The 72,089-nt window shown below is 38.4% G+C and overlaps 1 protein-coding gene across 3 annotated transcripts; it reads left to right on the top strand.

Moving 5' to 3' along the window:
• Nucleotides 1-24,086: 24,086 nt before the first annotated feature.
• LOC141575921 (inositol 1,4,5-trisphosphate-gated calcium channel ITPR1-like) lies at nucleotides 24,087-49,741 on the top strand. Of its 3 annotated transcripts, none has more exons than XM_074357543.1 (5): nucleotides 24,087-24,851; nucleotides 30,600-30,743; nucleotides 33,975-34,016; nucleotides 35,790-35,918; nucleotides 48,949-49,741. In XM_074357543.1, exons 2-5 carry the CDS (start codon nucleotides 30,669-30,671, stop codon nucleotides 49,057-49,059), a joined length of 357 nt encoding a protein of 118 aa, XP_074213644.1. In that variant the 5' UTR covers nucleotides 24,087-24,851; nucleotides 30,600-30,668; the 3' UTR covers nucleotides 49,060-49,741. The 3 variants fall into 3 exon arrangements, 2 of the variants coding, with proteins under 2 accessions (XP_074213644.1, XP_074213645.1); XM_074357544.1 differs by lacking the exon at nucleotides 48,949-49,741 and adding an exon at nucleotides 38,768-39,568 and having other exon boundaries at nucleotides 24,102-24,851; XR_012504020.1 differs by lacking the exon at nucleotides 48,949-49,741 and having other exon boundaries at nucleotides 32,199-34,016; nucleotides 35,790-39,568.
• Nucleotides 49,742-72,089: the final 22,348 nt, after the last annotated feature.

Raw genomic sequence — 72,089 nt, 5'->3', positions numbered from 1 at the left:
TTGCTTTAGATTCCAGGAGAAGGACCTTGTAATAGTAGCTAGAATCAGATGGTCATGGGGCCACTGAAGGAATTTGCTCCACATGTCATGGGACAAAAGAGTGAGAGAATTACTGCACCCCAAAGAACAAGTAATTATGTACATGGTGCTTTGTGTTTGTGCAACCATAAGTCAACAGTGTTTCCATGCGACCACATTGCACGGAAGGAGAGCTTCTACCAGTAGGGCAGGTCTCTCCAAATATTGAATCATGATTCTGTGGGTTTTTATTTTGTTTCCATGGTTTGTCTGGATTTTCTGGCCTTATGGCCAGTTCTGTAAATTGGACTTAGAGAGTAACACAGGAAGAAAAGTAATGAGAAGAGAGAGGTTATAAAGAGGAAACCAAAAAATGCAGATCTGTCTCTAATATCGAGGACTGCTGTAAGAGTCAGATGGAGTTTGACTAAATACTGATGAACTTCTACAGTCCAGATGTTTACATCACAAATCAAGCTAACACACTGTTCTATAAGACATCTTCTAACCTTCTGTCTTGACAAATATACCTTCAAATGACAAAATAATGACATATGTGTAAAACCAGGACTTTCCTATGACCAAAAGTTACCAAAGTTATGCATATGTGAATATACATTTGATGGGCTGACAGTGCTAGGGTGTGGAACAAAATAAAAGTGTACACAATTCACAAATTATTTGTTATCTGTTCCCAGAAATGATTTTTCTTGCCTGCATTTAAAAAAAATCACAAATTATTTTATTAATACCAAGACAATAGCATAACTTGTATTTTAGTTTAGTTTAGAATTGATTAAAAAGTAAAGTGAAATCATATTTAAAAGGGCTAACATTTGGGGGAAGGTATAGCTCAAGTGGTAGAGCGCATGCTCAGGATGAATAAGGTCTTGGGTTCAATCCCCAGCACCTCCTCTAAAAATAAATAAATAAATTGAGTTTCTCACCCCGCCAAAAGGGGCTGAAGTTTGCATTTATATTTTAAATGTGGATTACATTAAACACAATATTTGAAATTAATAAAAGTATTTTAATGTTTCTTACCAAAACATTTAAATTACCAATTAAAATCAAAACTGAAACTACAAATTAAATTATTGAATATCAAAGTTTTAAATAAAAATATTTAAATTTTTTTGAGAAAATCTAATACGTCATATTAAGAACATTTATACAAATAAAATTATTCTCAATTCTAGTGTTTAGGCTTCCTCTAATTCCCAATGTGAGAAAAAATAAATCATGCCGGTAACATGTTTCATAGTATTATATTGAGACCTACATATGTACAGATTTAAGAGGAATGTGGATTTGTTTACTATGGCAAAAATCATCCTGAGCCGTGAAAAGCAACTGTTGCAAACATCGCATTAACTTGGAATCACAGACTGGAACACAAAGAGAGACAAGACATCTGACTGTCAGCACTGCAAGGAAAAGGCACTTTTTTATGCAAGAGTTTATCACATTCATAGAATCTGAGAAGCAGAATTTGATGTTAATGATTTTGTCTTTTCTCTTACCTAAGTGCTTCCACCACTCAAATCCTCCTTATGGTCCAAAGCAGTGTCTTTCTCTGACACTATAATTGCACAACCCCAAACCTTCATGGCATTCAGATGCAGTCACATTGTGTTTTGAGGATAAATGGCATGAGAGACAGCATTTCCTGGGATGTGAATGGTATTAATCATGAGAGTGGATGCTCGAGATTGTGCACTGTGTTGCCACCAATGAATGCTGGGTCCCCCGTGAAAGAAACACTCTTGCGTATCTTTGCGTGTGCACGCGTGTGTGTGTATGATATGTGGAACCTTCCGGAAGGCAGATCTAAGGGTGATCACCTGACCTTAGCTAGATCAATCAGGTTTGCCCATCCAGGAATCTAGAATTTTTGACCTGAAAGTTACAGCTCTGAAAATTTCTGGAAGCTCAGTATCTCTAGACAGCATCCTGGACAGTCCATGAATTCTGTTACTGGGTTCCCAGAGCCTCCTAGGTTCTTGTTGCCCTTTCTTGGATTCTGACAATGACTTCAGTATTCCCATAGTTCTTTATTATTATTATTTTGCTCAAGTTAAGTAGATTTTATTTACTTTTATTTCAGAAAAAAAAATTAACTAATGTAATTTACCAGTAGATAATTTCCTGCAGTGGTTATTCTTCTATTTTGTTAGCGTGTTTAGAAGACTAAATCAAAGAATAAATATCGCAAAGAAGACTTTAAAAAATGGAAAGATAGCCCATGCTCTTGGATTGGAAGAATCAATATTGTGAAAATGGTCACACTGCCCAAGGCACTCTACAGATTTAATGCAACTCCTATCAAATTACCCAGGACATATTTCACAGAACTAGAACAAATCATAATAAAATTTATATGGAACCATCAAAGACCTAGAATTGCCAAAGCATTACTGAAGAGAAAGAAAGAGGCTGGAGGAATAACTCTCCCAGACTTCAGACAATACTATAGAGCTGCAGTCATCAAGACAGCATGGTATTGGTACAAAAACAGACATGAAGACCAATGGAACAGAATAGAGAGCCCAGAAATGAACCCACAAACTTTTGGTCAACTAATCTTTGACAAAGGAGGCAAGAATATACATTGGAATAAAGACAGTCTCTTCAGCAAATGGTGTTGGGAAAACTGGACAGCAGCATGTAAAACAATGAAGCTAGAACACTCCCTTACACCATATACAAAAATAAACTCAAAATGGGTCAAAGACTTAAACATAAGACAAGATACAATAAACCTCCTAGAGGAAAACATAGGCAAAACATTATGTGACATACATTTCAAAAATTTTCTCCTAGTAGAAATAAAAGCAAGAATAAACAAATGGGACCTAATGAAACTTACAAGCTTCTGCACAGCAAAGGAAACCAGAAGTAAAACAAGAAGAAAACCTATGGAATGGGAGAAAATTTTTGCAAATGAAACTGACAAAGGCTTGATCTCCAGAATATATAAGCAGCTCATACGACTCAATAAGAAAAAAATAAACAACCCAATCCAAAAATGGGCAGAAGACCTAAACAAGCAGTTCTCCAAGGAAGACATACAAATGATCAAAAGGCACATGAAAAAATGCTCAATATCACTAATTATCAGAGAAATGCAAATCAAAACTACAATGAGGTATCACCTCACATCAGTCAGAATGGCCGTCATTCAAAAATCCACAAATGACAAATGCTGGAGAGGCTGTGGAGAAAGGGGAACCCTCCTACACTGCTCGTGGGAATGCAGTTTGGTGCAGCCACTATGGAAAACAGTGTGGAGATTCCTCAAGAGACTAGGAATAGACTTACCATATGACCCAGGAATCCCACTCTTGGGCTTGTATCCAGAAGGAACCCTACTTCAGGATGACACCTGCACCCCAATGTTCATAGCAGCACTATTTACAATAGCCAAAACATGGAAACAGCCTAAATGTCCATCAACAGGTGACTGGATAAAGAAGAGGTGGTATATTTATACAATGGAATACTACTCAGCCATAAAAACCGACAACATAACGCCATTTGCAGCAACATGGATGCTCCTGGAGAATGTCATTCTCAGCGAAGTAAGCCAGAAAGAGAAAGAAAAATACCATATGAGATCGCTCATATGTGGAATCTAAAAAACAAACAAACAAACAAACAAACAAAAAGCGTAAATACAGGACAGAAATAGACTCATAGACAGAGAATACAGACTTGTGGTTGCCAGGGGGGTGGAGGGTTGGAAGGGATAGACTGGGATTTCAAAATTGTAGAATAGATAAACAAGATTATACTGTATAGCACAGGGAAATTTACACAAAACGTTATGGTAACTAACAGAGAAAAAAATGTGACAATGAGTGTGTATATGCCCATGTATGACTGAAAAATTGTGCTGAACACTGGAATTTGACACAACGTTGTAAAATGATTATAAATCAATAAAAAAATGTTAAAAAAAGAATAAATATTGCAAAAGATGATTTGAGAGGATAGCAAATTTTGGTGATACTTCCGATGACCGTTTTTGCTTTGTTGCACAAAGAAGCTTTAAAACCTTTTTACTGAGCTCCTGGATAAAGGAGAAATTCTTCTCAATTGATACACTTAGATCCTTAAAAAACAAGGATACCACTCAACAAAATCTGGAAACTTAAAGAAAAATGGTAATAACTAGAACTTTTCCTTTTCCTCTTTTTGATGCCTCAGTGAGATTTCTGGTTGTAACAGAACAGTGGCATTGTCAAAAATTCTGTTTTTCAACAAGACGGCACATGTTCCGGAAAGACTCTCTATTAAACCTTACATAAACAGGCTCCAAACTGGTTAGAATTGGGTCGTGTTAAAACACAGCACCAAATCTTTGCTCTTTGGCAATTCTGTGTCCTCATTCTTGGAATATCTGGGGAGTCTTGTGGGAAGGAAAGACGGCACAAATTAAACATTTAGCAAGGGAGAGCAAAGTCAATACTCCTGGGAGGTTCTTGGAAGACGAGGACCTAAAATCAAATTAAGTTAAAAATTCAAAACAAAGCACTGCATTATCTCAATCACTTCATTGTTAATGTGGAATTCATCATTTATGAAAATGTGGACGAAAAATGTTTTAGCAATTTATATGGCCTTCTGGATTCAATATGACAAGAAAAGTAAATAATTCAAGTTTCTCTCTTTCTCTCTTGCTTACTTCCTTTTGTTTTCCTCCTTGCTGTCATTCTGTCTCTTTAACCACCTGTCAAACAGGAATGAAAAGGCTGACCGGATAAGCTTGTAATGAGCATTAGACAAGAAAAATGCAGGTAACAGTGAACAGCATCGTACATAAACCATAGTAGCGTCTTGATGAAAATTTCCCTTTCTTTTCTTTCTGGCCAGTTAAAAAATTGTGTGAAATGAAATGCAGATACATTCATTTGAAGAATTACTTTAGAATCAGAAATTACAAGCTTATAGGAAAAAAGCAAAGCACATGCTTATTATCAAACAGAAAATGAGCCTACGGACATAACAGACATACGTAACAGCGGATTCTGTTAATAGCTGTTTCTTCACTCTGAGATGTTCTTTCACTGTTGATCAGTGGCCTTACGAGGGACTATGCTAGCGCAGGATGGATTTTTTCTCCCTACAAGTAACCTTAAGAACTAAATATCCAGTGTAGATAACAACTTGTCATTTCCCCAGGTTCACTGGGAAATGTATGTCTTGACAGTCCCAAGTACACTGTTAAGTAAACCAAATCGCGGAAGCTTAACCATCAGCTTCACTGAGCAAATCAGCTGGTCTTGGTGTCCGTTTGGCAACAGGTTAACTTTAGCTGTGATGTGTGTCAGAAGCGACACAGTGTCTAAGACTGCTCTGAAGGGAGAAGGGCTGATTACAAGTCATTTTTTTGAAAAAGCAAAATAGTTTTCATTTTTAACAACTATTTTTACTATGTTCCTGGCTATAAGGACGTCACACATTTAATTCATTTAATCCTCATCACGGCCCTACCTACGCAGAAGGTACCAAGATTATCCTCATTTTGCAGGTTAGGAAACTGAGGCGTAAGTAGTGACTCGTCCAAGTAACTGTCGAATAAATCTTTTTGGTGATGCTCCTTAAGCTCCCCATTGTCAGTCTGTACGATCTGATTCCTGTCCTGGCTCATGACTTAGTGTTGTTGCTGGAGTTTTTGTCTGTGTTCTAATCTCCTTGGCTACGGGCTTCTCCTTTCTGACACAGCTTGCCCTCAGACCTCGGTCTTCCGGCTTCTCCGGTGAAACGGCCCTTACATCACCTACAGTCTTTTAGGTCACGTGGAGGAGACAGGCTCATGTTATATGAAAAGGCGCAGCTTATGAGGATTACCAAGAAGGGAGAAGGCACCAAAACCCATCTCGGCTGCTGTGGGTTTGGGCTGAGTCACAGGGATTCCGGCGCCAGTGGCTCGTTTAGCGATGGCAACAAGACACAACAGCACCCCACGTGCTTCAGTCGCCCTACTGTTCCCTCAGAACAGGTGTCCACTAATCCTTGCTGCTTTTTCTGGATGCATTCCCTTCCAGTAGATTGGACTAAGGGCATTTTAGCACCTTCCCGTACAAAAAGGATCTTAAGAGTGGAATTTGGAACCAAAGCACCTCTCTGATAGTTGACCTCTGTCACTAGAAGCCACAGCCACTTTTGGCTTGGGCATCAATTCCTGGTTCCTTCAGTCACAGTAAAGTGATGCTGTCATGTTATCCAGGGCTTTGCAACTTCCCAAATTTCCTCTGTGACGGTTCTCTGGGAAGGGAACTCAGAGGCTCACAGGCGCCTGTACAATGCTGACTTCCACAGCCTCATGTGGATCTCATTGCCAGCTGTCTCCTCCAAGACAAGGGACTGAGTCTGGCGCGTGGCCACATAGTGTCTACCATCCCAGTGGAGTTTTGGAATCTCTTTTGTGATTGTAACAGTCCTTCGATGATACTTGCATTTTCATCTCTTACCTGAACTCCAGGTTTCCCTTGTCCACACTAACCCCACCATCATGTCCCCCCAGACCGCTTCTTCCTCCTTGGTGACCTGTCTAGGTACATAACGTCACCACCTTGCTACCAGAGAAGGGACAGAGCATTTAGGTTAATTATTTTTAATGTTTATTCAGCTTTCCATCTACTAAATGCCTGTCAGTCCAGTCCCTTCCACTCGACGCCCCCCAAATTCTCCTCAGTTCATGTCACCATACCTCAGTCTTGGCTCCTCCAAGAGTTATTCTTCCTGAAATGAAAATGTTATTAATCTGCGGTTGAAAATTGTTCCTGCATGGCTAGAATTTTGGTTATTTTAGGCTTGTACGTAACCGTTCTTCAAGGTCTGGCCCACGCTGCTCCTCTGATCCCTTCTCCTGCTGGTCTCTCTCCTGCATCCTTTGTTTCAGTCCCAGGGAGCCGTCTCATCTACTGGGAAGATAGCATTGCATGTCACACTCCCAGGGCCTTCACAGATGCATCCTTCCCTTCCTGGAATGTATCCTCTGACTTCTGGTCCCTTTTACCTTGCTGTCTTCCCATCAGAGGGTAAGGCACTGATCCCAGGTGCCAAAAAAATGCAATGATCAAGATAAAGAGCACATTAATGCAATATTTTAAAAAATCCACAATAAACAAAATATTAAAGCTTTACATAAAGACAGAAATTGATCCTGCATCTCCATAACACTGCCTTTCTTAACCTCACCCAAATCGTGGGCCCTATTCCAAAAAAAACTTTATACAAACAGGCAGTCAACCAATTGGTTGTAATTTGCCCATTCAACTTTTTAAAATATTGCCCTAACATATTATTCATATGGATTATTAAGTATGTTGACCCCCTCCACCCCGTTTAAATTTTGTGCCTGAGGCAAGCACCTCACTGTTTCACCTAAAACAGGACCAGGCCTCTGCTTGGCTTCAACATTCAGCTCAAGCTTCCCTTGACTGAGGAAGCCTGTCCCCTCCCAATGTGATGTGCGAGCCCACCCTCCGTGTTCCAGAAACGAAAACTTCACCTCTAATCTTCACAGCCTGTCAGGTAAGATTCTTACCCTCATTCTATCCTTTTGGAAATGGAAACACTCAGTGATTAACTAATACGCAGCTAATACCCAATGGAGCCAAATTCCAAAGCGAAGTTTTTTTTTTGTTTCCAGACAGATCTTGTGTATTTCCCATTAAACAATCTTGCTCCGTGTATCTATTCGGGGGGCAACAGCTTAAAAGTTCTACAGATGATGAAGGCTTGAAGACCTCAACGTCTGTGTCCTTTAAAGCTTTACCCCAGAAAATTCTGGTGCCAGGCTGGAGCCAACTGTCCATGAGTAAGATGTGTCACTGCAGGATGGGGGCCGTGCTTTTCATCCGGAGCTGGCAAGCCGCAGAAGGAGGTTATCAGATGACGGGTGGGGGTGGGGGTTGATGGGGGCACTTTGAAGGCCCACGGGGGCAGGAGCTACAGTGTGTAACCTGGGACCACAGGAGTGCCCCAGGGAGTGGCATTCTCAGTAGCTTTCACTTCGGTTCCTTTTCCCATTGCTTTTGGAAAACTTTTTTTTTTTTTGAATTATAAAAGTCAAATATTCTCTTTTGAAAAATTTAGAAAATACCATACATTGTGACAAAGGAAAATGCAGAGTTGACCCCACCCGCCCTGAGAGACATTGCGTGAAAACGTGCTGCGCGCCCAGCTCAGCGCGGGGAGCTGCCGGGACGGAGCTGCCGGGACGGAGCTGCCGGGACGGGGCTCCCGCTTCGTACCTGCCAGGGACGTCCTCGTGCGCGACAGCAGCCGCTTCCGTCCTGGGCAAGGCTCTGTGTCTGCCGACTTCCGTTAAATACGATGCAACAAGGATTTTGAGGCACAACCACGTTGTATTCTTGTGTGGGGTGCTGTGGTATAAAATAGGAAGTATTGAAAGGACCTAACGTGTTAAAGTTTCATGTGGTTCAGGCAGTCTCACCGGGCGGAAGAGCAGTCGGCGACCCCACGGGGGGTGCCAGGGCTGCTCAGACGTCATGATTTAAGCCATCCCTCCTGCCTGCCCCTCTCTTTTGCTTCAAAGCTCCGACCTGCTCTCGGCCTGTTCTTAGCTTGCTGAGCTCAGATCGCCCTCGCGCTGTCTTGCTTTCTCCATGTCTTTATTCCACCCGCTGTCCACGGGTGCTGCCCTTCCTCTGCCCCTCAGTTTCCTGTCTCCTACCTCTTTTTTTGGTCCTGTTTGATACTTCTCTAGTTCCCTCCTGCGGCGCCACCTCTGCATCACTGCCCGGCTAATTATTTCTGGTTCCTCTCGCTTTTGTTCTATATAGTCCACCAGCTCTTGTCTGTTCCCCATCCTCGAATTCCCTCCTGGCCTAATTGAATCTAGGTCACTTATGGCTTTAGAATGCTATCTTCATAATCCACATGTTCATTGGTGGAGGGGAGGGTGTAATTAGATTTATTTATATTTCATTGGAGATACTGTGGTTTGAACCCAGGCATGCGCTGTACCACTAAGCTATACCCTCCCCCTACACATCTTCATTTTCAAAGCTACACAAATAGATTTTTTTTCCCCCAAAATAACTAAGACTGACCTTCACACACATTTAAAAATCAACCTAGACAACTCTAACTTCCTTGCATAATCATCTTTTTTATGGAGATGGCATTTTTTATGCTATCTGTATTCTTACTTGTTGTGGGTCAGGTTGGTTTGGTTTCTTACAGCCCCGGCTTCCATGCATTCTGAACTGCGGACGTAAAGCAGAGGAAACATCTAACTTTCCAAAGTAGTGTAGATTTGGGGTGAATAATAATGGCTAACCCTTAAACAATGCCTGCGGTGTATCATATCCTTGTCAGCGCATTTTACATATTTGCGCATTTAATTCGCACAGCCACCCTAGGAGGTAAGCACTACCATTATCCCCACTTTAGAGTTAACACAAGTAAAAAATTAATTGCAGTTAATTATATTTAGGAAAAAATTCAAAATTGATGGCAGAGAATAGTAGTAGTATCTTAACCTGAAATTGTGTGTGTGTGTGTGCGTCTATGTGTGTGTGTGTGTGTGTGTGTACATGTGAACAAAACTGCATTTCTACAGCCATGGTTTTGACATAACTTGCTCCCTTGGAAAATAATGCAATAACTTTTCTTATTTCACAAACAGGAGATGAGGGAGGTGAGTAATCTAGCAGAGTGATTAATTAAAAAAATTTATCTAAAAATCAGCCTCTTAAATACTTTCCTCCACTGATGTTTGAACATGACTACATTTTATATTTGGAATTTCACTGTAACAAAATAATGAAAATGCTTAATAAACAGTCTGGCCTTCTCTTGCTGTGAGATCTTTGGCATGAGATCAGGCAAGATCTGGGGTCCAGATTTCATTATCTTGAGGATGGCTGAGTTAGCTTTATTTCCCTTTCTAGCTGTGTTCTGTTTTTTTCTGTGATTATTTTCTCCTCTCTAGAGGGTTGGAGTTTTTTCCGATTGATAAAAAGGAAGATGAGTAAACACTTCAGTTCTAAGAATTCTCTTTATTCAACATAAATCAGAAGTTATTCATATCAATAAGCTTAGGAGATTCTTTAGCAAGTTCCTTGACAACAAGCCTTTCAAATCTATTTTAAAATAATATCACAAACACAGGACTCAATACTTGCTTACTGAATGAATGAATTGAAATTAAAGTCAGCCGGGTTAATGTCAAAAGCCTGATTTGGCATCCACATCTATGAGGAACTTACAATAGCAAGGTTTTATCTTTTAAAATCACTTTCTGAAGGTTTATTTTGAGGTTATCAAGATAGTTCTATTATGGGCAGCCTTCTCTCTGGGAAAATTGACACACTGAAGCAAATGACTTGTTAAAACCAAGAAATAAATGAACATTGTTAGGTTTGCATAAAAGGAGAGAATGGCCTTAGATCACACTTCATTCTTAAAAAAAAAATGAGGAGGAGAAAAATAACTCTGTATCTTATAAAACATGACAATTTTGTTCTTTATTAAACTGCTTTTAATTGAAATAAGAAGCCTGTTGTATTAAAGTTTATGGCTTGATATTTATGTGCAAGGTCATGATGTGAAATAAAACATGGATTTTTCAGTTAACATTTTTCTGAAGAGGCCAAGATGCAGTTGGGGAGTTTCCCCGACACTGACTCAGCACCTGGATGCGTGTGTTTCCTACCCCTTGTCCTATTTTGAGACCAGAGCACTCAGCTTTAATATACTTCACGCCACTGTTTTTAGCATCTGTCTCATCTACAGGAAATTGCTCAGAAGCTGAAAACACAAAAACAAAAGAGACGTGGTGAGTTCCCAGGGGTTGCCTCAGACTAGGCTCAGGTGAGAGGTGGAGCTTCTGGGCTTCCCTCTTTCCACGCCTACGTTTTCTTAGTAGTAATGAGTCCATTCAAAAATGCCAGAATGGATGAACGGTAATGGAGAAACGTTTAAGGACCTGTCTAATCACTGAATCATTCTTTTTTTTTTTTTAGGTTGAAGTATAGTCAGAGTACGGCATTGTGTCAATTTCTGGTGTACAACTTAATGCTTCAGTCATACATATACATACATATATTCGTTTTCATATTCTTTTTCTTTCTAGGTTACTACAAGATTTGAATACAGTTCCCTGTGCTGTCCAGTAGAAACTTGTTGTTTATCTATTTTATATACAGTAGTTAGTATCTGCAAATCTCAAACTCCCAATTTATCCCTTCCTACCCTCTTTCCCTCCTGGAAACCGTAAGTTTGTTCTCTATGTCTGTGAGTCTGTTCCTGTTTTGTTTAAGTTCATTTGCGTGTTGTTTTTTTTTTTTTTAGAGTCCACATATAAATGATATCATGGTATTTTTCTTTCTCTTTCTGGCTTACTTAGAATGATGATCTCCAGTTCAATCCATGTTGCTGCAAATGGCATTAGTTTATTCTTTTTTATGGCTGAGGAGTATTCCATTGTATAAATATACCACAGCTTCTTTATCCAGTCATCTGTCGATGGACATATAGGTTGTTTCCATGTCTTGGCCAACATTGGTCTCATTTTCTCTTTATAGGATATTTATATATGATTAAAAGTGAATGAGGTCTCTTCTGCCTTCAAAGAACCTGCAGTCTAGATGAAAAGGCTTACCCTTGTGTTACAACTCTAATACAGCATCATATATTAAATTCTAGGGGACATTCTGCTCATACAGAGGAGGGTGAATTTCTCAGTGAAATGTATGAGGTTCAGAGGAATGTTTGGTATGAGAAGGAGTCTTGGCAGTGAATAGAAGGTGTTTCCCTGATGGAATGAGGCGTTGGCATCACATGTAGGAAGGACTGCCCCATACAGTTGTGTTTCTCAGAAACTAGGTAAAAGACTGTGGAGTGTGTGTGAGAAACCACAAACCGTTCCCTGTTGCTGCAACTCCAAAGTGGGAGGGAGCTACAGAAGGTTATGAAGCGGAGACCTGCTCACATAGAGGCTCTTGGATGTTGTGCTAAGGGACCTAGATCTTATTTTAGAGGGGGACGTGGAAGCTTTGAAGGGTTTGAGGCAGGAAATAGCACGAGCAGGTTTCAGTTTTGGTAAACCCCAGTGGTAGCTGTGTATGGGCTAAATTTAAGAGGGGTAAATAACCTGAAAGCAAGGACCCAGTTGGAGATGGGCAATCATCTGGAGACAATAAGGAAAAAAAATCACCGAGATTCAGTTTGGGGACTCCCGTAAGAAAACACTGCAGCAAGGCCTGGGTTTGAATTCTGGCCCCACTGTGTCACCCCAGGCAAGTTATTCATCTCCAAGTCTCAGTTTCTTCATGTGTAAAATGCGGATGAAAATAAAGATCTCTCCCCCATTACTAGGGAAATTAAACAAGATCGTCAATGCAAAGGACATGGCATGGTGTCTGGTGCTACATGGCACTTTATAAATGTTAGCTATAATCATCCTTTAATAATGAGAAAAATGAAAAATAGGTAACATGGTGAGGAATAGCAGTGACAGATTCAATCAACCTATCGCTTCTGGTAACCTAACTTTGTATATATAGTTTTTTATTCTAGCAAGGATGAGGATGCGGGTAAAAAAAAACAAAAAAAAACAAACTCCATCCGAATGAAAAAAAGTAAAGGCAATTTAGTTGTTTTCTGCATGGCCTTGTGTAAGTTAGAAGTGAAAAAAAAAATTCAGAGAACAGCGCCAGTATTTCTGTCATGCGCTCACTGACGCTGAGAAGTATTTGATGTCACCCATAATGGTGGCATTTGAAAGGCTTCACTGCCCAGAGATGTTTAATAAAATCTGAGTTCTTTCTATCTGGCTTCGTCAGCTCCTGCAGGCTCCCTCCTTGTCGAACTGATGATAATGGAAGAAAAATGCAGATGTGAGGGGTTCATTTTATTCCACCTATATGTCACATATTGAATGGCCTCATTTTTTTTTCAATCTTTTTTAATGGGTTTCAAATTGTAATTTTATTTATTTTTCTGAATTGAAAACTGAAAACTGAATTATTTCCAAATGTGCCCAAATGTAAAGAGTATTATTGAGAGTTTAACATCAAAAGAAAATAATCACCAATATTTCCATGAAGCCCTAACTGAATACTCTTTAAAGACTGCTTTGGGCGCTGGCCTATGAAATGCTTGAACTCAGAAGCCTTCTCTTGGTATGTCCCCCTCCACCTTCCCTACTCTCAGGTCCTCTGGCCCCAGTCGGGTCTGTGCTAGCCTTGAAAATGGGACTTGGACAGCTATAGAACCCTTAGTTGAGTCAATCTGTTGGTTGTGCTAAAGATGACTAAAATTATAGGTCAAGTTTTACCAGGAAGCACTTCATTATTATTATTCCATGCTTCCTCTGCAGTCTATTTTTAATGCAAGCAATTCACAGAAAAAGAATTGTTGCAAAGAAAAATACTGATTTTTTTTATAGACTTACAGACTGAGACCATCTAAATCCAGAAAGAAAGTAGAAAATAGCCAGCCAGAAAAGACAGGTCGGAATACTTTTTTTTTTTTGCCAGAAATTTTCAGATGTTAGGATAAACATAGCAGGAAATAGTGCTTTAAAAACTGAAGTGTTAAGCACAAAGTTATAAAACTCCTAGATGATAACATAGAAGAAAGTTTAATGACCTTGGGTTTGGCGGGGACTTTTTAGATACAAAACTGGAAGCACACTCTATTAAAAAAAAAAAAAATCAGTAAATTGGAGATCATTAAAATGAAAAACTACTGTCCTGCAAAAGGCACTGTTCAGAGAATGAGAAGACAAACCACAGACAGGAAAACACGTTTGCCAAACACATGTCTGATAATGAACTATTATGCAAAATAGACAAAGAACTCTTAAAGCTCAACAGTAAGAAAACAGACACCCTGGTTACAAATGGGCCAACAACCGGAATCCCACCGAAGAGGAGCAACAGATGATAAAGAGAATATGAACAGATAACATCATGTGTCATTAAGGAAATGCAAAGTAAAACAGTGAGACATTACTACAGAACAGTTAGGATGGCCCAAATCCAAAACGCTGACAAAACCAAACACTGCTGAGGGTGTGGAACAAAAGGAGTTCTCCCTCATTGCTGGTAGGCTTGCAAAATGGTACAGCTAATTTGGAAAACAGTTTGGCAGTTTTTTACAAAACGGACCCACTCTTATACAATTCAGTTCTCATGCTCCTTGGTATTTACCCAAATGACTTGAAAAACTACATCCACATAAAAACCTGCACAAGGCTGTTTATAGCCGCTTCGTTCATAATTGCCAAAACTTGAACAATCAAGGTGAATTCAATAGGTGAATCTATAAATACCCCCATTGTACAGCCATGCAAAGGAATATTATACAGTGCTAAAAAGAAATGAGCTATCAAGCCACAAAAAGACATAAAGGAAACTTAATTGCGTATTGCTAAGTGAAAGAAGCCAGTCTGAAAAGCTTCCACACTGTATAATTCCAACTACAGGACATTCTGGAAAAGGCAAAACCAGGCAGCCAGTGGAAAGCACAGTGCTGTCCAGAGATTAAGAGGAGGGAACAGACTTAAGGCAGTGAATATTGTCCTCTAGGGTTCTGTAATGGCAGATACATGCCATTATCCACTTGTCAAAACCCACAGAATGTACAACATTAGGAATGAAACCTAATGTAAACTATGGACTTTAGTTAATAATAATATACATTTTGTGGGTTTAGTTCCAGACCACCGCAATAAAGCCAATATTGCAATCAAGTAAGCCACACAGATTATTTTTGGTTTTCCAGTGCGTGTAAAGTTACGTTTATACTACACTGTAATCTTTTGAATGTGTGATAGCATTGCGTGTAAAAAATAATGTACATATCTTAATTAAAAATACTTTGTTGTTCAAAAATCCTAACCATCATCTGAGCCTTCAGTGAGTCATAAACTTTTGCTGGTGGAGGGTCTGCCTCAGTGCTGATGGCTGCTGACTGATCAGGCTGGTGGTTGCTGAAGGTTGGGGCAGCTATGGCAATTTCTTAAAATAAGACAAATGAAGTTTGCCTCATTGATTGACTCTCCATAAATGTTTTCTCTGTAGCACGCAATGCTTTGATAGCATTTTACCCACAGTAGAGCTTCCTCCAAAATTGGAATCAGTCCTCCGAAACCCTGCCCTTGCTTTATTAACTCAGTTTACTTGATGTTTTGAATCCTATGTGGTCATTTCAACAATCTTCACAGCGTCTTCACCAGGAGGGGATTCCATCACAAGAAACTATTTTCTTTGATCTTCCACAAGAACCAATCTCTCATTCCTTCAGGTCTTACCAGGAGATTGCAGCAATTCAGTCACATCCTCAGGCTCCACTTCTAATTCGAGTTCTCTTGCTGTTTCCACCACATCTGCAGTTATTTCCTCCACTGAAGTCTTGAACCCCCTCAAAGTCATCCAAGAAGGTTGCAACAAATTTCCTTCAGACTCCTGTGAATGTTGACATTTTGACCTCTTCTCATGAGTCACAAAACGTTCTTCATGACATCTAGAATGGTGAATTCTTTTGAGAAGGACTCACCACAGGAGTCACTGTCTATGACAGCTGTAGCCTTATGAAATGTATTTTTTTTAATTGATATACAGTCAGTTGCAATGTGCCAGTTTCTAGTGTACAGCACAATGTCCCAGTCATGCATATATATACATATATGAAATGCATTTCTTAAAGAATAAGACTTAAAAGTCAAAATGACGCCTTGATCCACGGGCTACAGAATGGATGTTGTGTTAGCAGGCATGATAAAAACTTAAATCTGGTTGTACATCTCCATCAGAGCTCTTGGGTGACCAAATGCATTGTCAGTGAGAAGTTCTATTTTGAAAGGAATCTTTTTATCTCAGCAGTAGGTCCCAACAGTGAGCTTAAAATACTCAGGAAACCATGTTGTAAATAGATGTGCTGTCATCCAGGCTTTGTTGTTCCCTTCATAGAGCACAGAGTAGTTTCGGCATAATTCTTAAGAGCCGTAGGATTTTTCAGAAAAATAAATGAGCACAGGCAATTGAAGCCAGTTACCAGCAGCATTAGCCCCTAACACAAGAGTCACCTGTCCTTTGAAGCTTTGAAGCCAGGCATTGACTTCTCCTCTGCAGCCATGAAAGTCCTAGACGGCATCTTCTTCCAATAGGAGGCTGTTTTCTCTACATTGAAAATCTGTTGTTTTGTGTGGCCACCTTCATGAATTATCTGAGCCAGAGCTTCTGGATAATGTGCCGCAGCTTCTACATCACCACTTGCTGCTTTCTTTGCACTTGTATGTTATGGAAATGGCTTCTTTCCTTGAGCCTCATGAATCAACCTCTGTTAACTTCCAAATTTTCTCCTGTATCTTCCTCACCTCTCTCAGCCTTCACAGAATTGAAGAGAGTTAGGACCTTGCTCTGGATTAGCCTTTGGCTTAAGGGAAAGTTATGGATGGTTTGATCTATCCAGTCCACTACAATTTTCTCCATATCAGCATTAAGGCGGTTCCACTTTCTTATTTGTGTCCTCACTGGAGTAACATTTTAAATTTCCTTCAAGAGCTTTTCCTTTGCATTCACAACTCAGCCACCTTTAGCACAAGAGACCAAGCTTTCAGCCTCTCCTGGCTTTTGACACGCTTTTCTCACTGGGCCTAATCAATTCTAGCTTTCAATTTAAAGTGAGAGACGTGTGACTCTTCCTTTCACTTGAACACTCAGAGGCCATTGTAGATTTAATCGGCTTAATTTCAATATTTCTGTGTCTCAGGGAATGGAGAAGCCCATGGAGAGGGTAGGAGATGGGGAATGGCTGTGAGTGGAGCAGTCAGAACACACGCAACATTTATCCGTTACAAGTTCATCATCTTATATGGGTGCAGGTCATGGAGCCATAGAAGAGTTACAGTATAGCAACAAAGAACTACTGTTCACAGATCATTATAACAAAGTAATAATTTAAAAGTTTGAAAGATTGTGGCCACTACCAAACTGTGACACAGAGGCACAAGGTGAGCAAATGGTGTTGGAAAAATGATGTTGATGGACTTGCTCAAGGCAGGGTTGCCACAAACTTTCAATTTGTTAAAAAAAACAAAACAAAACAAAACAAAAACCAAAACACTGTCTGTGGGAAGCACAATAGAGTGCAGCATTATGAAATGAGATGTGCCTTTATCAACACTGGCTCATCAATTGTAATAAATATACAATAATATGAAATTTTAAAAATAGAGAAAGTTAGAAGGGGAGTAGTAAAAAGAACTCCTTGTATTTTTGCTCAAGTTTTCCTTTAAACCTAAAACTACTCAAAAAATAAAGCCCATCAGTTTAAAGAGATCAGGTGTTTTTGCTACTTTAAATATAGATCTAGGAGTTGCTCAGATTTCCAGAATAGCTTAAATAATATTGGACCCTTGACGGCTAGGTATTTTGCAATGGCATCCTTAAAGAATCTTGAGAAGCTTGTGGGAGACAAAGTTGAATAAGATTCTTAGATGTCATCTGGATCCACACGTCCAGGGACAGGACTAGTTAATCACATATTTAGCGATTTCCAGGTTAATGTGTCAGAGGGATAAGTCCATGCTTAGTTCACTGGACCCCTGGTGTTTATGGTGGCAAGTCAGAACCATCAAGTCTGCTTGTTCTGTCGTCTCTGTCTCTCACTAAAAGATAAATTGGTATATACTCTGCTTCCTTCCTACCAGAAAAGGTAAGTTAGGGGGAGCCCGGCAGAAGAGAAAAGAATTTTAGGCATCAGATTGAACTCATGCTGGCCAAGGAAAGGGACACATGAAGCCTAAGACTAGAGAAAACCACATTTTTTTTTGTCATTGTTTTTTATCTTGTCTTTTAAATTCAAAACAAAAATTCATGTACAAGAAGTTGTAGTATGTTGTAAAACAGACCATAATGGAGATATTTACAAATCCTGTAATGGTTCAGAGCATGAACTTTGAAATTAGATCCTGATTCTAATCTCCACTATGCCATTTGCTACTGACCTCAGGCAAATTGCTTAACATCCTTTAAGTTTCAGTTTCTGCACCTGGAGAAAGTCCAGAGCAATATTTACCAAAGAGGCCCATTGGGAGAAGCAAATGTGGTATTTCTTTTTTCTCCAGCTTTATTGAGATATAATTGACAAATAAATGTGTAACATATTTAAAGTGCACAACGTGGTGATTTAATACACATATATGTATACATTATAAAAGAATTCCCACCGTTAACCCTTCCAGCACCTCACATATTTAACTTTTGTTGTTGTTGAGGATATTGAAGTTCTACTCTCTTAGTAAATTTCAATTATAAACTATTGTCACTATGTTATACATCAAATCCTCAGACTTTATTCACCTTATAACTAAAAGTTTGTACCCTTTGACCAGTCTTTCTGTTTCCTCCACCCTCGCCCAGCTCCTGGCAACAACCATTCTCCTCTCTGTTTCTGTAAGTTTGACATTCTTTTATTCCACATAACTGTGATACCACAGAAGTACTTGTCTTGCTGTGTCTGGCTTATTTTACATAGCAAAATGCTTTCCAGATTCACCCATGTTGTCCCAAACAGTAGGATTTCCTTCTTTTTAAAGGCTGAATAATATTCCATTTATGCATATGTGACATTGTAAAAATCTTTTCATCTGTCAACTGACACATAGATTGTTCCTTGTATCTTGGATATTGTGACTAATGCTGCAATGAACATGTGAATACAGATATGTCTTTAAGACAGTGATTTTATTGATTTTATTTCCTTCAGATACAAACCTAGAAGTGGGATTGTTGGATCCTATGATAGACCTATTTTTAACTTCTTGAGGAAACTCCATACTGCTTTCCACAGTGAATGTACCAATTTATATTCCCATTGATAGTACACAAGGATTCTCTTTTCTCTACAACCTTGCCAACACTTGCCATCTTTTGACATTTCGATAAAAGCCATTCTAAAAGGTGTGCGGTGACATGTGATTTCGATTTGCATTTCTCTCATGATTAGCGATGTTGAGTATCTTTTCATGTGTATCTTGGCCATCTGTATGTCTTCTTTGGAAAATGCCTGTTCAGGTCCTCTGTCCACTTTTTAACTGGGTTTCCTAGCCTTTATTATTATTTTTTTTTAATGCTGAGTTGTAAGGGTTCTTTATGTATTTTGGCTATTAGCTCCTGGTCAGACATATTGTTTGCAAATATCTTCTCCCATTTAGTAAGCTGTCTTTTCATTTTGCTGATGACTCTATTTCCTGCGCAGTTAATTTGATGTCGTCCTGCTTGTTAATTTTTGGTTTTGTTGTCTTTGCTTTTGGAGTCTGATCCAGAAAATCATCACCAAGACTGAAGTCACAGAGCTTACTGCCTGTTTTCTTCTAGGAGTTTTATGGTTTCAGGTCTTACATTCAAGTCCTTTATCATTTTATATTAAAGACCCACTGGCTTTCAGATCCAGGTGTTTTGGGTACCCATCCCTCGGGTAGGAGATTTAAAAGCTGGGCACTGAGATGTATACTGCAAACCCTTCCCTCCTCAGGTAGAAGCTTGGAGTTGGGCAACCCCGTCCCACTGCATGGTGCTCTGTGGTGGTGGAGTTTATGGTGAGAGTGTGTCTCAGCCTTTTCTATTTGTTCTGTTGTGGGTATTTTCTGTCACCTGATGTGTGTGAGTAACTTACCTGGTTTCTGGATTCCTCTAAGAGGGAATCACTCCATGTGCAGCTGTATCTTTGGTGCATCTATGGGAGAAGGGAAATTCAGAAGCTTGCTGTGTCACCATCTTGGTCTGGGGCCCCGGGAGTAAATGTGATATTTCTAAAACGTTTACTCTGGTGCCTGTCATACCATAAGTGCACAATAAATAATGGTAAATAATGTGCACTCTCTCTTCTCAGTCTAACATCTTGGATGTACCTGAAATCACTTTTGAGTGCCATATTTCTCCACTTGAAGGCCATAAAAAAGTGGAAGGAAAGATGCAGGAATTCTTAGGTAAAATATGTAAATGTAACTTCAGCTAGTTCTGTATGCATTGGTTTTCCACCTGTGCAGAAAGTATGGAAACACGATCTTTTTTTTTTTTTAAAAAAAATCCAAAGACAAAGAAAACTTTCTATAACACTGACCAATGGTTCAAAACTTTAAAACCTCAAGATAAAGGGGGCTGGCTAATACCTTGGGATGTTCCAAATTATTTGTACTGTTGAAGGCTGGGTACATTTTTTTTTAATGTGTCCGAGCAAGGAAAAAAGTTCTAGTTTGAGGAAAAGAAGATCACAAGATTTGTCCAAAGGTTACTAAAACCTTATCTCTAATCTTATAAGTGTAGACTCAATTCTCCCAGAAGCAACTTGAATTCTGTCACACAGTATGATGTCTTTTGGATTTTCCAGCTTTAAACTGTGAAGTGTGTCAAGAAAGTTAAGGGGTGTCCACTGATGGAAGGTATTTCACAGAGAATGATAGGCCTTTGACCAAAGAAAGATTAAGAAAAAGAGAAAGATCAATTATTTGCCAAATCTTACCTCAGACACAACCATAATTCTTGTGCAGGGTTATTCATGCAGTTGTTCAACTTGGTTGTGACTTAACTTCACTGGAAACACAAATAAATCTGAAAAATATGTAAGCAAAGATTTTCCTTCTTTTGCACAGTAAAAAGCTGTGATAAAATATACATAACACAAACTTTACCATTTTAACAATTTGTAATGTACAAATTATTGTTATTAAGTACTTTCACGTGGTTGTGCAATCATCGCCACTCAGTCTCCTGAACTTTTCCATCCTCTCAAGCTGAGACTCTGTATCCATTAAATAACAATTCCCTATTTCTCCTTACCCCCAACCCCTGGTAATCACTACTGCATTTTCTGCCTCTGTGAATTTGTTTACTCTAGGTACATCACATAAGTGGAATCATACATTATTTGTCCTTTTTTTTCTCAGCCTGGCATATTTCAGAGAACATAATGTTTTCAAGGTTCATCTGTGTTGTAACATATATCAGATTATTTTTTGTATTTTTAAAAAATATTTTAAAGATAATTTTTATTCTATTTTTAAGATAATTTTAAGTTCACAGAAAAAGTTAATGGAAAGTGTGTGTTCTCATATTCTACCTGCCTGTGCTCCCCCTGACAGCCTCCCCTCCTCTAACATCCTTTGCAAGAGTGGTACATTTGTTAGAACTGATGAAACTACATTGACACATCATTATCACCAGCGAAGAATAAAAATTCTTGTTTCTCCACATCCTCACCAGTATTTGGGGTTATCAGTGTTTTGGATTTTGGCCATTCTAATAGGTGTGTAATTGTATCTCATTTTAATTCCCTAATGACATATGAAGTTGACACCTTTCATATGCTTATTTGCAACCTGTGTTTTTCTTTGTTGAAGTGTCCAGACTTTTTTGGTCTGGTTTTAAATTGGGTGGCTTGGTTTTTTATTGTTGAGTTTTAAGTGTTCTCTGTATATTCTGGATACCAGTTCTTTATCAGATGTGGTTTTTGCAAAAGTGTTTTCCCTGTCTGTGGTTTATCTTCTTATTCTCTTGTTGTATCAGAATTTCATTTCTTTTTAAGGCTGAAAAATATTCCAGAGCGTGTATATAACACATTTTGTTTACCTAGCTATCTGCTGATGGACTTTTGGATTATTTTCACCTTTTGTGATTGTGAATAATACTGCTATGAACGTTTATGTACAAATATCTATTCAAGTCCCTGCTTTTGATTTTCTGGAGTACGTACCCAGAAGTGGAATTGTTGGATATCTCTTTGCTTTTAAAAATTCTTCAATAGTGCAGCTAAGCAATTATTCTCAATTATTACTTCGGTCAACAAAGGAGTCATGTAGCATTCATGATAAGGCACTATTAAAACAATCTTTGTGAAGACATACAGATGACCAATAGACACATGGAAAGATGCTCAATATTGCTAATTATTAGAGAGATGCAAATCAGAACTAAAGTGAGGTGTCACCTCACACTTGTCAGAATGCCCATCATTAAAAAGTCTACAAATAATAAATGTGGAGAAAAGGGAACCCCGCATGTGATGTATCCTGGAGGAAGTACCGTGTGCCTCCGGAAAGAATTTATAGTCTGCTGTTTTTGAGTGGAATGTCTTATAGATATTTATTAAGTGCATCTGGTCTAATACGCCACTGAAGGTCACTGTTTCCTTTTGGACTTTTCCTCTGGATGATCTGTCCATTGATGCAAATTCCCTACTCTCATTTTACTATTGTCAATTTCTCTTTTTATGTCTGATAATATTTGCTTTCTATATTTAGGTGATCCTATATTAGGAGCACTTATGTTTACAAATGTAATATCCTCTTTCCATATTAATCCCTTTGTCAATAGATAATGCCCTTCTTTATTCTTTGTTATAGCTTTTGTTTCAAAATCTACTTTGTCTGATTTGAATATTGCTACCCTTACTTTTTTTTTTTTTTTTTGTCATTTCCATTTGCATGGAAGAACTTTTTCTGTTCTTTCCCTTTCAGTCTGTGAGTGACTTTAGCTCTGAATTGAGTTTCTTGTATATAGATGTGCCTTGTTTTCCATTTCTATTTCCATTCAGTCACCCTATGTCTTTGACTGGAGCATTTGGTGCATTAACACTTACAGTAATTAATGACATATGTGTATGTATTGCCATTTTGTTACTTGTTTTCTGCTTGTTGTTGGAGTTTTCCTCTGTTCTTTTCTTCTTCTTTTAGTCTCCTTCCTTGTGGTTTAATGATTTTCTTTAGTGTTATGCTTGTTTCCCTTTCTCTCTACTTTTTTGTGTCTGTCATGGATTTGTGTCTGTGGTTATCATGAAGTTCATGTATGTTGACCTATAACTACATTTACTTGTTTTAAACTGATAGTCATTTAAGTTCAAACACATTCTAAAAGACCTACATTTTTTACTCCCCTTCTCCATGTTTTATTTTTGATGTAATACTTTAAGTCTCTGGTCTGTCCCTTAACTGTTCAGTGTAGTCACAGTCAAATTCACAATTTTTGTCTTTTAACTTTTGTGCTGACTTATTTAAGTGGTTGATCCTCAGCCGTTACTGTATATTTTCCTCTACTAGTGGGATTTTTCCTTCTCTAAATTCTTACTTTTTGCTGTAGTCTTTTTTTTTTTCCTTAAAGAACACCCTTCAACACTTCTTATAAAGTCAGTTTAGTGATGATGAACTCTTTTATTTCATTTTTTTTGCTTGCCTGAGAAGTTCTCTCTCCTTCAGTTCTGAATGATAACCTTTCTGAAGAGTATGTTAGACTGAATATTTCTATTATATTAAATATTAAATATACTATGCCTGTCTTTTGTCCTGCAACGTTTCTGCAGAAAAACAAGTTGATAGTCTTATGGGGTTACCCACTTCCTTTGTGTGTGACACCTTGTTTTTCTCTTGTTGACTTTAAAATTCTCTTTTTGTCTTCAAATTTCACTATTTGATTATGATATATCTCAGTGTGGTTCTCTTTGGTTTCCTCTTGTTTGGGACTCTCTGTGCTTCCTGTACTTGGAAACCCATTTCCTTCTTCAGCTCTGGGACCCTTATAATGCAAGTGTTAATATGCTTGATGTTGTCCTATAGGTTCATTTAACCATTCTCATTTTCAAAATATATATTTTATTGTTCTGATTGGGTGATTTCCATTATTCTACCTTCCAGATCCCTCATGCATTCTTCTGTATCACCTAGTCTGCTATTAATTAACAGCAGTATATTTTTCATTTCAATTACTATATTCTTCAGTTCTGACTGGTTCTTTTTAATATTTTCTAGTTCTTTGTTAAAATTCTCACTGTGTTCATCTATACTTTTCCTAATTTCAGTTAGCATTCTCATTACTAATACTTTGAACTCTTACTCTGGTAAATTATTTACCTTTGTTCCACTAGGGTTTTGGGGGATTTTTTCTTTACTTTCTTCTTTTTTTTTTAATATATTTTTCTGCTTTCTCATTTTTTTTTTAACCTTCTTTGCATAAGATTAGGTGAAAGTTACCTATCTTGGTCCTCATGTAGGAGTGTCCCTATGCTGTGTGTGTGTTCCTAGTGGCTTTTGTTAGAGAGCTGGATCTGAGTGATTGTGGTTTATACCTTCCCCTGGAGTGTGCTGGAAGCCATTACCTTGGTGAGTTGTAGGACTGGTGATGGAGGAGCTACAGGCAAAGTCAAGTGTTAGCTGGGCCTCTCTTGTGCTCAGTGGCAGTCATTGCCTTATTGGGGGCAGGAGCAGGACCCAAGCTGTTGGACCAGAAGCCTTGAAGGAATTGGTTTACTCCTGTGTTTGTGATGGGTCCCTCTGCCTTGGCTGGAGTAGTGGCAGGGGCCTGAGGGCTTGGGGCTGTACTTCCACGCTGATTTTACTTTTTCTGTGTTGTGCATGCTTGGGTAGAGGTTGGGTCAGGGCTGGAGGGGTTGGTGACTCACTGCTGAGCTATTTTATCTCCTGCTGGCAATGCCAGTCTCCACCCTTGGAGCTAATTTCCACTCCTAAATGTGGGAAGGAGCATGTGCACTGGCAATGGCTGCCTTCACCCTTGTCAGAGGCAGGGTCAGGCCTGAGCTTGTTCCATTCCCTCGGAGTGTGAGCATTCTTCTTGGCAAAGGCAGCCTGTACCTTAGTGGAAAGCAGCATAGATCCTTAGGGGCTGGAGCTGGTGCCTGGTGCAGGCTGGGGTGTGCACTCAGGGGCTCCTGGCAACCTGGCCAGGGCCCCAGGCAGTTTTCAATCTGTTGCCACTGCACTGTAACCAAGTGTGTGTTAAGAGTGGAGTCTCAATTTCTTATAGCCTTCGGGCAAGTCCCACTGACTTTCAAACCAGGTAAGTGGACTCATCTTCCCAGCGTCAGACCCCAGGGCTGGGATGCCTGATACATGGCTCAAACCCCTTGCTCCCCAGGAAGGATTCCTGAGCCCGTGAAATCCCCCTCCTCTTCTGCATCCCTTGCTAGCAGTGCAGGTCCTGACCAGATCCCCTCTCCTCCTTTCCTACCAGGCTCTGCATAGATCTTTCATTATGGCCTTGGCGTAGAAAAGCCTTTCTGCCAGTCTCCAAGTTGTTTCCGGTTGTTTCCACATGTAAATGTATTTTTGATCTATTCCTGGGGGGACGTGAGCTCAGCGTCCTCCTACTCTGCCGTCTTGATTTCTGCTCTTGTATGACTTTTTTTTTTTTCAATCAATAGATTTCTTTTGTCTAGAGATTCCAATAGTCATTTAAAATAATCAACATCTTTACATGTCTAATGGTTTAAAAAATCAGCCTTATTATATGTATAACTTACATATGATAAAATCCTGCAATTTTTAATGTAAAGTTTAATGAGTTTTAACAAATATATACAGCTGTGTAATGACATATACAAGTAATCATGATGTATAGAACGTTTCTATTGCCCCCTCAACGTTTTCTCATGCCCCTTTGTAGTAAATCCCCTCCCCTCGTTCCAGGCGCCTGGCAGTCAGTAATGTGGTTTCTGTTACTCTAGATTTGTCTTTTCAACATTGTATATGAGTGGAATTATATAGTATATAGTCTTTCATGTCTGGCTTCTTTTACTTAGCATAATGCTTTTGAGATTTATCCATGTTGATGTATGTATAATAGTACATTTCTTTTAATTGTGGAGTGTTGTTTCACTTCATGAATATACCACACTTTGTTTATCCATTTGATTGACATTTTGTTTACTTTCAGTTTTTGTCCTTTACATTGCCATATAAATTTTGTGAGTATGCGCATTTTTTTCCTTGTTTAAATTTCTGTGTTTTATTGGAATTGTATGTATACACTTTAGAAAGCTTCCAAACTCTTTTTAAAATTGTCTTTGTCATTTGGCATTTCCATCAACAATGAAAAAGTGAGTTTAGTTGCTCCATATTTTTGTCAACACTGGGTGTTGTCAATCTATTTAATTTTTGACATGTTAGTGGGTATAGTGATATCTTATTGTAGTTTTAATTGGAATTTTCCTAAAGATGATGCCACTTATTTTCTCATGCACTTATTTACTATTTCTATGTCTTTGATAAAGTGTCTGTTCAAATCTTTTGCCTATCAAAAAACTTACCTTATTTGACTTTTTATTGTTGAGTGATAGGAGTTCTTTATATTTTCTGTATACTAGTCAATTTTCAGATAAATATATTGCAATATTTCTCCCAAGCTGGAGCTATCTATCTCTTCATTTCTATAATATTACTTTAAAAGGGTAGAAGTTTTAATTTAAATAAAGTACAATTTATCAATTTTTTCTTTTATGGCTTAGTATGTGTGTGTATGTGGTTTAAGAAATCCATGCCAAGATTAGTAATCTGGCCAATTTCAAGTTCACAAAGACTTTTTTCCCTGTATTTTCTTCTAGAAGTTTTATAGTACTAGTTCTTACATATAATTATGTGATCTAATTCATATACATTTTTGTATTTGGTGTAAGGTTAAGGTTGAGATTCACTTGATTATATGTGTATATCAGGTATTCTTAATGATTTACTGAAAAGCTTATCCTTTTCCTCATTGAATTCCTTGGTATTTTTGTTGAAAATATATTTATTATATATTTGTGATTTTATTTCTGGATTTTGCATTTTACTGCATGGTTTATATCTGTATGTCAGGATTTCAGTGTTATTCATTGTAGCTTTATAGTAAATATTGAAGTTAGTTAATGTAAGTCTTCCAATTTTGTTGGATAATTTCTACAAAAAAAGCCCTGGAAAATTTTGTTTGGAATTCTGTTACATCTATAGACTAATTTAGGAAGAACTGATTTCTTTATACTATTGAATCTTTTAATCCATAAACATGGTATATCTCTACGTTTTAAAGGACTTCTTTAATTTCTGTCAGCAATGTTTCGTAGTCTTCAGTGTACAAATCGTACACATATGCTTGACACTTGAATAATGAGGGGTTAAGGGTACTGACCCCCTCACAGTAAAAACTCTATGTATAACTTTAAAGAAAGCCTCTACACCCTCAGTTCTGCCTCCACAGATTCAACCATGGATCTTGCAATAATGTAGTATTTGTTTATTGAAAAAAGTCCATGTGAAAGTGGATCCATGCAGTTCAAACCCATGTTGTTCAAGGGTAAATTGTATTTTCTTTAATTTATCTCTATTATTTTATATTGTTTGGTGCTGTTGCAAATGATATTGTCTTTCAAATAGTAATTTCCAAATGTTACTTTTTTTTGATATCTTGAAATATAATTGACTTCTGTGTATTAACTTTGTATTCATTGACTTTGGTAATTCTAGGATCTTTTTCACAGATTTCTTAGCATTTTGCACATGGGTGATCATGTCATCTATGAATAAAGAGGTGAAAGGCCAGAAAAAGAAGAAATAAACAGAAAACATTACAGAGCAACCAAAATTTTAATAAATTTAGTAAATATCAATAAAATACTTTGAAGGAATCTCACAAAATTAATTGGAAAAGAACATGGATATAAGCATTTTTATAAAAAAAAAAAAAGATGGCAAATATGGAAGATAATCAGGAGATCCAAACTCCATATTAGCAGGATTCAGGAAGATGCCAACCAAACAAATTGAACAGAAAAAGATTGACATAGTTTACTGTGACCCACTTACGTTCTTATATTGTGTAAATGATCTTTTGCAGAAAAAACTCCAGCTGCTGTTTAAGAATAGCTTTGGAGTTAGGTTTGCTTGGTTCAAATTATTGCTCTATTTCTTACTAGCTCTGTGACTTTAGGAACAAAAATTATTTCATTTGGCTCACTCAGTTATCTCATTTACAAAGTGGAGATAATAATAGTACCTATTATTTAGGCTTGCTCTGATATTTAAATAAGATACTTTACATAGGTGCTTAATATTGTGCCTGGCACAAAACAAGCACCAATAAATGTTGTCTGTTACTATTAAATATCTTTTCTTAATCTCTTGTGTCTCAATTAGAAATGTTTCCACAACAGGAAATAAGTAACTCTTGTTCAAATGTCTTAAATTATAAAAGAAAACTGATTGGCTCTCAAGGAGACCAGGAAATGAGTTTATTCAGGGTCAGAACTGCATGTTCAGGACTTACTATCTTTCTTTCCTTTGCTCCCTTTGTCTCTCAACTTTGCAACTCAACTTTGTTGGTATTGGCGCCATTCCTAGGCAAGAGCTCCTCTTGTGGTAATTAAATGGCTACCAGCAACGTTCAGAACTTAATTTTTTCATTCACATGGAAATAAAAGAGTAAAAAAAATTTTTTTTTTTAACTCAAATGTTGCACATAAATTATGGCTTCATTATGAGGTGACTAATTTAGGTCACAGTTCCATCCCTGAATCTGTCACTATGGCTCAATATTACCCCTAGAGATGAGAGTGGAGTCATTTTCTTTCAAAGCATTTTGGTTGTGTGATGGGGAGGTGACTACTGCTATTAAAAGAAGGGGAAGTAGGTGCCAGGAAGCAAAACCAGCAAATATCTATGACAAATACTATCTCATTCAAGTTGTCTCTTCTAAACAGAGATCACAAAGTTTCCCTATCATGTGGAGAATCACTCTGTATCTACTTTCTTGGCCAAATCCTCTATTTCTTTTGGGTGGAGTAGGCTTTTTATCTGCCTTTTGCTTATATGTAGCCCATTAACCTCTTACTTATCTTCAAATGGAAGCCAGCCACTTGCTATAATTAACTAGTTTAATTAATTATAGTAATAAATAATGAAGTTAGGAGGATTGAGGATACCAGCAAAGTCTTTTTTCTTTTTTTCTTTTTCAGTTTTATTAGGTAGCATTGTTACAATTTGACTGCACATATACAATATATTGCATGTAAATACTTATACATAATATACTGCACATATTTTTAAAAATTTACATATATGTACTGTTCCTTGTTTCTAAGAACGTTTAGAGCTTTAGCTTTTTAAATTTACATAGTTATCAAAGGAATAAAGCCAACCACAAAATAAGAATTAATTCAAACAGATACATGTACCCCGCTATTAACAGCAACATTATTTATAGTTGCCAAGATATGGAAGCATCCTAAGTGCACAGCAAGAGATGAATGGATAAAGAAGATGCTGCATAGATATGTTATGATACCAGCAAAGTCTTTTAATCCACAAGCTTTGTTGCAGTCTGGCTATAACAGCTTCCTCTCCTTCTTTCAACCCTCTTCATCTCCAGAGGTGTCCCTTAGCTCTAATGGTATATTGTGAATCTTTTCCTCTCCCCTCTCCTCCTCTTTCCTCTCACACAAACAGACACGTACACCCACATTCACCCTTCCCTCACCCGCAGAGCACACACGTGGTGAGTCAGCATGATTTGTCATGCGGCATCTTCCCTGCATTCTGAGGTGTCATTCTGTGTCTCTGTAAGGACATACTTCCTTTCTTATGGACTCCTGTTAAAAAAAAAAAATTAAGTAAGTGAATATCTAATTGGCTTTACTCAGCGATCCATGACTCAGGCAAGGAGAAAGGCCCTCTGAGAAGCTGTACAAATGGAAGGCTTTTCCAGGCAGAAACAGGTTGTGACAAGGAGGTTATTAGCAAAGGAAAAGATTGTTTTAGGCAAGGTTATCCTTCCTCAGGGAAGGGAAGGCAGGGGTCTTATCAACTAAATTACTTCACTAGTGTTGAACAGGAAATTCCTGCCAGATTGATTTAAAATTCTACTTCCAGGAAAGGTTGAAACTGCTTTGGTTGTCTTGGTTTTGATGTCCTGGGGCTTAGCACAAGTGACTCCATTTGGGGTCCATTGTTTCCTTTCCTTTCTCTCTCTCTTCCTTCCTTCCTTCCTCCCTTTCTTTCTTTCTTTCTCTCTTTCTTTTTCCTTCCTTCCTTCCTTCCTTCCTTCCTTCCTTCCTTCCTTCCTTCCTTCCTTCCTCCTTTCTTCCTTCCTTATACCCACAGAGGTCAACATGTTAATCAAAGGAATGTTTAGGGTGCTGGTAACATGAAATTAGCTATCCTGGTCTGGATACTAGGAGGCAAGCCTTGGCTGTCCTGGCTCTCTTCTCTCATCTTAGTCTAGAGCTCAAGTATTTGGTAGATATGGCTCCTGTTTGTGGCTTGTGGCTGTATCCTTTTCCATGTTTCACTGAAGATAGATTATTTTCCCTCTAGTTTTTTTGGTTTGTTTTTGGTGGAGTTGGAGGGAATGGAGAAGAGGAAAAATTCAGTGACTCCCTCTTCTTGAACCAAAAATCTTCAGAATGATTTCAGTCCATTTGATGTTTTCACTTGGATGTCCCTCACACATCAAAATTAACATGTTAAGAAGTGAAAACACATTCCTTGTGCCACAATTCTTTTCCTTCCTCAGTTTTTCTTACCTCAGGAAGAGACACCATTATATCTGGAACTCTGGGTATTTTCTAGACATCTCTCCCTCTTTCACCCAAAATACCCAGTGGCTGCCAAATCTTACATATTTTATCTTTTTTTATGCCTCTCAAATCTGTCTCCCTGTCTCGTGCGCATTGCCACCGTCCGAGTTCCAGAACCCATCAAGTCTTCTCTCTTCTAGCTCAGCAGGCTTTGGTCTGGTCTCCTTGCCTTCATGCTTATTTTCTTCTTGTCCATATAGGAATATTGATGCCAGAGGGAATGGGGCGGCTTAACCCACGGCATTTAAGGTGACCTTCAGTCAGTTCCAATGTCTCCCTCCAAGCATGTACATAAAGTCAAGAGATGTGACGTCTGCTACTCTTTTCCAAGATGCCTTTGCTCGGTAATTTTTTCTCTTCTTCAGGGCTGACCGTGGTGGTGCTTTTACCATTTTCCTGCTGTGCTATGGTGCTAGAGAACACAGATGGGGGATGAGGGAGCGGTAGAGTATCAATTGTCTCTTCCAAATCTGTTCTTAAACAACTTTCAGATGAATCGTCAACCTGTCTCTGGTCCTGGGTTAGTCTTTGTAATGTGATAAAGGCGACACTTTTGCTCCTGGGGAGAATGATCTATTTAACAATGTTTTTCAAAATAAAGAAAAAACAGTTCTCATTTTCCCAATGAATCTGTCTATGTTTTAGCAATGATGGCAGGAGGGTGGAGTCCTGATTCAACTTAAGATGAGTTTGGCCAGCATAGCTAAAGGGACGTGGGAATAGGAAAAAAAAGAGTTTCAATCTGTCCTTTAGCAGCTCAGTGAAAATTACCAGTAGAGGACACCTAGCGGTGCTTTGTGGAAATTCACTTATGCTGACAAGTCGTACACACGACTGTTAATAGCACTCGGTGTACCAGGGTCTTGTGGCCAAATACAACACGGCACAATAAGACAACAAAGTACGAACCAAACCTGGCCTTAAGTCTAACTGTATTGGTCAGCACAGCTAACTTCTGTAACAAATAACCTCCAAATTCTTAGTGGCTTAACACAGTGGAAGTTGATTTTGCACCATCAAAACAGTGAAGATGCTCAGTTGGTGACCTTCCATGCAATGACACAAAAAAGTGACTTGATCACGTGGGAAAATAAACTTTATGCTTGGATAGGAAATTTCAAAAGCATAAGGGTGTCATGTCTCAAAACAAAATAAAACAAATAAACAAATCAAAAGACAACATTGTATGTTGAAATGGGATTCCTGTGTAGCATACTTAAGACTCATCAAGCTATTCATTTAAGATCGATGCATGTTGATATATAACTTACACCTCAAGTATAAAAGAATAATAGGAGCAAAGGAGGAAGTTGGAAAAGGAGCAATAGAAAAGGGAGGGGAGACATATTAAAACTCACAAAATCTCAATAATTAAAAGAGAGCGGTATATAATATAAAACCACATATTTTGAAAATAGGGTGGTGTAGATAGATGAATAGATTAATGAAATAGAATAGAAAACCCAGATAGAAATTTAATAAAATCTAAAGCAGCCAGCAGATAAACCCTTCAGTTTACGGTTTCCAATATCAATGAGTTTCAGTTAATCCAATAAACTTTTCAGTGAATATTTTGGGGATTAACTGTAAATGTCCACATTCTTTATTGGAGAAAGAGAGGAAGGACAGAAGGAAGGGTAAAGTTAATTCCTGCCTGTTTAAGAAAAACCCCCTTGGGCATTGCATCAGTCAGGGTTTTCAGAGAAACAGAATCAGTAGGATGTACGTGTGTGTCTGTGTGTCTGTGTTTATTTACTTGCTTACTTATGGGTGTATGTATTCATCTGTTTATCATCAAGGATTCTGGAAGCTGCGATGTCCAGAGCTCTGCATCAGGGTGAGCTGGTGAGCTGGAGACCTAACAGAGCTTATGGGCAGCTCCAGTCCTGGTCTAAAGGCCAGGGGCCCAGAAGAGCTGACCGTGTCATTCTAGTTCCAAAGGCCAACGGGCTCGAGACCCAGGAAGAGCTGATGTCAAGTTCAAGTCTGAAGGCAGGGAAGAGTCGATGTTGTAATCCAAAGCCAGTCAGGCATGAGAAATTCTCCTTACTCAGAGCAGCGCCAGCCTTTTTGTTCCACCCAGGCCTTCAGCTGACGGCATGAAGCCTGCCCCCAATAGAGAGAGCACTCTGCTTTACTCAGTCTGCCCATTTAAATGTTAATCTCATTCCAAACACTCTCAGAGACACAACTGGAATGATGTTGGCCAAATATCTGGGCTTCCCATGACCCAGTTAGGTTAACATCTAAAATTAACCATCACGGCTATCACTGAACGGTTTCCATTCTCTGACTGCTTATGTGGCTTTCCTGAAATCTTGGTGTCACAAAGGATCATGATGTTTTGTTTAAAGTTGATCACAGAAGAGATACTTATTGAAGAATCCTTCGGCTGTATTTCTAACATATGCGCAGAATTTCCCCTTCTTGGCAGTCCTCCACTTTTTACTGAATATGAGTGAGCCCCAAATCTACGACAAAATATTTGTTTCATGAATTGATAGAGAGACTCTTGCTCTTTTAATATGGAGGAAAAGCATCAGATCATATCGCCTCTGGTTGCCCAGTAAATTACAATGGTCACTTAGCACTGAGTTTTACATATAAGGGCAGTGATCACTGTGTCTCCAGCCATTAGAATGCCCCGACAAACAGAGGCACACACTCTTCATTCTCCTCTTTTTTTCTTTAATGGTTTTGAATTTGATCCACGCTTTGGGTAATCACTGGTGGTTACACTACTCTGCTATTTAGTTTGCATATAATTCAGGGAGCACCTCTTAAATCACTCAAAGGCATCTGAAAGAGAGGAACAGTTAAAAATATTGTGGAGTATAACATAGCACTCATGTTTGGGTCCTGCGTGGTCCAGAATTATCTGAGCTCTCTCACAATTTGAAAGGATCCTAACAAGGCAGAACTTGGAGAGCAGCCTGAGTGTCCCAACCAGTGTCATTTTTAATCATAGGGGCATCTTTCTGTCGAGCTTTTCAGTCTTGGGGAAAGTAACTGCTAACAGAGATCATCTTTGCATAGTTCAGCTAATTATCATCAGTGGCTTGCATGGTTTTCTTATTTTGTGTCTGTTTTTTTTCCCCTTTTGGAGCAATTCAAAACCGTATTCTTTGATGTGTCAGTTGAATCAAACTGAGAGAAAGTCTTTCCGGCTTTGGGGGAAAAAATAAACAACATTAAATGTTCAGTTAAGGTATATTCCATTCTCTACGTCATAAGGGGAATATTTTATCAAATAAATGTATCAGGAATGAATGTGACCTTGTAATGCTAAGTCTCAATGACTATGACTGGGACACGTGCCAGAAACATCCTCTGGGGTCTGTTCGTCCCTCAGTACGAATCACATGTGTCTGTGTGTGTAACGGGAAGAATCCACCACTGCCTCTCTTCACATGCAACTGTTTTTTCTCTGCCTCCCTCTCTCTTTCTCCCATAAAAGATTGGAGAAAAAAATAACCTGAATCCTTCTAAGTGTAGTGAAACTGAAGTCCCTCTTGGGCTTACCAAGGAAGCGGCTGTTGAAAGATAATGCGGTTTTTCTGTTTTTCTTCTGACAGGCCCTCAGGTGGGAGAGAACAGAACTGACTCTACTCTGCTTGGTAACGGACCTTGATGTTTCCAGGGAAGATCATTTAAGTAGTAATTTTCAGGCAATAAAGGAAAACATTTCCTTCCTCAGCATAGGTTTACACTGTCCTGACACTGGACATCCCTTTATATTGGATTTAATAGGCTCAATAAAGAAGAGGGAGGGTTTGCTGTTTCACACTTTTCCATAGTGTACACTGTTATAATCCATGCCTCCGGAACGAATCAGTGCCCAGCACGTGTTAGGTGTTATGAGACTTTTTGATACACGATTGCACACTTTGTAGACGGATTCATACCTGATACAAATTACAATTATTGCATGTAGTATATGTAATATGCACACGCAGTATATACATATAATAATATATATTCATATGTATGTAATACATATGCACGTACAATAATATATACATGCAATAATATGTATATTTATACATATGTAATAATATATGCACATACAATATATACATACAATAATATATCATGTATGTAATATATATGCACATACAATAATATATACATGCAATAATATGTATGTTCATATATATGTAATATATGCACATACAATAATATGTATATTCATATATGTGTAATAATATATACACGTGATTACATACATACATATATATACTCATGCTTAAATACACCCATGTAGGTGTTTCAGCAAATGAAACAAAGTTACTTTGCACTGTGAATTCTGTTCTCCTTGCTTTTTTTTCCTCTGGAGCTTTAGTTTGTACCTTCAGCAAAGTGAGTGTCTCTCCCCACCACCACACACCCTTCCCCAACATGAGATCTGTGACTGAAGAGAATTTCCCATCTGCTCACGTTGGGGTTGACATAAGGGCACAGCTGTTAGACTATTTTACAGATGCTCTAAAAGCCTCTGTCACAGTCGTGGCCAAAGAGATGGATTGTGGGAGTGGACTTTTCCTGGTGGGCGAAGGTATTATACCATTGACCTTGTTTAGAATTACTAGCATATGGTGATGATTAAAAGTGGACAAAATTAGTCAGTTTTATGACTGTTTTTAAATGATCCACAGGCCATGCACCTCTTTTTTGCCAGCACCCTGGCTGAACCCCCACTGCTCTGCAAATTCCTATTTCTATGCTTTGTGATGTGTTCCTGTGATTCAATCCACTGCAACTTCCCAGAGGAGCTCCAGTCTCTCTCTGTCTCACTCTATTCTCAAGTCAGGCTTCTGATAGAGTTTCTTCAAGGAACACACGGGGGACCACGGAAACAGAGGCAGAGGTTGTAGTGACGAGAATAAAAGTTTAAGAGGGAGCGAACCCAACAACACTTCCAACCATCTTTCTCTGACTGCTCTGCTGTCAGATGTCTTAAGATCTTTCCAGAAAATTATCTTTTGGATCGCTGTACTTTTTGCCTGGCCACTGGGGAGCCATGCAGACCTTGGGCACTGCCTGCATCGAACTCTGAACTGAAGTAACAAGGACCAGGGCAGTGGGTCTGGTGTGCTGGTAATTTTCTGTGTCAAAATGGCTGGACCATGGTGCCCAGATATTTGGTTAAATATTCTCCTGATGTTTTTGTGAGGGTGTTTTTGGAAGCAATTACCATTTATTTTATTTTATATTTTTGCAGAATAACATTTTAATGGCTTTTAGGCAGCAATGTTTATATTCAAAACAACTTTCAAAAGCAGAAGCAATATTGTAAACAACCATTTAAGGACAAATTTTCAGAAAGTTTCGGTATTGAGTTATCATTCAAAGATGTGATAGAACATAGTGAGTTGTTTTTTCGTCTGCAGGTCTGCAACACAACCACAGACAGGAAACACGCAGACACGTTTTTGGAAAAATGTGTTGCTGAGTCAGTCGTGAACATTGTAAGCGGCTTCTTTAATTCTCTCTTTTCAGACAACAGCACCAGCCTCCAGGTAACTTAAACAAGCAAATGTGAAAACTTTGTCACACAGACTTTATTCACCTTACGTGAGTGGAAAAACCTTTAATCTGGTCAGGAGTCACGTCCTACACTTCTGAAGATCTCTCTTCTTTCATATTATTTACTATTATGCCCCTTTCTGAGTTTTTCAAACTTTATTTTAAGTAAAGAGGCTCCATCTTCAAATTGAATTACTCTTTCCCTGATTATTATTATTATTTTTTTACTTTTTTTTAAATTGAAGTATAGTCAGTTTACCATGCTGTGTCAATTTCTGGTGCACAACACAGTGCTTCAGTCATTCATGAATAGACATATGTTCATTTTCATATTCTTTTTCACCATGGGCTACTGCAAGATATCGAATATAGTTCCCTGTGCTATGCAGTATAAACTTGTTTATCAGACCTGTGGTGAATTTGTCTTTTGAAGAATGCAATGCTCTGTCAAAGTTCAGCAGGTGCTCTGAGTGGACGGGTGGGTCCGTGGATGTCACTCTTAGAGGGCGAGCTAAGAGCATCCTCCTACTCCGCCATCTTGGCTGCTCTCCCCGAATTATTCTTGCTCTTCCTCTAAGCGTAATAAGAACTTTCTTATCTGTCTATTGACTGTGTGCCAAGTGTTGAAAGAAACGATATGATTTTCTAAATGGATGGGCATTGTGACTCCATAATATACTTTAGTAATTTATCCTGAAAGTAGTCGTAGGAATTTATATACTAAGATTTTTCTCTTTTAAAAAAAAACAAAAAACTTTTTAAAATTTAGATAGAGGTTAATGTTTAAATTGGTGGAGTTTAAGTAACGCAGATTGTCCTCGATAACGTGGCTGGGCTTCTCCAATCCATTACACATCTAAATACAACCGAAGACTGACCTCTCCTGAGCAAGAAGGAATTCTTCGGCCCTTGGCCTTTGGACTTGAACCACAGCATTGTTTTTTCCTGAGTCTCCAGCCTGGTGGCTTCTCCTGATGATTTTGGACTTGCCAGCCTCCATGATGGAAAGACACAATTTCTTAAAATAAGAAACCTCCCACTACATATTATACACATTCTATTGGTTGTGTTTCTCTGGTGAACCCTGACTAATACGCCAGGGTATGAGATTTGGGAGAAAGTTGTGTCTCTTCCGGGAGGGTCTTCTAAGTACATAATTCTTCAGGGAGGTAGTCAAGGTAGCCACGCTGTGACCCATGAAAAGTAGATGGTCCAAAATTCAGAATCTCAGTTCTGAATACCTCTCTTTATAGATGACATTACTAATTATTCTTCTAGCTTGTTCTAGAGTAATAATATATTTCAAAATAATGGGGTTTTTTTTTGGTTTAAATAACACTCTCAAACTCCTAGTCCACCAATATGCTCCTTAAAGATATTAATTAATTGATTGTTTTCTTTTTCAATCAATAATAATAGCCAATTCTATGTAAATTTCAGTTATTTACAATGAATGTAGAACCCCCAAAGCTAGAGAAATAGACAGTGTTCTGTACAATGTACTGCTGAGAAATAGACAGTGTCCTCTACAAAGTACTGCTATTTTGAGACAGTTTTGCAGAGAATGTGGAGTATTTGGAAGACAATTATGGACTTTTCTTATGAGAAACATGGGGAAAGGTAGAGAATATTTTACATAAGACCATATAAACATTATGTCATTCATCAATCAGAATAACAATTGTTGGAAATAGCTTTCTCTGACCATCAGAGAAATGAAAGATATCATTATGGACTCAGTTTTAGTCAAAAATTTTAGATGTAAACAATAGAAATGGACTCTGGTTGGGGATTTTAAGCAGAGAAGTATTCTATTTTGGTAAAACATGGATGTTAGATTTGGAGGCGATAATTACAATGACTGAGATTGGCATAGGATTAATGTCTGGAAGGAATTCTTTAAAGAATAAGGTAGAGAGCCAAAAAGAAAAATGGGCACACAATCTGAATAAACTATCCACAGAAGAAACTCTAATGGCTAACAAATGTAACAAGCAAACAAGCAATTTATAATCAGGGAAATTAATAGCACTTCAGAACCAGGTTGTAAAAAGTAACAAATTAGGATGATACAAGTGTTGGTAAGAACATAGGGAAACAGGAAGCTACGTGCACTGACGTGACTATAGACTGATTATGCATATGTCCTATGATCCATTAATCCTCTTACAGCATAAACTTCAGAGAAACAAATACATCTGTCCATGAAGGGATGTGCATAAGGATGTCTTTTGAAGCACTGTACATGATGGTGGGGAATTGGAGGCAACATAACTTTCTGTCATTAGGAGAAGGCATAAATAAACTCATAAGAAGATTATTACGTATTATGATGTGGCTGAGGCAATGACTTAGATGCATGTATGAAAACATAGATCTTCATAGATAATCAGAGATAATGAATAAAAAACCCCAATAGAATGAGATCCAGCTTAGAACATCACTTGTGGAAATAAAAACAACAACACACATAATACCCCAAACAAAACAATGATATAACTTTTTCTCTGCACATATACCAAGGACATTAGAATAGATTTCTTTGGTGATCATAGTGTGGAGAATAAGAGAATGAAAAAATGCAACAATGGAATAAAATAGGAGAATGGTCTTATGACAACAATGATGACAATCAATTTTTGTTTCACACGAGAGGCAAAAGAATTAAAAAAAAGAACATGAATTATTGGGTAGATTTATACATTCCTAGGAGAGTTCTGCGACATATCCATCTTCCCTTCCAAGTAAGTTCCACTTTTTGCAAATGTTGAATAAGTTCTACTTCTCTAAGCCAGAAATAAATGTCTGAGCAACTGTATGTATACATGTTTTTTTCTTAAAGCAAAATGGGAAAAGGAGGAAGAGAAGATGAGAGACTAAAGCATTCAGAGAACAAGGTGGTATGAGTTACCATAGGAATATGGAACTCATATAATTTATCATCCAAACGGGGATACTAAGGGAAGAGAAATGCAGTGCTTTTAATAATTATGTTGGGACAACAGGCTTCAACCAGGACTGACCTCTGTGACCAGGATGCATGGATGCATGGTCATCTAAGTTACGAAGGAATCTTGGATGACTAAAGGAGAGAGACTGCCACCCAGAGGGAGAGCAGGCACTGGGAGCAAGAGAGGCTTCCCATTCATGGACAATCCCTGAAGACAGACAATTAACAACAACTTCATTGTTAAGTAGTTGTTAACGTGTTAATTCCCATTTAGCTCATTTACAGAGTTAAGACCTCACGTTTTTGGTTTCCTGTTAAAGGAAGACAACAAATAAGACTGATTGGTCATTGGAGAAAAATTCACTGAAGAATATTCCAACATGATGGAAGCTTTTAAAATTAGATACACTGGAACTGCAATTGACTAATTGATGACGTGGGTTAACTTGGAAAAAGTCACACCTAACTTGTGCATTTTATGTTAACTTAAAACATATAAATAGACCTTCATACAGTTTTTTCCTTTTGTGGATCTAGGATCTTTTCTTTGCGTAGTGTCTACTGTTTGAAGTTCAATGTTGTTTCCCATCCTTTAACTACACAAGCTGTGCATCAGTTTCAATGTCCAGGTTCTAGTTTTTGTTTTCCTTTTTTTTACTGTGAAGCAAGAACTTTAAAAAATAAAAATATTCTAAGTGCAGAATTCTGGACTTTGATTACTGTCCCCTCTAATTTGTTTATATTTTTCTGCCTCCACCTAATTAATTGTGATTTTTATTGTCATTTCTATTGATTGAGTCTTTCCAAAGCATTTTACTCAACTTTGATAGAAACAGCAACTTTATTTTCTTATACTTTATAGGCTTTTGTAATATTTAATTAAATTTAAAATAATAATAGACTTAACTGGCATGCACAGGTTTGAGAACGAACACAGCTATGTCTTGGTACATTTATAGCATATGAGTGTAGGATGGGTAGAATGTACCAAGCGAACATTTAGTGAGACTCGGTTATCAGTTGACAGCTGGGAATGGAGAGCTCCAATTAATCTAGTGAAATCGTTAAGAGAAAGTTTGAGATGGAGTTTCTACCTCATATGTTAGAAAATATATCTTTATGTGAAGAAGATAGAAGCTTTTGGAAATTTCAAGTCCTGTGTCTGTGTGTGTCTCTGATTTTAAATTTTCTGAATGTTTATTATAGATTTAAAAATATTATCTCAGTGAGAATAAGGAAGGAATAAAGCTAACGCATTTGTGGGCTAATACACAGTGCCAGGCAGAAGGAAATGGCACTCTGCCGTTCATAAGTCTTCTGAATAGATTGCTTCGAATTATGTTCTGAGGAAGATTCTTTTACCAGTGTTATTTTCGGTTTTTTTCCCTTCCAAAAAAATGAAAAAAAGAAGTCTCTAAATTTTCATCGAAAGCGCATCAGGCAGCCATGGGGCCATGTGGTTGTGACTCACAGTCCAGTGGGAGTTAATACTGCATCTCAAGTGGTGAGATGTGCTGGAAACGCACCAGCTGTCTTCTCATTGGCTGAGGGCTGATGGAACGGCTGGATCATTGGGCCTAGAACCCACGCGTCACCCTGAAAATAGACGGTTCGAGTAAGTTACTTCTTCAGAGATGTGAGCATTGATTATATCAACTTCGGAAAATTGTTTCTCCCAGAATGCTCGCCTGTGTGGGTTCCCTGCAGCTGCTTTACAGACTTTATGTCACCCACTCCTCCAACACACACATGTGATAGGCATTTGGGTCTCTGTTTTGCATTCAAGGAAATTGAGGCTTGGTGAAATTAGATCAGTTGCCAGAGGTCAAACAGACAGTGAGTGTCCGAGGCCAAGTTCAAGCTCTTTTTCCTCCTACACAACCCGCTTCCTTCCTGGCTGGACGTGTCCATGTGTGTAGGTCAGGAAGATATAAACACCCTGAAACCACCTAGGTTTGGTCCTTTAAAATCTGAGTGAACTTTCTCTTTACAGAGGTCCTACGTGCTATGATTTAGACAAGACTTCAGAGCGAGGAATAATACTAACACTCTCAAAAATGATTTCACATATTCCTGTGTTCGTTTAAAAGACAAAGCTTCTGAATCTTTGTCTTGCGCATGAAAATCCCCATCTAAATAATTATAATAAGGAACTCAGTTAATTTTCTAGTTATTATGCTAACACCAGATTATTCAAATCTGTTACTCATTTGTAGGACTATTAATTATCACTAGTGCTATTTATTGTGTTTTTGAAATGAAATAAGTGCGCTGGACACAGACGTGTTGATTGGATAATCTCTGGAGATTATTTTGAGACTGCAGTTATGGGTAATGTTTTTCTCCTTATTAAAGAAATAAAACAAAGGGCTGGTAACCTCAGAGGCAATGTATAGCATGTGTTTGATTGCAGCAAGAAGGAAAACAAAAGAAAATGAAAGGAGGTTTTCAAATGATTGGTTTGCCTCGTGTGTATTTGCTATTTTTAAAATGTAGCTTAAACGTGGCATATATGAATTAGTAGACCATGGCTGCCAAAGAGTCTTATGTGAAAAGTAATAGAATGAAGAGTAATACAAGGACTTTTAGCTTGTGATATATTTGCCAATTCAAGGAAGAGACTGTAATAAACAGCAGTTTCCTTGACTGTCCTGCAGATGCCCGGTGTACATTCACACACTCTCAGATGATCACTCCCCTAAGACTTAGGGTTTGCCCATGCTCCAAATCTGCCTTTCCTCTACCCCTTTGCTCGTGGCATTTTCCCCACCACACTGTCTTCCTGATTCCCATCATCTTGAGTTGAATCCTTCACAGACAACTCACTGTCATCCTCATCCCGGAAGACTTCCATGAACAAATACCTTATGTAGAATCTCTCTCCCCATTCCCTGAACTTTTAGGCTTCCCTAAAATGATCTTTTAAAAACCACATGATCTGTGTCATTTGATTAAATCATCTGACTAAAATAATTTTCTCTACATCAAATATGTAGCTATTTATGAACGTATCTTAACTCCTCTATTTGTAAAGTGTTGGAGGGAAGGAAATCTGACATATTTCATCGTATTTCTCATCATAACTTACAAAAATATGTCCAAAGAGGGGGTTATTAACAACTGTCTTATGAATCAATAACTATGTATGGAATGCTTTTTGACTCCAATATTTTTCGAACTTGTCCCTGATGCTTTAAATTCAACCATTAGTGATACATTTCACTGACTTAAGCATTTCATAGATTTTTACGTAAAGGCAAAGAGTCCAACATTAGTAACTTGTCACTTACTGCCTAGTGTGAAAAATAAATATATAGTCTGGGACATTAGGAGAAGATGAAGCTTTTGGATAGTAGGAAGGGAAGGGTTTCAAAAAGGAAGGAAGGAAGAGGTAGAAAGAGAGAGGCAGAAGCCTTGCAGACAAGCCAGGGACACATCTACGTCTATGCTTTCTCTAAGCCCTACTAGGTATGGATGTTCTCATTAAGGAAGTCTTCTAAGAAAACTTCTTTTAAAAAAAACTAGCTTTTGTTCTCAAACCTAATTCCAACAGGGAATTGCTCAAACCTAAGGCCTTTCTGGATCTTGGTAAGCACTGGCAAGTTTTATTCCTTTAAACCTTTTCAGACTGGCTGGATCATTTGTGCAGAAGCAGCTAGACCCAAGATTTGTCTTCACCACATTAAAACACTTGTCATCTTTCCGTCAATCTGTGGCAAGACACAGTTGTTATGGCTGTCCTGCCAATTAAGCCCTTTTAGGGTTTTCTAATTGAAGCTTCAAATTGTAGCATCTGGTCTTCATCATCTTAATCTGTGGTCATTTTCCTGAAAGGCCAAAGATGGCCAATCTATCCTTAGACTGGAAATCAATATGCCTCTAACCTCATGTGGCCCAGATTTTATGAATAACATCCATGGTTTCATTCAGAAATGTTCCACCTTCCTTTGATTCTTGGAAAAATAGAGATCATTCTATACTCTGCTTTCCAGATGGTTCTGTCTTTAGCCAGCATTCAGCAATGAGCCAGAAGCCTGTTTATTAGAACAGTCCTGTGGAAAGGCTCTCACTAGTGCACTGTCAGGGATCTTGGCTTTCTCATCAGATACCACTGTAAATGGCTCTGTGCTCAAATGGAGATTCTGACAGGTTGAGCGATGGCAGGCATTTCCTGGATTGCACAGCCCTGAAAGGTTTTTCCATTAAAGAGAGATTTTGGTGATAAGTTAATCGAAACTTTCTGATGCTGGTTTATATCCAGGTTAGACACAAGGGGTGATGTCGACCATCATAGTATCTTTACTGTATATTCATCCATCTGTTTATTCTACTCTTCATCTACCAGTTCGTCTTATTTTTTTGATGCATTTCAAAGTAAACAGCAGACATGAATACTCTTTCCCCTAAATACTTCAGCGTGCTTACTTTTAACTAAAGTTAAGCATTTGTTTACAGTATTTTTTCCTTTCATGACATAATTGCACAACCAAATGTGCAAATTTTGCATGAACATTTGTTGTCTTGACAAATGATTATATCTATGTAACCCAAACCTCTGTCATGATATAGAACATCACCCTCAGCCTAGAAACTTCTCTCATGTCTCCTGCCAGTTAATCCCTACCTCTGTTCCAATCCCTATCTCTGATTTTTTTCTACAACAGAGTAGTTTTGACTGTTCTACGATTTCATAAGAATGGAATCATACAATACGTATTCTTGTGTAAGGTTTCTTTTATTCAGTATACTGTTTTTCAGATTAATCTGTTGTTGCATGTATCAATAGCTCTTTCCTTTATTTTTGAGTAGCACTCCATTGTATAAACAAGTCACGTTCTGTTGATTTATTCTCCCATTGGTGGACATCTGGATATTTCCAACTTCTGGCAAATATCAATAGAGCTGCTATAAACATTCACTTACAAGTCTGTTTATAGACTAGACTTTGATAACTCTGGTAACATTATAAAATAAAATCTGGGAGTCACAAGTAGCTGTATCTTTAGTTTTGTAATTAACTTTCAGACCTCTTTTTTTCCAAAGTAATTATACAAAAGTGTAAGAAAATTCCAGTTGCTCCACATCTCTGCCAACACTTAATATTGCCAGTCTTTATAATTTTGGCTTTTCTGATAGCTCTATTTTATTGTGACTTTAATTTCTTTCCTGGCTAATAATGTCAAGCACCTTTTAAATGTGCTGTTGATCATTTATATGCATTACTTGTAAAGTGACTGTTCAAACATTTTGCCCATTTTTTTTTTATTGGACTGCTTATCCTTTTATTATAATGGTGTATGGTTTCATTACGGAGTCTAAACACCAGCCTTGTGAATATTTTCTCTAGGCTAGCCTACTCATTTTTGTAATGGCATCTTTTGTTGTGCGTAAGTTTTACATTTTGGTAAAATCTAAGTTATCTGTCTTACATCATTGGGTCACTGCTTTCTGGGTTCTTTCTGAAAAACCATTGCTTAAGCCAAAGAAATAAATACATTACCCTATGTCTTCCTTTCAAATTCTAATTAATTTTAGGTGTGGCATGAGAAAGTAGCCAAGATTTTCTTTCCTGCATTTGGATTCGATTGTTCCAGCGCTATTTGTTAAAAAGCCACACTTTCCCCCTATTGAATTTCTTTGGCACCTTTGTGGAAAACTGAATGTCTACATAAGTGTGGGTTTATTTTGGAGCAATCTATTTTATTTCATTGACCTCTCTCTCTGTAGTTTGGCCAATACTGTATCATTTTTATTACTGCATATTTGTAGTAACTCTTGAAATCAGATAATGTAAATCCTCCAATTTTGTTCTTTTTTTCCAGGCTTGCTTTGAATATTCTAGGTTCTTTGCAGTTCCCTATGTTTTATAACCAGCTTTCAAGTATCTACAAAAACCCTACTGGCATTTTGACTGGAATTGCGTTGAATTTATAGATTAATTTGAAGAGAATTAATATCTTTATGATATCGAGAAATATCTATGAACATATTTCTCCATTTATTTTGGTCTTCTTTATATTCTTTTGGCAATATTGTTTTATTTTCAGTGATAACATTCTGCACATCTTTTGTTAAATTTATTACTAAATTCTTTATGTTATTTGATGCTATTGTAAATGATATGACAATTTTATTTTCAATTATTTTCTCTTGCCATGTAAAAATAAAATAGATTTTTATATTTTAATCTTGTATTCTATGACCTTTCTAAATCCATTTATTAGTTGTAGAAATTGTTTTGTAGGTTCTTTAGGATTTTCTATCTGCCCAGTGATGCCATCTGAAAATGGCATCAGTTTTGCTTTTTCCTTTCCAGTCTACGTGCCTACTTTCTTTCATTCCTCTCCTATTAGTATTTTTGCATTACATAAATGCTCAGCGGTGACGGAAGTGGACACCTTGTCTTAGGGGGAAAGAACTAACTTTATGATTATGTTTAATGGTAGTTGTACAATTTTTATAGTTGTCCTTTTTAGGTTGAGGAATTTCATCTTAATACTTAATTGCTGAGAGCTTTTTTCATGAGTAGCTGCTGAATTCATTAAACAATTTTTCTGCAATTACTGAAATTGTCACATATTTCTTACTCCTTTATTTCGTCAATATGGTAAATTCCACTGATTGATTGTGAGAGATTCAACCAGTCTTGCATTCCTTGGATAAACCCCACTAGGTCATGATGTATGATTCCTTTTATATCTTGCTGGATTTGCTTGTGAAATAGTTTGTTAAGAAATTTTGTGTCTAAACTAAGGAGGTAAATTGTCCTGTAATTTTCTTCCTTCATCTTTTTGGCAATGTCTTTTAAGATTGTACTAAGATTTTACTGGCAGATTTATTCCCTCAGCAGATGTCCTCCCAAGTATCAATGGTCAAAATTAGATCCATTCACCCCTGTGTCAACTGACAGCAGGATGGTTTCCTAAGCTTGATTTAAACTGCTAAGGTTACCCTCCTGAGGGAGGGGTTGCTATTAAAGCTGTGTGGAAGAGGGTGATGACTCAATCAGAATCAGAGGTGGTTCTGCAGAGAGAAAAGGAGTGGCTCTTACAGCACATATTACTATCATCTCCTTTGACTGAAGAGGGAAAATAGCTTAAGAGGTTAAATAGCTTGCCAAAGGTACACAGCCAGCAAGCAGAGGACCCAGAATTACAGCTTAATGGAAGCAGTATTGCACCAGATGCCAAGAAACTTCTTGTAACCTAGTTTTACCTGAAGTAACAATAGGACCTGTAGCTATTCACCCCAACTCTCTGGAGCTCAGTTTCCCCATCTCAAAATTAAGCTCTCAAAGAAGCTCTGTGAATCACAAATTTCACTCTCAAAGGCAGTTTTCCACACCATGTTCTCCAAATTTTTATTGAATTAATCAGTGATCCATTTGTGATATGAAATAGTGAAAACTATATGGCAATGTCAATTGTATTGGAAATAAAGCTACTAGAATATTGATTTTGTATAAGAAACTTGGAGCAAGAAAGGCTAAAGTTTGGAAACTGAGTTTATGTGATATTCCATCTTACTTTATTTTTAAAGGATCTTATGATTCGCATAATTTTAAAATTTCTACTATGTTGTAATTAAAAAATAAAAAGAATTAAAGCATCAAGAGATTTAAAATTATGAAGGAGACATTACGGTGATGAAAAGAGCATAAGCATATGTGAGTCTGAATCTTGGTTCTGCCTCTTCCTAGAAGAGTAAGGAAAAATCACTTCACTTCTTGCTCTCAGATTCTTCATCATAAGAGAGCAAGAAAGTCTGGTAAAGATAAAAAAACTTATCTCTCAAAGCTATATGCAATTTATGAGATAATATATGTAAAAGTAATAGCAAAACACTGTAATAGGAGATGTTCAATAATTATTTGCCCCTCTCCCAATTTTGCGAATGATTTGTTTATAAATATGCTTCATTGTGAAGTGGATATTTCTGAACTGGTCTGGACAACTTAGAATATGAGGCTTTGATTACTGAATAATTTGGTGAAAACTGAGAGACTCCGATCCATGCCTAAAATTGATGCCAGCTTTTTCTTAGGAGTACTTTCAGCTACAAGTAACAGAAAATCCAGCTAACAATGGCTTGAGTAAAAAAAAGTTTATTCTCTCAGAGAAGAAGAAATATGTGGCAGCTGGTGTTGATTCAGCAGCTCAAAGATATCAGATCTGGAATTTGTGAAGTTCTCTAGACCTTATCTTCATTGTCACAGCTGCTACTGCTCTAGCTATCAGCTTCACATTCCAGCCCTGGAGTGGCATTGCCAACTCTCTCTCTCTCCCCTGCATCAGTGACGCAAAACTTTCCCAAATGTTCCCCAGCAGACTTCTGCTTCAGACTCTTTGGCCAGAAGAATGTGAAATAGGCGTCTGCAGCTGCAAGGAAGGCTGGATACATCAATGTACATGCTCCAGCTTCTATGGAAGGCAGATGGTTAGTTCATAATGGGTGTGGGCTAACCAACCAGCAGTAAATGTTCCAGTCTCCCTTACGAGGTACTTGAGAACTTCTCCCTTAATGAGGTTTTTCATCTTCTACGCAGTTAGAATTTTATTCCCAGAAGGACTTACATAGAGGTGGAAGAAAAATAAATTCTACCTGAAAGGTTAAGTCTCCAGGTAATTGTTAGAGTAAACCTTATCCCTACACGTAATAAATGATTTGGGGAATCTAGGAAGGCTTATTAATACCTTCCCTAATTCTTCTTCATCCACTGATTTATGCTTGAATTTCCTGTTTCATTCTTAATAATGCATTTATTCTATTAGACTATCTATCTATCTATCTATCTATCTATCTATCTATCTATCTATCTATCTATCTATCTATCTATCTATCTTTATCTATCAACGGCATCTCTAAGGTAACAGTTGAAGATGTTAGCCAGAATTTTGCAATTACCTATGAGGTGAGGAGCTACAAATAGATTTAGATAGGATTAAGGAAAGCATTAGGGCACTGAAGGGAGTAGAGTGTGGGAACCAAAGACAAATTTCATTCCCTTGACGGTTTTGTCCAGAATGAATCCTTATATGTAACCCATCACAAAATTTTATGCATTTTTTATTCCTCTGGGAGCCAATAGTTGAGTTGGATTCTTTGTTTCCTTTCTCGAGAGAGCTGATGTCCAATACATGTCCCTAGCTTATCTCCTATTACTCTTCTATACAAACTACAGTGACTTTCCTTGCTAGCCTCAGAATATGCTGTGTACTCTCCTGCAGCTACGTGATTGCTCAGAGTGTGTCCCACTCAGAATGCTCTTGGGGTCCACTGAAATCTTGCTCATTGGTCAGTGCTGTTGTGAACAAAAGAAGGGTCAGTATTCTGTTCTTTTGTTCATCTCTCTTTGAGTGTATCAGTTGGAGTTTCTCTTTGTGGCACTAACCATATGCTTTCTAGTGAGGCAGATATTGTGTTAACAGCTCTGCTAACTCATAAGGTCCTTTATCACAAGGAATGACAATTAGCTACCTCTGTAGTACCTTTCATGACAACTTTCATATTATAGGCACTTCATTTTTAATTTGTTCAGTTTTTACTCTGTTTTACTCTATTGGTAAAAAAAAATCAATGTAGAATAAATTTGTAGAATGCAAGAATACATGCAGTAACACTGTGCCTTGAAAAATCATTGGCCTGAACAAATTGAGAATCCCCTCTAGTACCATTGCCAAATGGTGGGTGTATGTTTTTTGAGGAACAACTCACTTGTAACATTTTGTGTTTGAGTTGTGGCTGTTGCTACATTTTAGAGATGTCATTAAAAACAATAACTGAAGAAAGACAGTATTCTTGATGGGAAACAAAAAGTCTGAGCATTTGGCACTAAAATGTATGATGGGCAATAATTTATTTAGTTAACTTTCTCAGAGAGCTCAACTGCTAATCGTGGTTACTTGCTGTGGCTGTGTTTGTTAGTTTTATTGTAGAAAATCTTCCATCTGATGATGGCCAGTAGTTAAATTGGATTTTTCTATCTTTCCCAAGACAGTAGATGACTTCGTAAGATTTTGGTGTTTCTATCTAATATTAATAACATCTCTCTCTCTTTTTTTTTTTCCTGGTAGGTCATTTGCGTCAAGCAAGAAGACTTAATATTGCCGGTCCTTCACTGGAAATTAACTAAAAACAGATCCACACTAAATGGAAGAGCCACCTTTTCAAAAGACAAGAGATGAGCAATGACCGAAGGACTGCTGCTGGTTCAGTGGCTCTGAGGTTAGCACCATGACATGTTACCCCTGACTCTTGTTGTCTAAAGATGTTGCCGGTACACTAAGTTGGAGACAGCCTTGTCAGTTAACTATGAACAAAATATCACTGGGATACTATTAAATTTTTAAAATTTACTACAAATACATGATAATTTTTAATTTTCATTGCCTTAGCAGCATACATATGTATGCTGACACTTTAAAAATTTCAAGTGACCTAGGCTTTGCATTTTAAAAATAGATTTCTTTCTATTATGTCTCTGATGTAGTTATTTCCCATTCCTGGAACCTAGGAATTCCATGATTCTTAGGAGCCGAAACAGTCTTAGGATAAGAATAAAATAATTGCTAAAGATTCTGCCAAAGTCCAAACTTGTTCTTGAATTAAAGTGATGCTAGACCCAACTAAAGTGAAGGAGAATGGTCATGTAGCAAATTTCAGAGGTGCAGGGCTGCTAATTTACCCCTCTGCCACTGACAATGCTTCTGAGACTGTGTGGGCCCCTAAAGAGAAGCCTGGAAAAAGCCAAATTAAGGGGGAGGCATTTTTAGATCACTTCAGGAATTCAAAAATGAAACTGGCCGCCTCCACCCCACAAATGAGGATTTTCCAATTACAAAATTTGCATCCAATCTTCTTTCAAAATCCTAGCCTACAAATTTGGTCTTTCCTTTCTTCCTCTTTTTTAGGCTTAGATTCTCCCCAGATCCGTGATGCTGTCTTTATTTCAGAAAATCAGTCTTCCTCACTTTTCGAAGACTGATTTACTGATTTTTGAATGATCTTTCTTTTGCCAGGGTGTCAACAAATTGTCCAAGACCGTGTTCCTGAAATAGCTGAAATGATTTTCAGGCCAAACTCCATAGACATTACATTTTATTATCCTAGAAGGAACCACAAGACATTAGTCACTGCTGGTTCCATTCCTATGTTATGAAAGATTTTTTATTACTTCTGTTTCTATATTTACAAGAGTCCCCCAGTTTCCCCAACATTATTTAGAACAAGTCATCATTCCCCTAACCTATCATTCGTTCTGTACCACAAACGCTCTGATTAGCGTAGTAGACATTTCAGAAGTGCCCAGTTCTGAGTCAACTGAGGCTTCGTGTGTCTGTTTCCTCTGGCTTGTGTTCGTGGCCAGGACAAGACGTTTTAGCCCTTCAATCTCAGAGGCATAGGTGTCTGGGAATCCACTAGCAAGGACCCTTGGCTCAATCTTCTATAGGTGTTCATTCTTCTGAACTTCACTATGGTCATCTTGGAAGGACTTCAACAGTAAGATCAACCTTACAGTGAAAAAAAAAAAAAAATATATATATATATATATACCCCCTTACTCGTCTAAAATGAAGGCTCAGTGATAGTTATACACTTTTCTAGTCTGCATTTCACACTTGCACTGATACTGCGATCATTTTTAATATTCTTATACTTTTCAAATATGAGTTGAGTAGTATGTAATATTTTAAAATGTGACTGTACAACCCTGTAGGGGATAATTGACTTGAATGTTGACATTTACATTTAGTATTCTAGAGTTCTGAGAAGTTGTTAACATAGAATTACACTAAGTATCTTATTCTTGAAGATTGTTTATTTGTGCATTTTTGATCTTATCTTGGATGTGTATATCAAAGTGCAAACAGAGATTCTTTAACTTCCTCTTATCTCATCTCTTATTTATCCTGATGCTCTTTGGGAGTAGAACTGATGTGAAATGGAAGCAGGAGCTTAGCAGGTTTTCTAAGCGATGGTTTGTTGGTTTCATAGAACAACACAGGAGAAAGGGTGTTGCTGTTGCCTCTCAGGGCTGCCTGGTTCCTCCGGACCACAGGACAGATCTGAGAGTGTAGGGCTTCATGGAGATGCTTGAGAGAACAGTAGGATCTCCTCATGTTGAACTCAAGAGGTGGGAATTGCCCTGATTCTTCTCGGTCTTCAAGCGGTTTAAAACCCTGCACCATTCAACTAGATGTCATTGTGACGTGGGAGGCGAAAGACGCTTTAGGCAACTGGTCTAGCTTTGGCGCCCATGTCCAAGGTGGCACGTGTTTTCTGCCTTGTCGGTCTGGGAGCTCAACCTGCTCTTCCTCTCAGTACTTCTGTACTGCTCTGAAGCTTCTGTGTATTGAGATGGTCATTGCTTAGTGAGGCAAATGAGTTCTCCTTGGTGTGCCATCTTAGTATTTCTACCTCTGGGACCCTGGGTCCCTTCCCCTGCCTCACCTCTAATTTCAGCCATGACTGTGACGAGTCAGCACAACCTCAGAGTCACCTTCACTGACAGCATCCCACTCCAAAGTGCCTCACGTGCCTTTACACTTTCTGCTCCAGGGCTGACTCCAACTCCGCAGGAGCCTGTGTGACGTGTGGCCCATGCACAAACTCAGTCCAGAAATTCAGGGTAATTAACATCGGTCAACACACATGGGACGAGACCTGGTATATAAGGGTTGCAACCTGCCATTCCTTGTACCACTCAGTGGCAATACTGGGAAATATTTGGCATCTTCATTGCCCACAATAGAGATTTCGATAACGCTCTCCTGTTTTATTCTCATCCTTCCTTGTCTCACTCTCCTCATCATTTTATTCTTGTGTGCTGGGAGTGTGTATTTTAAATGAAATGCCCTTGCCCCAGTCCTTGTCTCAGGCTCTGCTTTTAGGGACTCCAAAGCAACACAGTTGGCACAGAAATGGTTCTTAAAAGCCAGTTCTCAGCATTGGATTATAGAATGGGTTCACTCGTGAGTCAGAAGCAGTGAGGACAGCATTGCTGGTGGGAAGTGAAGAGGTGGTAACTTCTAGGATAGTCACAACTGCTGGCCGGTTATAGCATCGTAATGACTAAGATGCTCACCTGTGTTGGATTCAGAAGAGGCCCGGATATATGTAGAAGTACTGGTGTATAGTGGGCGTGGGCTAAAGCTGACCCGCTGCCTAATTTGGTACAGAAAGTTTTATTGAAACACAGTCTTAAATATTCATTTACGCATGATCTATGGCCGTTTTTATGCTCTGACAGTTGAGTTTAGTATTTGAAACAGAGACCACGTGTCTCATAACGCCTAAAATATTTATTACCTGGCCCCTTACAGAAAAAGTTGGCTGACTCCTAGTGTATAGGAGGCGTTAACCTCGGCCAGGCTGGACTGCGTGCTTGTTGACTGCATGCTTAGCCCCAGGGTAACCTGAAGAATGATCCTTGATCAAAGCCACGGAATCTTCTAACTCAGATGAATTATATTTTGCAACCATGATTCGGGGAGTTGTTGGGGGACAGGTTACAATTACCAGTTAGCGCTGGTTAATACCAATACTCAGATTCACCAGTTATGACTTTGCAGACAATTTTAGTAGAACGTGGTGGGTTTCGATGTCGAAGGCTGATCACATCGTTGGAATGTGCTTCCATAAACAATGCACTAAATAAGAAGCTTAGGAAATGTTTCATTTCATTTTTTGGGGAATGCTTTTATCAGGGAAGGGGAGATAAAATAGAGAATATATAAAGTCTATCTAAAGTGTTTTCCAAATTATAAACTGGTTTTTTTATATTTCAATAAATTTGTGGAGTTTATCTGTTAAAAAAATAAAAAGACCCCATGAGCATAAATTAGTGCTATTGGTGTCACAAGTAGAATGGCTGAAAAGATCTTTGACTCATTTTATGGAGAAATGGCTAAGACTATTTTAGGGGAGAAAGATATTATGGGCTGACAGCTTATGTTCCCCCAGATTCATACACTGAAACTTTAATCCCCAATGTCATGGTATTTGGAGGTCGAATCTTTAGGAGACAAGTTTAAATGAGACACTCGTTTAAAGCCATCATGAGAGCCTTCATGATGGAACTAGTGTCCTTAGAAGAGGAGGCTGAGAGACCAGATCTCTCTCTTTCTCTCCACACTTATACACTGAGGAACGACCATGTGAGCACATAGAGAAGGTGGCCATCTTGAAGCCAGGAAAGCATGCTCTTCAGAGACACTGAAGCTATTAGCACCTTTATTTTGGACTTCCCCAGTCTTCTGAACTATGAAAAGTAAATTTTTGTTGTTTAAGCCACTCAGTGTGGTATTTTGTTCTAGCAGCCTGAGTAGACTAATACAGATGAGAAAAGAGATGAAAATAAACTTTTGGTGCCTGAAATGGTTATTAAATCATCCTTGGTTTGAAGTGGCAAAAACATTTTGTGCTCTGCAATGGGGAAAATTTGTCAGTGGTACTTAGAGGTGACAGATATGGAACTCAGGAAAATAGGAAAATGGACTAAGAGGGGTTTGTAGATTGACAGCAAAGTATCAGACAGTTTTGTTAATCATTTTGTTTCTGCTAGTCAAGCGACTCCAGAAATTGAGTTTATTTTCGCATTTTGGCCAGCAAGCGAAGCTCCAACCAAAGGAATTTGAGCAGGTATAATATTTGAGTGGAAAGCTACTCCTGTTTGACCTGTAATTACAAAAGCCACAGTATACGTGGAAAATGTTGTAAGACAAGAGACCTTGGAAACAAGAAGATAAACAGTTAAGAAACTGAGCTACTTTATCGATGGGCGTTAGCAGTTCCCCGGGAAGCCTTTGTTAAGACTGTTACTTAGAATTAGTTATCTGTGTGTAGGTTCCTGGCTTTGGGTACGGCTGAGTGGGCTGAGTAGAAAATATGTTTGGGTTAATACCAGAACTACGATTAGCCGCCATTTTTGCAACGACGGAAATCCCACAGCAGGGATGAACATTCAGCCTGCTGTATTAGATTAAAGGAGGGGCACACCACACCTGTAAGGAAAAGCAGAGCTACCTGACCCCACCTGGCTAAACTTGGCCACATAGTGGCAAATGACTTACTACAGAGTGCGTAGGAGAGTCCCGTGTCGTCACCTTTCAAATCCCATCCCATACAGATGAGAATGGGTGAGGGAGAAGGCGCCGGCAAGACTCCTATTGCTCCCCGCGTCACGGGCCGGCGAGTGCACGTACTCGGAGGCAGGGACATTTGATTCAAAACAAACGGTATTTGGGAGGTGAAGCAGCGGCAGCTCCTAAATGTTGGAGTAGTTTGTTACGCAGTCATTCACCACGCAGACAAGTAATACAGTATCCCAGGGTGGATTCACATGTGGGTCCTTGGTCAGCCCTAGTAAGAGACTCGCATTTTTTACCTCCAGGGATCTGGAGGAAGGTTATGCTTTCTCTGGTAGAGAATTCCCCATCATTTAAGAAGCAGGTCCCTAGAAAAGAACAAGTTTCAAGTCACGGGGCTCCAAGCAGGTTACTGTAAACCTGAGCTGCCCGTCATGACCTGGATAGCATCAGACCCTTGAAGTAACAAGATTGGGTACAGCAGCAGTGCATTGTGTGTTTCAGAGATGGATCTGGGCGGGTCCATATGGTACAAGTAAATTCTTTGAATTGGTACCCAAGTCTTCCACAGTACCCACCTTTACTGAAAAAAAAGTCTTCAACTCACAGCATGTCTCACAGAAAGTTTCCTAAGGCCACCGGCTCAAAGTGGGAGAAATTGGGAACTAGTTCGAAATGAGTTTATAAAAATAATCTATTTGTAACTTAAATGCTTGAGAACTATAACCCCTCTCAGGAATGTCCTGAAGGACACTAGTAGGGGACATCTGCTAAACGGGAAAATCTTTGAGTGATACCCTTGGCATCCCTTTTGTGTGGTTAGAGAAGTCTCTCGTGGTGAGGATGCAGACAGAATGCTGGCCAGCAGCAGGTAGCTTGGAAAGAGTGAGATCCAGGACAAGGAGATCTGAGAAAGCAGCATGAAGACAGATTTTGGGGGAGATCGGCACAAAGTCTGAGGACTTTGTACTAACATTAATGCCCACAGGAAACATCTGCTATAGAGAAGGCAATCAATCAGACTGACTAATTCAGTAGATTTCAACTAGACTCTATGCTCAAGTATCTCATCATTTGCACAGAGGATCCATGGAGGTAGCTTTGGTGGCAGTGATGGGGATTATGTATGGATCTAAAGCACAGGATCCCTCTAATCAAGACTGACTTAGCTATTGCCATGGCTGGAAGTCCAAACTGACAGCAAAGGGGCCAACACTGGGCTCCTAATATGGTATAGTCAACCTTCTATTCAAAAGCGAATTGATTATATCAGACCCCTTCTACCCTAAAAAGGGCAGTGATTTAGCCCTAACAAAATTATCTGTTTTGGATTTGAATTTTCCTTCTCTACCCATAGTACCTTGGCCAGCAACAGCACTTGAAAGCTTTAGAATAAACCATTATTCTGCATGATACCCTACAACATTGTTTCAAGCCAGGGGATCTATTTTATGATATAAGAGGTTCAACCCTGGGTGCATGCCAGTGAACTCTATTCAGCTTACCATGTCAGTATCTCAGCATCCTGAAACAGGTGACATATTAGATTGGTGGAACGTCCATTTAGAAGCTCAACAAAGGTGCCAGTTTGGGGCTAACACTGGCTGAGTATTGACTAGGGGTGCTGTCCTCTAGGATACAGTATGTATGTTGAATCAACAGTAAGAATATGATGGCTCTATCCTCAACAGGTAGACTAGATGCATCAAACAAGCAAGAGGTGGGAGTGGGATTAGGCCATCTCACCATCACTCTCAGGTACCACTCGTGGAGTTTGTGCTATCTCCATAACACTGGCTTCTGCTTGTTCAGAAGCCCTAGTTCCTGGGCTCTTACCAGAGGACAGAGTAAGAATTCTCTTGGTTCTAAATGCCATCAGACCAGCAGGCAAAGAATGAAATGATTGAAAAGATGGCAGTGATTATCCTGATTTCTAGGGAGAGCTAAGGTTGTTTCTACAAAATGCAGGTAGAGAGGAGGATGTCTGGAACTCAAGGAACTCGCTGGGTGCATCTCTTGCTGTTTCCATGCCCAGTGTTAATAATTAATGACAATTTACAGCGTTCACTTCTGGACAAAAGAAAGACAACTGAGGGCTTAGATGTCTCAGGGATGATGATCTACCTCTCTTCTCCAAGACATGTAGGTAAGTTGGAGTGTTGATAAAAGTGAGAAGAAACTAAATTGGATAGTGGAAGAGGGAGATAATGAATGTCAATTCTTGCCTATGGCCAGTTTCAACAAGGACGCCATTTTTTTTTTCACCTAATCCCTTTGTATTGAGTCCTTGTGGGGACAGTAGCTGGCCACCCCCTTGAAGCAGACCCTGTGACGTATTGGATTTCATGGAGAGCTTGAGCAGACTGGAGCGATGTGACACGTAGATTGTATCAGACAACTCTTGTGCACAATTTCATATATTCTAAGGCCCACGTTTTGCACCAGCCATCGTAGAGGCAACCAAATCTGCTCAGATTTTGACAAGCTTCATGAAGCTGAAACTTGACCAAACCTCTGCCTCATCTTGAGCATCACGATAAGTATCTCTTTTTTTCTGCTTCATGGTTTTTTTTTTTTGGATGCCAGAATATGGGATGTATGTGGGTATTAGTTCAACACCCACGGTATGCAAAATGCAGGAGAGTTAGGTTGGTGGGGCCACAATTGACCAGTGGAATATAGGAGCTAAGGGATAAATTCATCCTTCTTTTGTCTCCTGGGCAGGTAGTTCTGAGACATACTTCATAAGGATCTTCGGATGGTCCCATGAAATCAGTCAATTGCCTAAAGCAATGGCCGATTTTATAATACATGGTTCAATGGTTTTTCCTCTTTCCCTGTTGAGTTCCCCTCATGCTTGCCTCCTGGTTTTCATTCTCAAATAAACCACCTACATGTAAGGCTTTATCTCAAAGTCAGCTTTAAGTAGGGAATATGTGATAGAATAATTTCTCTATATGCCTTTCTCCCTAATGGACTGTAACATTTCTTGAGGGCAGGGATAGCTAGGTATTCAGTGGATGTTTATTGAATTAACTAAGAAAAACTCAACACACATAAATATTTTCCAAGTATGGCCTTGGTATGAGTCACTTTCTCAACCAAGAAAAGCATAAATCTCCAAGGAAATCGAATTATTTTTAAAAGGAAGGTTACTTGTTAAAACAAAGTGGGCTGTCTTTATGGCTGCCAACTGTCATAAGTCTGTAAGGCAAAGAACAGTTAGAAGACAGAATAGCTGAAGGCTGGTTGCCATGATGCAGTCTCACTTAAGAAATAATTCAGCATAATAAAGAAATTAAAATTGAAAGAAAACTGCCAGTTACTAGAGTTGGGTGGTTATGTTACACATGGGGGAAAGGGCTACTCTAAGTAAACGGATTGCAGCAAGTACAATCATATCTACCATTTATTGAGAGCCAAGTATTGATAGACAGTTTTCTTAGTGTTTGTTGTCCACGTGTCCTCCCAGTTAATTCTCATCATCTTGTATGGTAGATTCTTACAACACACGTATACATGTGGAATCTGAGGCATGGAAATATTAAAAATAAAGAATTAAGGCATGAACTCAGACTCTCTTACTCTAGGACACCTCTCCCACTGCAGCATTGCTCAAAGACAGGTGAGTGGTTTATTCAGTCTTCACCTGGCCTCAAGGTCACATCTAAAAATTATCTTAATATCACTTTTAAATTTCGGATCCAAGATTCCTGACGCTCTATTTCTAGATCAAGCAAAAACAATATTTCATAGAAATTAAAAGGGAAGTATGAACCTAAACACCATATACAGTAAAAGCCCTAGTGCGTGCTTTATTTTTTAACTAGAACATCTAATATTAAAAGTACAAATGAAGTAGTATTCAAAAAAGTCTGCCCTTAGATCTGTCTGAGTTCCGACTTTGTTCTTTTGTTGACTCAACTACATGAATATAATTTAATAGGAAATATATAGCAATTAATACTTTAAACATATTATTTCGCTTTCTGTGCTTCAGTTTTCCTCACTTGTCACATGTTTACCTGTTCCTCTGTTTAACCACAGGGTTCTTATAAGGTTAAAAAGAATGTGGTTTGAGAAGGCTGAAAGTCCTATTTAAGTGTTTAGCACTATTAATCATTACTTTCCATCATTAAATTTATTATGTGTCTGCTATATGACCCCACACTGTTCACTATATAAGATCGTCTTTCCTATAATTAAAATAGTCCTCAAACCAAAAATGTTATTATGACCCTTGGGGTTAATGCAATATTTTCAGAGATGACACAATGAAAGAATGCTTAAACCTCTGAGAATGCATAAATGTTTTCTTTTCCTAGCTTTTAATATTAAAGAAGCTATTGAGTGCTCTGGACAAATGCTCCTTTTGGGTGAAGTTCATAGCCTCATCCGTTCAGTTTTTCTTCTCTTGGAAACTTTGTGATGGTTTGTGTAACCAGAATCCTTAGAACACTTGCTCATGATGTAGAAACAACGTCAAGTGTAGTTGTTGGTCAAATTCCTACTTGTCTTCCAACCCAATTTTGTTGCCACAGAACGGTCAGTCTTCTCTCAAACTGAAACACGGGCAATTTCCATACAAATGCTACAGAGGGATACTGTGTCCCGTGTTCCCTTCACAGCAGGGAAGAAATCCACTTCAGTGGGGGAGAGAAATAGATTTCTAATAGGCTTATTGGAAATCAAACTGAAGCTAAGACGTAAGAGGACTGTGAACTCTGAAGGGTAAGACTGGATTTTCTTTCTTTCTTTCTTCCCGGGACCTAGAAAAGCACACTATAAGAATTCTATTAAATGATTTGAAAGAAAAGAATAAACAGACATTTAACCTAGAAAACCCATTCCTTTCACTCAATAAATGGAATGAATAACTGTGAGACTGAAGTTAGAAAGTCAGGATTCAAGTCTGCCTTCTTCCCCTTATAACGTGTATATTTATTTCATTTCTTAAGCTTAAAACTTCTCATCTGTAAAATGGAGATGAAACCAGCTTTCATAAGAGTGACAGAGAAATCTGCCTAAAATGCAAATCTGACCAAGACACTCTTACCTTAAAACTTACTGTCTCCAGGATCAAGTCCAGGTTCCCTAATGCATCCCAGAACCCCTCCATGATCTGGCTTTTGGCTTTCTTTTGGACAAATAAACTCTTCAAGCTGCTAAGTGAAGGGAGTGGTAGATTTATAAGCCATAAGAGGTAGTTGAAAAGAACAGGGATGAATACATAAGACAGAAGAGTTCTTATAATATCAAATCAGTGACAGAGTTCCAGAGGTTAGGAATTCACCCACTGCAAATAATAAAAAACTCTACTACACTGATGGAAATAGATGGGAAAAAAAAATCAAGTGCAAAAGCCCTGAGGAAGGAAGCAGGCCGGCATGTTCCAGGAAGAATAGCAACCAGTGAGGGATACAAAACAATGCTGAAGAAGGTGGCGAGGGTCAGATCAAAGCATGTATGGCTTTGAATGCTCCTATTAACCAGTTTGAACTTCATGCTACATGCAATGGGTTAAGGTTGAATGAATGTTTTTAAGCAGGTCAGAATAAATATGATGTGAGAATCAGAATGGAATCTAGGGTTTGGCTTCAAAACCAATTGAATTGTGGGGACATGTACTCCATAAATCCTGGAAACTGAGTTTTAAATACTAAACGTGGATTTCAGGAGTGAATGTAGGTTGGAGAAAGCCTTTCTTTCCTTGAGTTAGAGGCTTCCTTCCAGGGTTTCCCATGGAGGATTGCAAACTCTCCTCCTGGATTTATAGGCTCCCGGGAAATCCCTTGGGGGCAACTCAACAAACTGAGGACAGTCCAGGGATGTTCTGGACTGGGACAGGGATGGAGCAGCCCTTGTTTATTAGCTTGTTCTTTAAATTTTCTACATGTAGATTCCACATAAGATTTCATTTATGTAGAATAGATAAACAAGATTATACAGTATAGCACTGGGAAATATATACAAGATCTTACGGTAGCTCACAGAGAAAAAAAATGTGACAAAGAACATATATATGTTCATGTATAACTGAAAAATTGTGCTCTACACTGGAATTTGTCACAACACTGTAAAATGACTATAACTCAATAAAAATGTTAAAAAAAGATTTCATTTAAAAATATTTGACAGTTACAGTAAAATAGCAGTTAGCATGGACATTCTACTTATTATGTGCTGGACATTGTTCTAGTCAGAACAGTGCTAGTTAGCTGTATTGCTGTATATTGAATATACGTACTAATTTACACATAATGACTACCTTGTACAGTAGACAGTATTACTGGCCCTATTTTATGATGGGGAAACGGAGGTGGTGAATTTAAGTGATTTACCTAAAGTCTCAAGGCTGGAAGAGGTGGGGTCAGAGTTCTGTTGGACACCCCACCACTACCACACCACCACAGAATAACATTGGAAAGTTTCTGACAGGATACATAGAGCTTTAACCCAAGTTGATGCCTCATGGTTTATAAAAATACCCCAAGCAGCCCCTGCCCGACCTAGCCTGGATTGTGGCTCGTGCCCCACATCATCCATACACTTGCCTCTATACCTTTGTTGTTCAGTCCTTCAGAACTCAACTAAATACAAATGGTTTCACAAAGTCTCGCTTGATTCCTAACTTTCTGGGGTCAGAGTGGCTCATGACCTCCTTTGAGCTTTTGGGATGCTCTATCTACAGCCCTGTTCATTGATCACGATTTCTTGTTTATCACTGATTCTCTGCCTTTCACACACCCACACAGAGACTGTGAAAGCCTCCAGGGCCATAATACACCTTCTTTGTTTACCTGAACTTCATAAGGTCTCTTCATTGCTGGAACTAATGGTCTGGAAATAAATATGGGCACAGAAGCAATTATAACCCGATAAAACGATTGCTGTAGAGAAAGGGCACTTCACAGATTCTTGAATCAGACCGCTTAAGTTCAAAACCTGGCCTTGCCCCTTGCATCCTAAAATTAGAGAAGTTATTTAACCTCCATTTGCCTCAGTTTGTGTATCTGTAATATACAGATATTGCCATCTATTTCATAATGTTGTTATAAGGGTTAAACAAGACATGTAACACACTTAAAACAGTAACTGGAACATAGTATGCATTGACTATATCCATTGAAACATTCATTAATACAATAAATATTTATTGTGTATCCATGATGTTCTATTGCAATGCTAGTTTCTGGGGTTTTATTGGTGAACCATGTAAATAAGTTTTATGCCCTCTCAGAGATTATAGTCTCACTCTGATGGGGCATGAGTGGCACCAACAGATAAACAGGCATTACATCACGAGATAATGATAAACGATATGATAAGGGAAGTTCAGAGTGCTATGAGAAGAGAGAAAAGATATCTTCTCATATCTGGAAAGTCTAAATGTTACTTAAATTAATACCGGCAGCCAACCAGGTCAGTGGATCAGGGGAAAAGGTATCTTTCCCAAGTCTGGATATTTAAACAGGGAACTTACTAAAGTTTTAGAAGCCAGAGAACAAGGTCTATTGAAAGAACTACAATCAGATATAAGACAGCAGAAGGCGACAGGCTGAGATCATGAAAGATCTTGTGCCCCATTTTAATTAGTTTGGGCTACATTCTTACGGCAATGGTTAGTCATTGAAGGTCTTAATTAGAAGGGTAACTTGATCAGAATTGTGTCTTGACAGTATCATCCTGCTTCAGTGTACAGAATAAACTGGACAAGCCCAAGACTGAATGCAGGGACACCAGTTTGGAGGCTGTTGTGGAAGTCGAGGGGACCAAGAGAGACCAGACTAAGTGAGTGGAAGTGAGAATAAAGAAATCAGGACTGGAGCTAACTCATCAAGGCCTGGGGATAGAGTGGATATGGGGGTTGGTGAGGAGGCAGACATGTCTAGTGAAATGTTTGCTTTCTAAGAGACAGCTGGATAGGTGGTGGTACTGGGCATGAGGATCCAGTGAGGATAACGCAGAGCTGGCTAGAGCTGGTGGGAGGATAATGGGTTTATTAGGATATACTCAGTTTCAGTTGCTTATGACATTCAAAAATAAAAAGCGGCCAGCTGAATTAACCCAGGGCTTGTGATTAAATGAACCAGGCAGTGATAAAATGAATAAGCAGCAAGATGACTGAGGATATTCTAAGAATTTCATAGAAGTGATGGTTTATGGAATATTAGTAGATAGAGAAAAAGAAAAGACAAGAGAAAGTCTGGATAAACAGAAAGAAAGTCAAAAATACAGAGGTGCTGTTAAAGTGTTGGCACAATGACAGTAAGTACGTAGGAAGAATAGAAGTTATGGTTAAATTATTGGAATTGACGACTTCAGGGATGGAGCCCTCTAGAGTGATGAAAAGGACCAAACTGTCGTCCTGAGAGTGGGAAACAGAGGAAAGTCAGGAGTCTACAAAGATGAGTAAATCAGGAGACCAAGGGAGTCGTGCTGTAGGTGTTGCATCGGTGCGTTTCATGTCATTCAAAATGGTGGCAGAACTCGGGATAAAGAGAAAGACTTTAAAGAGGGAACAAAAGCCTTCGGTCAATATGATAAAGCACATGAGATGTTCATAGCTGGCGCCAGGGAGGGGGTCTTGAAAGCAGGAATGACAGACAGCTATCCAGGCTTTAGAATTTCAGGGAATCTATACAGAAGCCGAGACACAATTTAAAGTATCCTTTTGGAAGGAACATGGGTAGGGCAGATAATAATGCCTCCCAGTTCAGCTGACTGGTGGGCTTTGTTCCCAGAAACGGAATCAAAGCAGACTCTTCATTGTATTATTTATTATTAATCAAAGCAGACTCCTTATTATATTATTTATTATTACCGTTCACTACCAGCATTTGCAGGTTGGAGCCACCTGGGAGCAGCAACCATCTCATGCAGTTCATTTCTCCCCTGACTTTGAAAGCTTGGCACCAAAGATAGAGAACAGTGAATGTAAACAAAACGAAACAAAACAAAAAAAAACCCCAGGAAGTGCCTAGTAAGAACTTACTCTTTTGAAAGGCTATTTTTAAGACTAGAATTTTTTATTTTTTAAGAAAAAATTGGTTCTAGTCCCTCCTTCTCCCTCCCCTTCAGAACCTGGGTGGAAGGAAATGCAAAAACAAATCATTAAAAAGAACTGGAAACTCTCCACTCCCTCGATGTGTTCCAGCACCAACATCATGGGAGACATGGAAAACTCCACCGGGCAGCATTTCATAGGATCTCAGAACTTGTGAGCTGGAAGAGACCCGGATAAAAGGGACCAGCCCGTTGCTTTAAATGAGGATGCCCTGAAGAGGCCCGCAGGAGTGGAAGGCAGTCAGGCTGGAAAGTCATTGCAAATTTCTCACAAAATGACTCTTTTTCAATTTCACTGAGAGAAAACCTGATCATTCTAATTGTTTAAAAAAGAGAATCTGATACATTTCCTTATGCAAAAGTAACTAATCAGAATTTTCACAACAATTCTATTGGTAATAAGACCTTGTTCATTGATAGAGTTCATACAAATTTGTTACACGATCTTGACTCTGAAACTTTAAAAATAAAGGGCTATAAGTTTGTGGGATGACAAATACTGTAAAATGCAAAGCCATTTCTCTGCTAACGCAACTAGGAAATCAGAAATAATGCTAATTGGAGAGCTCAAAATAATTTATTCCGTTAATGTTATAACTTATACAATAGTTGAGATTATTTTTTATTCATTTATTTACTTTTAAATTTTAACAAAAAGGGTATAATGAGAGTGAGAAAAATAGGGGATGGTAAGATTGGATGTAAAATCTAACATGTCTCTGGACACCAACCCTTCCTTTCTGCCCTATACCCAAAAGTTATTAAATAATTTAAAAATACTATTAACAGTACCAGAACACCATCAAAATAACATTTTAAAAAATCAGGGTCAAAAAATACAGTGATTATGAATGTGGTGTTAACAGTTACAGAATTTTACAAGTAGCATAACTCTAGCCAGCAGTCCAATGGTGTACCAGCACCTTCAGTTGATGCATTTGAGCATAATTACCTTTCTGGCAGGGTCCATACCCCCAAGAAAAGGCAGTGGTCTAGATTTTCCTTCTTTCACTTAAATGCTTCATCCACACATATGTAAAGATGTCTAATATGATAAATTAGAGAGAGGAAGGGGATGCTTCCTGGTCACTGACAATGACTGTAGGAAGTCAGAAAGTCAAACATCCTCTTCTCTTCATCATCTGATAACTGGGCATAATTTGTTAAATATATCTTGGCATATCTCACTTTGCTTTTGTTATGGTATCCTAAGGCATTTTCAATTTTTAAAAAAAATTAACAGGACTCTTTATTTAAATGAAATCTTACCAAGCATGTAAAATGGATAAAAGGCAAAGTTCCAGTTGAGCTAGTGATGGCTCATAGCCCACATATATTTCTACTCCCCCGTGTCCCTTTATAGCTCTACAGGATTTTGTGGAGCTGAGGTTGAAAACCAGTGCCCTAGTGGGATTTATAAAAAGCATAGTCAAATAAATATTCTTAGACTAACTAGTTTATTTGTTTAGTTTATTTATTTACACACACACATACCCTACACATATTCACATACATGTGTATATATACAAGACATTTACATAAAACATTTATGAAAAAAGTGAAACCTGGCTATTTAGAAAAAGTTAGCAATGTAGAAACTAAGCAGAAAATATTATTCTAATGCATTTGGAAACGTTAACGGAGAATGGACTGCAATAGTTTACGAGGGCTTATGGTACATCGCATGGTCTGGTTTATACCAATTGACACTGGCTTCTTTTGACCAAGAGTTGAATTTTATTTATATTCTGGTTGGAACCTTTGACTCATATGATCAGATATCCACACAACCCACTTAGCTTAAAAAAAAAAAAAAACACTCACTAGAGTGAAGAAGGTAGCGGGTGCCGTCTCCTTTGTGGATTGTGGTTAGTGTAAGAGGATCATGAACAAAAGGGACACGAAACCACATGGTTTGGGCAGGGAACACTTCAAAGCAGCTGCTGCCTTCAAACTGAAAGGGTTTATAAAGGCAAACTGAGGATGTGTTGAGTTAGTGTCCTAAGATGACTTGAGGTGAGGACTGGACTCAAAAGAAAGACAAAAGGCATTAAAATAAAGATATCATTCTTGATGAGACTCCTATTGTGTGCCAGAGGCTTTATATGCATAGTCCCTTTTTATCCATAGTACAAGGTAGGTTACCTCCTGTTCACCAAAGAAGGCACCACAGTTAGGAGAGACTGATTAATTTGTCCAAGACTATATACCCTGTGTTTGCTTTATCACATCACATTATCTCCTTGCTCTTCCACAGCTAGCCAAGCATGCTTCTACTGCAAAGCCTTCGCTATTTGCTGTTCCTTCTGTCTACAATTCCCTTCCAACAGACATCCTCATATCTCATTCATTTCACACAGGCTTCTGCTCAACTGTGCCTTCTTCATTGGGACTTCTCCAGTCACCTTTCATAAGACCTCACTCCGTGTCATTCTCTATTCACTTACTCTGTCTTATTTACTTATTTATTGCTACCTGACGTTATGTCATATAAGCACTTACTCTTTGGTTTCTCAGTGTCTTTCACACTAGAGTATAAACTCCATTAGGATCGGGACTTTGTTTTTATAGTTTACTGCTCTGGCCTCAATATCCGGGACAGCGTGTGTCTGGCACATAGCAGATGATCAATAAATTTTTGCTGGTGAATGAATGAATGTGTATCAAGAAATTAAATAACACTAAGGAAATTAAATAGTAAATAATAAGCAGAAGAGTTGGGGATTTTGTTCCAATTTTAGCTTTTGGGGAACTTAACACGTTCATTCTCTCCTATGTTAATCCTTTGCTAATGTCCAAATGAGTCACTTGAACTTCCTGGACTAAAACTGTCGTATGTCGTATCCTGCCTTAAAGGTTGGGAGGTATAGTGGACACCTGCTGGAGGTACTAGTGTGTATGCCACTTTTTTTTTCATGGCAGTTGCACTAGACTGTTCTTTGGGGAATGGCCTCTGTTGCATCCTTAGCAAATTGATTTGAGTGGATTCTTGTTACTCTGTGATACGGGCGGGTCTTGCTTGGCTTAAGTCAGTCAGTGAAGACCATGATTCTGGCCAATGTAGTTGGATCAGGGGTGTGCACCTGTTCTGATACAGGCCAGTGAGATCGTGGAGACGTTTTTTGGTGGTTTCTTGGGGAAAAAAACAACCTTATGCTTCTGAAAGAGTTATTACCTGAGATGAGCTTTTCTTTTTGGATGTATGAACAAGTGATTGGGACGAGGTCAAGCAGGAGAATCCTGAGTTGTGACAAGGGTCTATTCAGCTAATGTTGAGTCCCTAATATGTGTCATATATTGCTTTAGACACTGAAAATATAGTGGCTAATAAGGGAGACAAGGTCTTTGTTTTATGGAGATTAAATTTTATGGAGGAGACACAATAAGTAATCAAATGAATTGGTAACTTCAGCTGGTGATACACAGTATGAAGAAAATTAAACTGTATTATGTAATGGAGAACAAATGAGGGGCTTTCATCTTGAGATAACAGATAAGGCCTCTCTGGAGAGGGTTTCCAAGTGTCCATACACATACCTCTTTTTTCCAAAGTAAATAAATGTTACAATTTTGTAATAAGCCACTTACATTATTTTGAGTGATTTTTGAACATAATCAAACAAAATGTAACGTAAAATTGTGAAATAAAAATTGTAATACCTATTGTGATCAATAATGTTACCTAACTATCATCCTGTATCTTTTAAAATTTGGTTGCTATCTTTTATCAAGTATGTCAGAACATGGATTCTCTCATCTCATTGATCTATACTAAGTTAATGTGACCTATCTCTAAACGACTCACCTTGTCCAGGATTATGGACTTCACTAATTGGCTTAAGCCCATCCATGGACTTGAGGGTAGGGCTAACCTTACCAAACTGTGAAGACAATTGATGGCAGTAAAGGAGGTCGTTATAGAGGAAGTGTAATGAGAATAGCCAGAAAAATGGGGGATTGAAATAAGTTAGATCATGGGACACCTTCTCCCCACCCCATGCTACAAACACATTGAACAGGTGGATAAGCATAACTCTAAGAGAAAATGAAATATCCTCACATGTCAGAACTTAGAGGAAACTCAAGGCAAAAGAACAATCAGGAGCTGATAGATAGGAGTATAAGAGAACACAGGTCTCAGACATGGGATGTGGGAAAGAAGTTATGGTCTTCAGTCCACACAACAAAAATGCTGAAACTAACCTCCTGCCCTCCTGCATACAGCTGGAAGCTTTTAAGTCCCACCTATTTGTGGAAAATGAACTAGAACAAATCTACCTACAGACCTGGGAAGAGGAAACAATAGTGCAAATGCTTGTCATCCACCTGGAAATGTTCATAGAGAAGAAAAAAGTCACCTCTAGTCACCAGTAATTTGGTCCAAAGAAGTTAAAACTTTGGAGGGAGGGGGGCTCTTTTCAGGAATTAAATTCAAGGATATTCTGAAGGGAATACATTCACAACCTAGGGCACACAGGGCTTTCACAGGAGGAGAAAAAGGTAAAGATGGGCTGATAATGCAAGTTGAAGTAACAGATGAGGGAATATCATCAAAGTCAGCAATCACTTAAAAATGACAGTAACAAAATAAAGCTGGATTTTCTAGAGGACAGGGCCTGGATATTTATGGCCAGGAGCTGAGGTGGGAATAGTTGGAAGCCAGGCCAGTGTGGAATAAAGTCAAAGCTCCAGAGGCTTGGAGCAATGGTTGGAGCAGCTGAGTGAGAGTTTCTAAACCAGAGTGGCAGAGACTGTGTCTGGGCCAACAGGCAGTGAGAATTTCCCTACAGCCAGCCAGATTCCTATAGCATCAGAGTCCAGGGGATATCAATTTTCAAAAAAGTGAAGAGAGGGAAGGCTGAGTTTCAGGCACCTGCTCTGAGCCAAAATAGTTGAAGAGTGTGAGATCGTCCTGGTGTCGGAGATCATATGGCTGAAACAATTTGGAAAGTTGCTCAGAATTGGCTCAGATGAGGAATCTCGAAGGTGAAAAAAAGCATGACTTCAGAAATAAGATTGCCAGAAAAGGAGAAGTCGAGTGGTCACCGGGAGTGCTTCTCAACAGAAACAGGACACAAAAAACATAAAAGTACTAAAAGACTCACAATATAGAATTGCAGATACAGGATGCAGAAAAAGTATGTATGAAGGTGTTTTACATATTATAATAAAGTATGAAATTATAATGATGAGTATACTGAAATATCAAGAATGAATAGGGACTTCAAAAATAGAACTCTAGGGTGAAAACTATTGTATGTATGTTTCAAGTGACAATATAAAAAGTTGAGAAAAAAGCCCCAGACATTCTGTGTGGTTAAACTCATTAGAGAAGTGTACGTTTCTCAGGGGAGAGGTTGAAGGAGCTTGGGAAACGCCTTGAGTTCTCCAGCTGCTCTGTCTCCAGCAAATCATTTCAAGAAGGAGTAGGAAGCAATTTTTTTTTCTTTTACTCTTTGTGTTCTCCAATCTAGTATAATCAGGAATAAGGCTGATAAAAAGCTGGAATTTGGACATTAATCTGACTCTTGTACATATTTTTTAGATTTACTCTTTATTTTTTATGTGCTTTGAATTTATATTTTAGTGCTTTATTTTGAAAATGTTTAACCTACCCAAAATCTTTAAGAATAAGGCAATGAATACCTATATATACTTCATCTAGATTCAACAATTATTAACATTTTACAAATATACTTTATCTCTCTCCATAAATATGTGCATATATACTTAAAGTAATATAATTATTACTTTTTCAGAACCATTTGAGATTTAATGATGTCATGAGCCATCACTCCTAAATACTTCAGTGTATGTATTCTAAGAACAAAGACGTTCTCCTAGATAATTACAATATAATTAACAAATTCAAGAAATTTAGCATTGACACAATACTGGTATCTAATACACAGTCCATATTCAGATTTTACCAATTGCTCCAGAAATGTCCTTTATAAGAATTGTTTTTCCAGATCCCATCTGATTGATTCCCATCTGAGATTCCCATCACATTTGTGTCTTTAATCTCCTTTAATCTGGAACAGTTCCTCAGCCTTTCTTCGGCTTCCATGACACTGACATTATTGGAGAATACAATTCAGTTTTTTTTTTTTTAATGAATGCTCTGTGAACCTCGGCTGTCTGATTGTTTCCTCATAATTAATTTAGGTTTTGTATCTTTGTCAGGACTACTACACGTATAGATGATCAGTCCTCAGATTTTCACATCAGAATGTACATGATGTTGGTTTGTCCCATTCAAGATGATGTTAACTTTGACCACTTGATTGGTATAATTTTGCCACAGTAAAGGGATTGCTTTTTCTTTTGTATTTAATATGTAACCTACATATGAATAGTTTGAGCCCATTCAACAACAAACTGTGATGCACTGATCGTAGCTTTCACTGATGATTCTTGACCAGATCAACTATTATGTTGGTGACCAAATATTTTGTGCTTTTCAAATTTTAACTGGATCAGAATATGGAATGACAAGGAATCTGATTCTTTCTTGCAAACTTGATGCACGGTATTAGCCGGGTAACCCCAAGAAATCAACACACAGGGTAAAATAGTGAGAAAACATGTCTTGGAGTGGTTTGGGTGGATGGCTTTAAATATAAGCCTTGCTAATATTTTAAGTTGTGGGCAGTAGCTGGTATTTACAGGCATGTGATTGTTTTTAAAAAGTACTGCCAGATTTGAAGGATTAACTCAGTTTCTTTTTTTTTTTTTTTTTTTTTTGCCTGGTGTCTTCAAGTATGGAGCCCTGTCTGGATTTAGTAAATAAAGAGATTCAGTTCAGGGATTAAGGTAATTAGGGCCTTAAGTTGAGTGAGCAGATTCTGAATTTAGGAAGAGACTGATATCTCTTTCCGTCAGTCAGAAAACTCTGTTGACTCTGGAGAACAAACTTCTCTCCTGACGATTTCAAAACCCCTTGGGGGAGAAGAGCTAGATAGAGCACGCTCACCTCAAAAGACGTAATGCTTCCTTTATAGCATCTCTTCCAGGACTGTGAGAGCTCAGAACTACAGCAGGCCTTCTCCCATCTCTACCGTTCATTACTTTTGGAATACTGAGCATGAAGATGTGAGAATGTAACTGAGTTTTCCTTTCAATCCCTGCACCCTATTGATCATGTTCCTCAACTTGTGCTAAGAAACAGGCCTTTACAGAAAGTTCTGGTTCTGCTGCAAAGGATGATAGATGGTGAGAAGAATGTTTATTCAGGGAATAATGTTTATTCAATGTCTGAGGATTAAAAGCTGAAAAAGCAAGGTTTGGGAATAAGTATATGGTCTGGGTCTCTGTTTCTCATTGGAATTCTTAGGGAAACTCCAGGAGCAAAAATTGGAGAGTACACATGAGCTCTGTAGGACTGGTGTAGACTAGCAAGGCTAAACACAAAATAATTTATCTTCACTATCATATTGTTTGCCTACCTTCCTCTCCAATGGCTTGTAAAGTTACAAATTACTTACAACCCTTTCCTGCTTTCCCACAGTTATTGAGAGTGGATATCAGAGTGAAAATAGTCCAAAGGGGAATTCTAGAAGAATCAGCATAGGAAGCCCTGTTCCTTTGAGTTTATACAAACAAAACAAAACAAAACCAAGCTGGGGAGAGTGGAGGTGATGTCACCTTTTAAAGAAGAGCAGAGTTCAGAAGTGGTAACTATCCTGTGGGGAAGAGTGCCAGGGAGCCCCCAAGAACCTCGCTTGTAAATTTTGTAGATGCCAGTAGGGAACAAAGACTGGCATCACATTTCCTAGCAGGATGACTGCTGAGCAAAAGAACATGGAGACTTGCACAAGTGGACAGCAAAGGGGAAAACCCATGAAGAGAGAAGGTGGAGTCCCTCCCTCATCTTGCTCAAGTCTCCACAGGAAGATGGCTCCACTCTGTGTCCACAGGACGTAACTTAGGGGCACAGAGGGAAGGTGAAGTTAACATTCTGAAGGCTTACTAGAAATTGGGGGGAAAGGCACACAAAACAAGGGAATGTAGACATGTTGCCTTCATCTGGTGGCTAGACAGAACCTTTAAATCTTTCAAAAGGATCACTCATGGCAAGAGACCTCTGAAGGACTGGATCTCTCAGTTACCTACATTTGATGAAAATGGATGCAAAAACACTCCACAAAATATTAGCAAACCAAATCTAACAATAGACAAAAAGGATCATGTACCATTATTGGGTGGGATTTATTCCAGGGATGGAAGGATAATTCATTATCCACAAATCAATCAAGGTGATATACCACACTGATAAAAGAAATAATACAAAAATCATACAATTATCTCAACAGATGCAAAGGGCTTGACAAAACTCAATATCCATTCATGACAAAAACTCATGAAAGTTGGTATAGCGGGCATATATCTCAACAGAATAAAGGCAATTTATGATAAATCCACAGCCAACATCACATTCATTGTCAGATGAAAGTTTTCCTCTAAAATCAGGAACAAGACAAGGATGCTCACTCTCACTACTTCTATTTAAGATAGTATTGAAGTCCTAGTCACAGCAATCATACAAGAAAAAGAAATAATTAATATCCAAATTGGAAGAGAAGTAAAATTGTCCCTATTTGCAGATGACATGATACTATATATAGAAAACCATAAAGTCTCCACCAAAACACTATTGGAACTAAAAATGAATGCAACAAAGTTGCAGATTAATATACAGAAATCTGTTTCTTTTATATATACTAAGAATAAACTATCAGAAAGAGAAATCAAGAAAACAATTCTGCCTAAAATCACATCAGAATAATAAAATGACTAGGAATAGACTTAACCAAGTAGGTGGAAGACCTATACTCTGAAAACTATAAAACACTGATAAAGGAATTTGAAGAAGATGCAAAGAATTGGAAAGATATCCCATATTTATGGATTGAAATAATTAATATAGTTTAAATGGCCATAATACTCAAAGCAATCTACAAATTTAATGCAATCCCTATCAAAATACCTGTAACATTTTTTTCTCTGAATTAGAACAAGTCATTCTAAAATTTGTATGGAGCACAAAAGACCCCCCAAAA

This window comes from Camelus bactrianus, chromosome 34 (genome assembly GCF_048773025.1).
Source record: "Camelus bactrianus isolate YW-2024 breed Bactrian camel chromosome 34, ASM4877302v1, whole genome shotgun sequence".
Taxonomy (NCBI): domain Eukaryota; kingdom Metazoa; phylum Chordata; class Mammalia; order Artiodactyla; family Camelidae; genus Camelus; species Camelus bactrianus.
The sequence above is the reverse complement of the archived record's forward strand: the minus strand, read 5'-3'. Positions and strand labels throughout refer to the sequence as shown.

Coding starts and splice junctions, on each gene's coding strand:
- LOC141575921 (XM_074357543.1), top strand. CDS start 30,669: ATGTCTCCCTCCAAGCATGTACATAAAGTCAAGAGATGTGACGTCTGC. Junction 30,744..33,974: donor TTCCAAGATGCCTTTGCTCG/GTAATTTTTTCT, acceptor TTCTTCTGACAG/GCCCTCAGGTGGGAGAGAAC. Junction 35,919..48,948: donor ACAACAGCACCAGCCTCCAG/GTAACTTAAACA, acceptor TTTTCCTGGTAG/GTCATTTGCGTCAAGCAAGA.